Source organism: Lampetra fluviatilis, chromosome 34, assembly GCF_964198595.1.
Source record: "Lampetra fluviatilis chromosome 34, kcLamFluv1.1, whole genome shotgun sequence".
NCBI classification, from domain to species: Eukaryota; Metazoa; Chordata; class Hyperoartia; order Petromyzontiformes; family Petromyzontidae; genus Lampetra; species Lampetra fluviatilis.
Window position 1 is genome coordinate 2,011,012 of NC_136308.1, and position 53,708 is coordinate 2,064,719.

Sequence of the window (53,708 nt, forward strand, 5' to 3'; positions counted from 1 at the left end):
CATTACACCACGGGACCTTCCAATAATAATAATAACACGTGATGCATCTACGCCTTTTTGGTGGAATATGTTCTAAATTTACACAATGGCAATATTGTATTGAATATGTATCAAAAAAATAATAATTGCACCCAACAATACAGATGTTCCTTGGGAACGTGATTATTAATATCAATTGTTTAGACTTCCACCTAATTATTGACACTTTATGGTTTGTTGAACGAACATTCACATGCACACGATATTGAACCATTCATAACCAAGTCTCAATGTAAGCATTGTCTCGGCTATACATTGTTTTCATGCATGTGAATCCTTTCGCCAGCCCTCCATCACGTGCCCAGACAAAGTGTCAAAATGTCAAAAGCAATATAACAAGCCTGCTGTTATATCCCTTTGCTCATTGAGTTAATTACCACGATGTTCCCTGCCACCTGCTGACTTTCCAAATCCATTAAACCATTTCCCTACAGCTTCCTAAGCAAAGGGCTGATATTTCAAAATGACAAGAGGGACGTTTTTTTTGCTTTACCCAAAGATTGATTTATTTTGTTACTTCATAAATCATCCATTATTTAGATCTGTCCATGTGACACTGTGGTCTCCAGAACACTGGACTCAATAATTGGAAAGTTGTGATGAGTTCAAAATTCCACTTGGGGGTTTAACTCGGCCTAGAATTCCTCTAGGGACAATAAAATAAGTAAGACTATTTAGGAAGCCGATAACGGCCCTTTTATATTAACACCGGCCACTGCGATGTGAATATGGAATGTCCACCTTTAGCTCAGCAACCTCAATAGATGAGCACTGTCTCATTGTTCATTTGAACATGAAGAAATTTTGAGCTTTAATTTGAAGTGCTATAATTATTTAAAGAAGCTCAAATACGTGTTACCTTAATAATCACTTCCATTAGCACGGTTGGCTACGTACGATGCGAAATAAATTCAACATACATGTACATTTGCTTCTCAGGAAATTAACACAGGTAGATTTTGAACTCACCTGTACAGAGTTTGAGCCTCATCCTTTATTATGTATGGAATTATCTCCCTGCACCGTGGTTTCTTACAACATAAAAAAAAAACACCTAACTCATGAATGTTATCCAAGCTTCCCAAAACAGACCCTCTTGAAATTGTATTTTGAGACTCATTAAATCATTATTGGATAAATTAATAATATACAAAGTTATTGTTTGGGAAGGCTGCCACGGTATAACCGTCAACAAACTGGGCATGCAATCCAGAAGTCACCAGTTGAGTTCGATCTCCTGCCAAGTCAACAATGGTGCAAGTTTTCTCAAATCCCCCCACCTCTGTCGACCGAGCAATAGAAATTGGTAGTCGATCAGTATGTTGCATGGCGCCGTGGTGTAGAGATGTTATCTCTCTCGTCTGGAGGTCGTGGGTTCGATCCCGACCCTGACGCATGTATATTCAGAGTCTGCATATCTCTCTGTCTCCCCGCGGTCGTGTGGATTTTCTCTGGGTGCTCCGGTTTTCCCCTCCACATTTAGAATCAACACGCGTTCAGAGTATTTGGCTTCTATACATTTCCACGCGATAAGCCATTTTCGTTGAGCTATCATTTGTAGCCAGGTCGCTACATAGCTCAGTGAGCCTTACCTGGTCAAATAAAAATAGCTAATAGTTTCAGTTTAGCTAGTAGAGAGGCCTTCAGGAGGAAATTTGCGTCGCTTTGCAATTCCTCCGTTGAAGGAGCGTCGACCGCAATGGTTTGCGATACGGTCCGAATTGTCACGAATGACAGATGTCACTTCCCTCGTGCACGCGTGGAAGAGCCCGATTCCTCTTTTCTATCATTCCCCAAATTGTCCTAAGAGTTTAAATACAATCACACACTCATCAACAATGCATCAACTAGCTTGCAGCAAGAAGCACATTTTACTGCTTGGTAAGTATTTATTTTAAATTGTTCGTAATCAAAGCGAGGCAATTAAAATTAGTTTAAGGAAGACAAACAAACGTTAGCTAACATCGCCGATTATTGACTTCCATCTCGTGCACTTCTTTGTACATTGGGACCTCATCCGTAGAAGATCCTTAAGTATTGGAAGAACCATTCATTATGTTGGCAGATTCCCCAGAAGCATTATTTTTAGGGTTTTACATGATGCTTGCGTTTAGAGTATTTGGTCGCGAGACATTTCCACGTGATAAGCGACTTCATTGAACGATCTATTCTGGCCAGGTCGCTTCTGACAAAGAGGTACATTAGCTCAGTGGGCCTTACCTAGTCAAATAAAAAAAAATTGTAGTGGAATAGAGTTACATTGCAACATTAGCCCCCTACTGAAAATAACTTGGTAGGAACCTCCTTTATTCTCTTAGGCTTTACTGGGTAAACAAAAATAATATATACAGTATAAACATTCTTCCATTGTCTGTGTGTACGTACCACTTCGAACAAGCCTTCTACAAATCCACATTCCTCAAGCTCCGTGCATAAATTTGGTATCGATCAATAATCAATAACACGACTTCCTTACCCAGTTTACAGGAGCCGAATGAAAACGCGCGCTCAATGTGGACGACAACGTTTACAACTCCGATTATCCTAGAGGTCGCACGCGCACCGCGACAAAACGAAATGTTCCCACTGCCGGTTGGCGGCAGCGGTGTGAGGTGGTGAGCGGTGAGTGTCTGGTGAAGATGTCACGTGGTGAGTGTCTGGTGAAGATGTCACGTGGTGAGCGGTGAGTGTCTGGTGAAGATGTCACGTGGTGAGCGTCTGGTGAAGATGTCACGTGGTGAGTGTCTGATGACGGTGTCACGTGGTGAGTGTCTGGTGACGGTGTCACGTGGTGAGTGTCTGGTGAAGATGTCACGTGGTGAGTGTCTGGTGAAGATGTCACGTGGTGAGCGGTGAGTGTCTGGTGAAGATGTCACGTGGTGAGCGTTTGGTGAAGATGTCACGTGGTGAGTGTCTGGTGACGGTGTCACGTGGTGAGTGTCTGGTGAAGATGTCACGTGGTGAGTGTCTGGTGAAGATGTCACGTGGTGAGTGTCTGGTGAAGATGTCACGTGGTGAGTGTCTGGTGACGGTGTCACGTGGTGAGTGTCTGGTGAAGATGTCACGTGGTGAGTGTCTGGTGACGGTGTCACGTAGTGAGTGTCTGGTGAAGATGTCACGTGGTGAGTGTCACGTGGTGAGTGTCTGGTGACGGGTCACGTGGTGAGCGTCTGGTGACGGTGTCACGTGGTGAGCGGTGAGAGTTGGTCAACAGACGAGGGGTGGAGCCAATGGTGGAGGAAGCAGCAAGGGGAGAGGAGTTGAGAGAAGGCGACTGAGCCAACGAGTAAGGTATCCCCATCTGTAGGATGGACTGCCCTCCAGTAATTGACCAAAATGCTGGCCACGACACCAGGGCAACATCCTGAGAGGGCAGTGAGTGAGGTGAGGGAGGGCAGTGAGTAAGGTGAGGGAGGGCAGTGAGCAGAGCGGTGCAGCTGTGGCTCGTGGGGTGACATTAACCCTATGAACCCTGAACGCTGCACGGCCACTGTATTTGTCAGTTTACTACTTTAAAAAAACACTATTTGAAAGTTCTTCTTGGTTCTTTCGGTAAAGTCACGTAGAAGGGAAATAATTAAAATAAAACATAATAAAATACAATTCTCACGACGTTTCGGCCACAACGCAAGCAGCCGTCCTCAGGTGAAGAACATGGCTGTCGGAAAGGAGATGAATCCCTGCAGTCACGAAAGCTTTAAATCGAAAAATATTAGAAAGTTATTCATCAGTTTCACGTTCCATTTCAGCCAAATAGCGAATTAATTAAGTGGTTGACATTCAGACAAAAAAGTAAATGCGTGCTATTCTGTGCACCCCGAGTTATATTGCATTTGCTTTGATTTGTGATATCATACCCCCCCCCCCCCCACCGTATGGGTTCAAAGAGAATATCCTCCCAGCATAACGGACAGGGGTAGACAATGATCGGTCTGTTAGATTTTTATTTCCAGCACTCGGCTGACCTTACGGGAAAAAAAGTGTCCTTCGGGAATAGTTCAAGCAACAAGTGAATTGTGTGCATTTCCTCAATCGATAAATCACCTCCCTGGGAGTCGGATCCATATCTGTGTCACTGCCAGAATGTATTGCAATTGACACGGAGATTACTGCAAGCCCAATTACAAACCACTGTACGATCCGTTATAACATTACTTCTTATTCAATACAAGTGAATGTAAAATGTCGATTGTTTCATAAGCAGCTACCATCATTTCAAATTGTTATTGCAAAGTCATATATTTTATAGAGCTGACGAGTGCACAGCACGCAGTGGTATACACTGGACACGTGTTCTTTGTGTGTAAGGATGTATGTATGTTGAACTTCTTTCGCACCGTATGGGATAATTAGAGGTGCGGGAGAATGACAGCAAAACTAAACACAAACATCAGTTCTAAAGAAATGAGTTTTGAATCTCGAGAAAATAGGACACACAGCCCTTTGGAAATCCATTGCTTGATGCAGGCCTCAAGCATGCCGTGTTGATGATGAGAGTAGTCTGAGCGTGCTGAGCCATGCTAGTCAGCGTGGGTTGGCTTAGCACTCACTCAGATAGAACTTATCACTGATGTTAGCCGTGGACATGAATCAAATTCAGGTCGCCTGGATCTTTGCACAGTGAACTAACCACTGCGTCATCGCTCTCAAAATGTACATGTGCAGTATATGGATATTTATATTCAAGCTTTGTATGAGATAGGCGGGCGGTTAGGTGGATAGACACGTTGGCAGACATATAGGTTGTCAGGTAGGCAAATAGGTTGGTTGGATAGATATATTATAATGGAGGAAAACATTCAGGTCGGTAGGAAGGTAGGGATTCTGGTAGACAGATAATTAATGTAGCTTGGTATCTTTTACGGGGACTCCTCCACTTACGAATATTCGACTTACGAAATTTCAGAGATACGAACAAACCTATCGTATGTCCAGTGGCCTGTTCAGACCGAGAGTCGTAAGTTCAACCGCCACGCAATGGATGGCGGTGGTGGCATCCGCGTCTGCAGAACGTGAAGAACCAATGACATCTACATCTACAGGAGATTATACAACTTTTAAAACCATTCCCCGTATTAAGTGTACACGCCGCACAACTTGTTTGGAATCGACCGGAGTAAAGTTGGACTTACGAACAAATCGACTTAGGAACAAATGAAGACCTATGGAACCTAATTCGTTCGTAAGTAGAGGAATCCCTGTAAATGAATCAGGTAAACGTCCATGTAGACAACGCATCTGTTTTGCAAGGGAGTTATGATCTTTAGTTCTGAGGCTAAAAGCGCACGATGGCCACGGCATTTAAGGGAGGTTGAGAATGGGAGGGAGTTGTTTCTGTATGCGGGTCACGCGCACAACTGAAATGCCTCCAGCGCATATCCATTATTGAGTTCTTGCTACAAGCATATGATTGTTGTACACAGCGTCACCAGCCAGAGATGGCCCGTATAACGTGGGTCACAAGCCTCATTTTTAACCCCAGGTTAAAATTCGACATCGCTGCTTATTACATTTTCCAACATCTCCCCTCCACCCCCACCTCCCTCATCAATGCCTAGGTGAAGGCAATCCTTTCTAATACTGTATAATGCAATGCTTTTGACAGCTAATTATATTTTTTTCTTAAAAATTGCACCAAAGCCTTTCCATCAATTTCACCAGAATTGAAGCAGTTTCTCTTATTGACACGCTCAAGACTGTGCATGCATACGGAAAGGGGACTAACTTGACTTGCGATAACACCGGTGATTATGCATGGGGAAGTCAAATGCCAAGGTGTGGCATTTACCTTCGGACATTAGACGCACTGTACACTCTGCCATTATAATGTGAAAAGGAAATTGCCTATTATTACCCTGCTGTTTCCACAGATTAAATTGCTGCTCGAAAAAACATTTAATTTGCAACCGTTCGTTTGCGTGGCTTTACAATTCATATCCGCACGTCGTTTTTATTTTTTTCTCCCCACCAACAAAAAATATGATTGAATCAATGATTCCTTTTTTGCGCGCCGCTTAAATGCAAAAAGCAATTTCCTCCTCCCGATAGGCCATCATGGTTGCAAGAATGCTCTCCTAATGCAGGAGTGTAAAGTGCCACTACAGCAGTTGCATCTGAATTTGAGCCCCGTGCAACGGGTTGCTTGGGAACTGCCGTGCTGAGTGGTTCACACAATGAGTTTGAATCCCAGATAATTTAAATTAATCATTAGCCTTGGTGTAAAATTCCAGAAACATCCTGGGCTATCCTTAATTCTGCTCAGCATAAAATGGGACTCTAAACAGCTTCTGATTAATTTTGTTTATTCAGTATATCGAATATATATGCAGAGTCATCATCATCACCATCTATGGAGTTCACTGAACATTCTGTCATTTGTTTGCACTTTCAACTGTCTTGTGCCAATATGCTCAAGATGTGCACATCTTCCTGGCACCAGATATGCACAGTACAATGTCGCATATCTGACTCTCTGGGGATTGAGGTATGAGCAGATACGTGTTAATATCTGTATGAAATTACAGCGATGCAGTGTGCACTGTGATGTCACTGCACGAGAAGCAAGCTCAAGAGGCTTCACGCAGGGAAACGTGCTTGACTGAAAAAATATATAACCTTCTTGGTTCTTTCGGTAAAGTCACGTAGAATGGAAATAATAAAATAATAATAAGTACAATATAATAAAATAATTCTCACCACGTTTCGGCCACTACGCAAGCAGCCGTCATCAGGTGGAGAACAGGTCTGTCGAGAAGACAGAGTCTGGGGTGTGTCATTCAGACTCTGTCTTCTCGACAGACCTGTTCTCCACCTGAGGACGGCTGCTTGCGTTGTGGCCGAAACGTCGTGAGAATAATTTTATTATGTTTTATTTTTATTATTTTATTATTTCCATTCTACGTGACTTTACCGAAAGAACCAAGAAGATGAATCCCTGCAGTCACGAAAGCTTAAAATCTAAATATATAATCTGTTATATAGAAGTTACATGTGTGAACGTATATGGAGAACAACAGTTACAGAATCCGAAAATACTGCACTGGGTGTGGGCAGTTTATCGAGCAATGCGAATATGCGATGGTCGGTGATGCGACGTTTTACTTATCAGTCTTGCTGCTGCCGTGGGGCTGACCACGCAACTTGTTCGTGCGATGCCTTGGCCTGAATATGAAACCAGCACACATTCGTCAATAACAGCGTGGCCTTAAAAAATATAACGGGCGACGTTTCGGCAAATGGCCTTTCTTCGCAGCACACAGAGGGACCATGCTTGTGAGCACAGCTTCAACACGTCTTGTTGCAAGTCGTTGTTTAATAATAAATTAAACATGTAAAATCTGAAAGTGGAATTCCACACTGAGCAGAGATGCATGTGATGATGCCGTGGTGGTGGAATGGTCAGTTGAAACAACCGATATATTTATTGTAATAGTAATAGGTTTTTACCCTTTCAACTGGTACAGAAACTGACACCTTACTATATTTTGCCACTGGTAAAGGGGGTCTCATAGTGTAAATGATGTATTTATTCTTTGGTTCTTTCGGTAAAGTCACGTAGATAGAAAAAATTATAATGCAAACAAAGTTAATAAAAATACCACGACATTTCGATCGTAACACAAGCTTGTTTCTATTTATCTGTTTTATCCATCAGCTCAGTGGGTGCGGCAATCAGTCAGGCGGGGCCCCAACATTGTTGAAACCAAATCTCACGGTGGTTGTCAAAGGGGGACCCAACTCGTAGTTTGGCCACGGGGGGGGGGGGGGGGGGTAAGGCACCTCCTGCCTGCCCCCACGCTCGTTTCGCTCCTGGTGAAGTACCGTCTAGAGGGGCTCTCTAGAGCCCCCTCGAGTGGAGCTCTTTGTGACAGCAGCGGTGTGAGCAAATCATTGCAGGGCTGCACCTTTATAATTTAACAGAGATGAAGTCAAAGTGAATGATGTACAGTGGAATCAAATTAAAGTCGTCTTGATTAATGTGATTATTAGGACACAACATTTGCAATACACTGCTGAGAGCATTGGGGTTGTTTCGCTATACTTCACCATTCTGGTCAGTGTGGGTTGGTGGAGGGGTGGGAGCCAGTATCCCTCGTCGTTAATGGGAATCGAACTGAGGTCAGTTCATAGCACAGTGCGGACACCACTCTGTCACTGCACCGCCAAATATTATTAGCAAGCATTAAATACAACGCTGAATACAGTCACTTGATGTAAACTGCTGGATCACTGAAAGTAAATACTGTAGCTCACGCAGTGTGGACACAACTGCCTTGAAAGGCTACATACATTTTTGTCAAAAACACGGAAATTAAAATTGGAACCCACTGTCCACTCAAGCAACTGCTACTTCTGCATGGTGGACCCGTCCAAACGTCGGACTGGCAAGAATCCATCTGCTATCACGTATCCGGACCTTCCTTCAGCCATCGCCCCGGTGCCACACTGCCATGAGCTCCCCGTACCCACTCCTCCGGAGAGAGAGCAGCCGTCTTTAGAAGAGAGCAGCAAGTTCTAAATCCAGATGACAATTTCACAGGTGGAGCTGAGGAGAGAAATCCATACTACCCCAACAAAAAGACCTCAAAGGCTTGATCAAAGATCTTGGTTTCACCAAGTCCAATGCCGCGCTTTTGACATCTAGGCTCAAGTAGTGGTTACTTGTTGAATAAAAGTGTGCAAATTGCAGATCAGAGGAAGCGTCACCAACCTTTTTGCAGCTTCTTCATCCGTCAAGATGGGCTCTGCTTCTGCCACAATGTGATCAGTCTGTTCGAGGAAATCAGAATCGCCTGTAACCAGAATGAGTGGCGCCTCTTCATTGACAGCTCATCCAGGAGCTTCAAAGCTGTGCTGCTCCATAATGGTAACAAATACCCGTCTTTTCCCCAGGCTCACTCGGTGCACCTCAAAGAGGATTACAACCGCATCAAGACCTTGGACGCCTTGAAGTATGATGAGTACGGCTGGGAGGTCATGGGAGACTTCAACATGGTGGCATTCCTGATGGGTCTCCAAGGCGGTTTTACCAAGTTTCCCTGCTATCTTTGCCTTTTGGGACAGCAGGGACACCAAGGCGCACTACCACAGGCGGGACTGGCCACAGCGGACCGAGTTCTCTGTGGGGAGGAACAACGTCAAGTAGGAGCCACTGGTGGACCCCCGGAAGGTGCTGATGCCACCACTGCATATCAAATTTGGCCTTATGAAACAATTTGTCAGAGCTGTAGATAAGGAGTCGGCAGCCTTCAAGTACCTTCAAGACTTCTTCCCTAAGCTGTCTGAGGCAAAGGTCAAAGCCGGTGTCTTCATCGGACCACAGATAAAGAAAATCCCCGAGTGCAATGAATTCCTCAAGAAGCTCACTAGTAAGGAGAAAGCGTCTTGGACGCTTTCTCCTTACTAGGCTTCCTTGGCTGTTTGAGACTGGTGAAGAACTACGACACAATGGACTGTATGATGTCCCTGAAAGTCCATATCCTTGATGCCCATCTTGATAAATTCAAGGAGGACATGGGAGTGTACTCGGAGGAGCAAGGCGAGCGCTTCCACCAGGATATACTGGACTTTGAACGCCGCTACCAAGGACAGTACAACGAGAGGATGATGGGAGACGACAATTGGGGACTGATTCATGAAAATGATTTACAGTATAATTGTAAATCTCGAAAAACTACTCACTTCTAAATAATTTTTGTGTCACTTTAGTATAAATACATGTTACTTTTGATTCATATGTAGTTTTTTTCTGATTTTATGTGAACGAAAAGACAAATTCGCCCGTTTTTTCATCGAAAATAAGTAAATTTCAAAATATCACTATCCTGGTCACAAAAGTAGAGTTTGTGGGGAATAATAGCCATTTTCTTTACTTTTTAGGCATAAGCAATTACGAAATAACACTTACTACCCAGGAACAAAAATTGTGTTACATCGTGTTATCGGAGCTGTAACAATTCACAACCCCCAAGTCCCCTCTGCTTCCCAGCGATTCCATTAATTATCGTGATGCAGTGGCACCCAATGTGCACATTTTCATTGATAGCTTGAGTGTGTGTTTTAATTTAAAAACTTTTAGTAGTTTCGTTGCTGTGTCATGTTTATGGTTTATGTAATGCACAGCAAAAAGTAAATTAGAATTCTGTACAGAGTTTCTGTAATGAAATGCGTCTGCTCCCAACAGAAGCTCACGTTTAAACAACATATATGGATAACATAGAGAGTCATAGTAACTACTGTGTAGGTTTTCATGGTTTTGCTGTATAACAATTAATAAGGTTAAAGCTTGACTTAAAGCTTTCGTGACTGCAGGAATTCACACTCTTTTGGTCTTTCGGTAAAGTCACGTAGATAGAAAAATAATAATAAAAATCACGATGTTTCGATCGCCACACAAGCAATCGTTTTCAGGTGAATAAATACAGCAGGAGAACTGCTGAGGTGACATTTCTCCTGCCTCAGCAGTTCTGCTGCTGTATTTTTTCACCTGAAGACGATTGCTTGTGTTGCAATCGAAACGTCGTGATTTTTAAAAATTATTGTTCTATCTACGTGACTTTACCGAAAGACTCAAAGGGTGATTAATACGGTTATTACACAAACCTAAGCGGCCAATCAACTAGAGACCAACTACTAAATGAGACACCAACTTCTCAATTAGGTCCACGTGCACGACTGTGCCATTGGCGTCTTGGCATCCACTCAAGGACCCGGATCAGGAAGCGCTTTCACGCGAGCTCCGAGTTCCTGTTAACAGCCTGATGGTGCTGGGTGTCATCTCCAGCGAAACCTCGTCGTGAGACCCCTCTCTAACACCAACACCTGTTGTGGTGCTGCTGAAGCAGCGATACATCTGGCTAACGTTTGAGTCAGGGGCCGTCCGTAAATGACGTCACGCACCTAGGCGAGGGCGGTCAGACATTTGTGACGATGTGTGACGAGGGGGGGGGTGAGAAATGTGACGTCACATCAAAATGCGCAACTTTATTTAAACAGACTTTTTAATAAATGTTTTCTCCTACAGCATCAGAGTGGAGCGCCACATTAAATACGCACTACAATGGCAATAGTTTAAAGCGATTTGAAGCATGTTTTATTGGGGGGGGGGGGGCAGAGCTTTGTGACGTCATATTTGAGGGGGGGTCTGACTTTTTGTGACGCCGAGTGACGAGTGGGGGGGGGGGGGTAAAAAATCGTCCAAAATCGCGTGACGTCATTTATGGACGGCTCCTCACGTGATGCTTGTAATTAATTGTCTGCGTCGGTTTACAACGCATTTTTACTCGACCTAATCCAGAAGAAACCAATTATGAATCATAATGTTGGTTGTGAAAGCCTACGTATAAAATTACGAGGCGAATATTTTAAAGCCCACGGGTTAAATAATCATAATTGTTTTCTTTTGAACGGTATCGTTTCCAGGCATTGAAATTTGTCTTAATAAAATGTATTTTTGCATCCATTGTTTTTTCTAGTTCATAAAAATGGCAATGATAGCTACTGCCAATTATTCCCCGCAGTTCTTATGAAATTCATTGTTTGACTTTCGTCTGCATAATTGAGTGTTTTATGGTTTGCAATGCCACTCCACTCTACTCGTGTCTCATCTATCAGATAATAGAGGCAACATGTCAGAAGCTTTCATCCTGAAAGTGATTCATCTGTGGGACATTTAAAAAGCCACTTTTGTTGCCTCTTGCCAATCCACACGAGATGGCACATGGTGTAGAGATTTAATAATATTTCTGCACCTCTTTTGCATGTGTCATTATAGTAATTGCCAATTGCTCCTGGATTCCTGGAACAGCCTTGAAAATTCAGCAAAGTGCTGTTGCCGAATCACAAATTGAAGCACACGTCTCGAGTTAATGTACAAAGCACCCTCTTATCACGGATGCGTGTTTGACATTGCCTGCCAGAGCCTGGTTTAAATAACTCCTTGCTGATGCTGAGATGGGGTAATTGTTTTGTTGTTGCTTCCTTGCTTGCTTGGTGCAGTGTTGACAGTAATCTGTGCTACTTTTCTGAACATTCTGAATTCTTATTGAGCAGACCATGATTTCCTTTTTCCGAGCAGGTCAAACTGTAGCTCAACTCTAACGAGCATGGATCTGTGATCATCTACTGCAGTGTTATTCACAAATTATCAGAGGGGGGGGGGGAGGGAGGGGTTGAGAGGGCACTTTCGCCGATAAAATATCATCAGTGTTAGTGCCACCACCCATTTGAAAACATTGGGTTCGTGACAGCAACACGTTGATGATGGGGGTGTTGTCACACGTTGTGTATTTTCGGGGGCCGCACGTCAGGGTCCCACTAAAGGCCACCAGCGAGGCCGCCAGTGGCCCCCGCAGGGCCTTGCAATGAAGAGCACTGGTCTACATTGATGGCTACAATGGCGGAAATCCCACCAGGGTTCTTCGATAGGCTATGGAGGGACTGACTCCCACCATGGCAATGTGGAAATCCCACCACTGGCTCACGGCCACCAAGAGAGATGGGCAACACTCTCTTGATTGTTTAATCCACTACACACGTTGTTGTTGATGTTGTTGTTGCTTGACTCTTACTGCCAGTATTCTACTAAAGCGGTTAATTTGAGACTATGGCACAACATTTAAACAAATGCATAGAGACGTTGATCAAAGGGTGCCCAAAGTCAATCGCACAACTGGAAAAGAGACGTTAAGTATCGGTTTTATTTGTCCCCTTGTTTGTAAAGATTTCTGAAGGTCACGCGTAGTCATATTGTACATTTTTTCACATAGTGTGCCACGATATTACACAGGAATCTGATTAGGGTTTCAATTGCACTGCAAAGAAGCATTCGGAAATGCCATGCACTGGCACACAACATCCTCTACAGAACATTCATAGATAACATTTTCTAAGCGCCCATAGCAGCTTAGTGGAAATTAAATGACTTGGCATGTAATTAAATGTCAGTCTACGACAATCCTGTTAATTTTGCAAAACTTCTCTTGGTGCAATGTTGATAATGAATCTCGCTAAACTAATTATATGACCTTTTTGTATTTGATACTCAATACTGCTTATAAAAATAAAATTACACCAGAATATCACCTTTCTTTCCAATTCTACAGCATATGGGTCCTAGCTGGCTTCAACGAGAGCTGTTATTGATTTAGATAACAATGCTATCTCAATCTTGACTTAAAGCTTTCGTGACTGCAGGTATTCATATTCTTTGGGTATTTCGGTAAAGCCATGTAGATAGAAAAATTATACAATTATCACGACGTTTCGATCACAACACAAGCAGTTTCATTTCATTTTATTTTTTTATTTGAGGCTTTCGTGACTGCAGGAATACATACTCTTTGGTTCTTTCGGTAAAGTCACGTAGGTAGAATAAAAAATCGCGACGTTTCGATCGCAACACAAGCAATCGTCATCAGCTGATTAAATATAGCAGGAGAGCTGCTGAGGCAGGATGTTATAAAGGTTTGAGATGAGTGTAGCCCAAGGGTCATAAGCGAAGTGGGCGGTGCTAGAGATTAAATTTGCATGACTACGAATCCCTGCAGTCACGAAAGCTTTAAGTCAAGATTTTGTTATTTTCTTTGAACCTATCTACATGACTTTACCGAAAGACCCAAGAATATGGATTCATTTTAAGCGAGAAGACAACACCCCAGCAATAGCGAATATGCCGTGGGAAGGCGAATAAAATGGCAACCCCCTGGAGTGATTGGATGATCACGAATTGGATGTTGTTAATTTGCCTGGAAATCAAAATAGGAATCTCGATCGGTGCAGAACAGTAACAAATGTAAGAGTCACGTACTCACACATTTATGAGTAGCGAAGCAGCCAAAACTTGAGAGTGGCGTGCAACGGATGTGTATACATTTAGAACTGTTTTAGCACCTTACGTAGACAGCCATGTTAATCTAAAGTGGGAAAGGACAACACACTATACGCAAAAATCAGTTCTAAAGAAATACGTTTTCAGTCGAGATTTTAAAGTGCATAGCTCCAGTGGCTTCCTAATATCGGAAGGAACAGCGTTCCAGACGGCCGCAGAAGCGCATCTGAAAGTGTGCGATGGAGTGACCCTCTTTGTTCGATGGCTAGCCAGACGCCGCTGCGAGGATGCGTGATGGTTTATGCTCATTGATGAGATCAGCAAGGCTCATGTATGGCAAGCACGTTGTGTGTTCCGAGCACTGGACGGACATGTTCTGTAATGTATCTGTCCCTCTGTCTGTCTCGCCATGGTGTCGAGACGTTGACCACCCCTCACCTGGTATACAGGAGCCCGTGGGTTCCATCCCGACCCTGTCGCCTGCTGCTGCTGTCTATTTTGGAGTTTGAATCCACACGTGTGTATTTTTCTCCGGGTCCTCCGGTTTCTCCTTCCACATTTAAAAACATGTGTTTAGAGTATTCGGTCGCTGTACATTTCCGCATGATAAGCCACTTCAATGAGCGATCAATTTCGGCCAGGTCACTTCTGAAAAAGAGCTCTGGAGCTCAGTGGGCCTTACCTGGCAAAATAAAAAAATAATAGTTTATTTTTTGTTCAAATGATTTATGTACTCGAGGACATATCTGCATATTTATGTAATGTACCTTTACGCTTCTAAGTTGCGTTAGTCTCTGAGCCAGTCATGGGCTTTCTCAAACCAACGCTGCGCCGCACACACTCAATGCCACCCATTTGCAGTAGCAGCAACAACAACAATAACAACAACAACAAGGCACGTGCTTCCCCCAGTGCTCAGTTGCTTCGTCGGCACAGCCAAAAGGACCGAGACCACCACACATTATTATCAGCAGCGATCACAGACGGCAAATGAGACTGACAAGCTCACAGGATGACCCGGGGCAGCTTGGGAAAGCTTTTTTTTGCCGTCAATAACGGAGATGAGATCGGCGTCAAGAGAAAGGTCCCCCACCCACCCACCCACCGTGTGCCTCTCGCACCGAACCCCAACGCACTTCTGATTGATGACTAGCAAGCGGTGACCACACGGGCGTACGGTGGAAGGCGAATGTCAGAAATCGCCACGGTTGCCAATACCCAAAAGCTCGGAGTGAGTGATGCAGCAAAGGAGACGGTGGAAGTGATACGCTCTTTTTAAATTGGGTCAGATGCCAATTTATTTATTAATGAATCTCTGCCCATTTGCTGTCGCTATCAATAGCGCGCAGCTGTGAAGTGTGGCATGGTAGTGCGCCGTGCCAAGATGTCAATGTATTTCTTTGGCTTTTTTTATTTTATTTATTTCTTGGGTCCGCGTGGCAAATTGCTTTTGCCGTCCGGCGGGTGATTGATGGTCAGAGGGGTTAAACTTGAGCCGTGCTGCTCAACACGGAGCAGTGTTCACCGGATGGAGGGAATAAATAAGTGAACGAGGAAAAAGAATAATAAATCAAAGTGCAAGATCGAGCGCCGTCTCGGTGCCATGAGCACTTGTCAGGTCAGTGCTCAGGAACCCTGGGACTGCCTTCATCTCTTCTGGGACTACTCGTAGTTCCTGTCGGCTCTTTCCCTCCTAGAGGGTGGTGCCGCGAAGCGAACTCACACATTCACGGAGGAGTACATTCGTCAGGGTGCTGTGTTTTAAAAGAAGTGCGTGCTAATTCGAAATGATGAAAGAGGCCATTCTGCTGCGTCGGGATGTTTGCGGTTGCGCTGTGTAGCCCTGCCGTGCGTGTTCTGGTTGTACCGCATGTTGGGCAGCTCCCAGCACATGGAGCAAAACGTCGGACATCGTGCTGAACAACAACCCGCGGTACAAATGTGGACAATAGCTGCCACCCAGCGATGACAAGTCTTTGGCACCTCGGATTAGCACGTATGGCTGCGTACGGTGCGAAAGAAGTTCGATGTGCGTACATCTTAAATTTGAATATGATCTATGACATCACAAACAAAATGAGTGGCTCATGTGAGGTCTGCTGGCATCTTGGGAGGGCATGGGAGTCTGTGGGTTGGGGAAAGCAGGGAGGGCGCGAGAGGAGGTGTGGGAGAGGTGGGCATGTGCAGTTTATAATATTTATAATTAGCAGGTAAGCATCATTGAGGCTTTTCTTTATTTTATTTTTTATTGTTTTACGAGTGGTGCATGGCCCTATCGGTGGCCAGTGACAAGCCGCCACTGGGAAGATCCTTCCATTCGGTGCTACTCAGTCACTTGGGTTCATATTTGAATTGCTCACAAGCAGTCTGTCCCACTCAAATGAACCGTAATCACCAAGTTTAAAGTCTATTTTCTTTGTTCATAAAAAAACAACCTTTGGAAGCATCAATCACAGCATAAATGGGGAGAGATGAAATAGTTCAAATACCCATGGCATCAAACTTGGCTTTGAAACAGTCAAATTTATTGCTTGGGATATATAAGTAATATAAAGAGTTCGTGTTGGTTATTGTACTGAACACATAAATATCCCTTTTGACACCAATAGAGATTTAACCAAAATCCACGTACGTTCGACAAAAGAAACGGAAAATAAAAACGCTCTCATATCAATGTCAGGGGACATAATACCCAAGCGCCCTTTTGAGAGTAATGTCCTAGTCCTCTGTATCAAGATCCCAAAGCAATAACATACACGGGACCCCGCAGTTGGCATGAAATGGTAACGCAAACACTTCCATTTGATGTTCTCTCTCTAGATGTTTCGGTAGTGAAATGTAGTTTGCCTCAATCCCAGCTGGACTTCGTGTTCCAAAGCACGCAGGAAAAATCCAGGGAACGGAACGCATAATTATCAAGCTTGACAAAACGTATCCTCTACGTATAATATACAAGCCTCATTATACCGACACTGGCAAACATATATGCGCGCCGTAATATTTATAACAGCGATGTTAGTGTGTTGCAGTACGATTGCCTGGAAAATTTGAGAGCAGAATACAAATACATTTCCTGTACATGAATGAATTTGTTCTCTATGGACGAGTCATTGCTTCCAGCAAGCTATACTTTACGATAGAGATAACATTCTGTTCTATTTCATGTAACAGCGTGGTACTAATTATAATTATTATCTATTTATGGGTATTCACTTATATTTTGACCGAGCGACGATAACTTTAGAGTGGCCGACTTTCCCTGCCGGCGAGGGTTTTACTCAGCTCCCCGTCCTTTTGGTGTCCATAAAATGTCAACAGTGGTTGTCCTATGGATTCATGGAATTTCACCATGGCTGCGGGCAACAAATGGACGTCGTAGTAATAATATATTAATTTATACAGAGTCGTTCATGCGAATTGCATGTCAACGCTGTAGAATTTGTACCGAGCACAGATTGTGCACAGAGACGCCGGGAGATCACCGGCAAGCAGCCAGAACTGGAACCAACAATTTCCCAAGCTATGTGGTCCTAATATTTGGGGATGTTTGGTCAACCCCCATTAATGTGTGTGTTCATACGCGTGCATGGAAACTTTAGAGCCCGGAGAAAACCTACACGCGCAAGGAGGCTAACACGACACTAAACTCCCCGGCCAGATGGAAATCAATCGACTTGCTGTACTGCCGTACCCTGGACAGCCAGAAGCAGTGCTGGATTACAGGCGTGCGCCACCAGCGGAAAGGCGCATGCCGAGTTATTTCCCCAAGATATTCTCAATGAGTCTTGCAAAACGTAAGACTCATAAGAAACTGGAATTGGAAAAGGCAACAACATGAATAACTGTTTGGCATGTGGGAGCAGCCAGAGAAAACCCACGCGTATGAGTGGGAAACTATCAGCGCTGCCACCCCCTGGCAGCCCCACTGCCGCATGCCGACTGAACCAGGCAAGCCCTGGTGGTCACTCATCCGAGCACGAACCAAGCCCGATCCTACTTAGCTTTCGAGATCGGGCATATTGAGGGTGATTTGGATGTAGGCAAGTTACTCCCTATTACACGGGGAGACACGTTCAGCTTGTTGAGTGATACGGGCACTCGCAGCAATATACTGTGTGTGTGTATACTTCTTATGGGGTACTGTGAACTTCTAGGGCTGTGATTTCATGTATTACTCGGTTAATAGTCTCAGCTTGTATTGCTCCACGCCAGCCATGCTGTATCTACAGCTCGACGAAGGGCATCCCCATGCTGTTGCATCTGTACGTACGTACGTGTGTTGTGTATGGTGTATGTACGTACGTGTGTTCAACTTCCGTTGCACCGTACGTAGCCAACCGCGCTAATCGGAGGCGCGGGGGAAGGACAACAAACTAAACACAAAAAAGAGGTTCGAAAAAAATTAGTGTTCAATTTAAATTTATAAGTGATTTCAAAGTGCATCTCTCATGGTCACACAATGCCGCAATGTCGCTCCGGCATACGAGCTGATCTCATCGTTCCATCTCCTCGATGGTCTGCCCCTTGGACGCGTCACCTCCTTTGGCTGCCATTCCGTCGCCCGGCTTGCCCATCGGCTTTCGAGTGATGGCACCAGCTCAAGCCAAGGTGGCGAGATCTTAACTACCTCGTCTGGTATACGGGAGGTCGTGGGTTCGATCCCGACCCTGATGCCTGTACATGTGGAGGTTGCGTGTCTCTCTCTCCCGACGGACGCGTGGGTTTTTCTCCGAGTCCTCCGGTTTATCCCTCCACATTTAGAAACATGCGGTTACAGTATAAATTTGCACATGATCAGGCACTTCGTTAAGCTATCATTTGTGGCCAGGTCGTTTCTGAAAAATAGCTACATAGCTCAGTGGGCCTTACCTATATAATAAAATATCTAATTCGTTTTATTTTCAAACTTCACAAACAAAACAGCCGTCGCGAGTGGAGACGGTAATATCCATGATTTAGAACACAGTGACCAACTTGGAGGTCTCATGCTGGTGGTGGGTGCTCTTGCCTCTCGCACTCGTTGTTGAGCGACTGAACGCCTCGAGAAGGTCTCTCAAGCGCATTCCCCGCAGTGTGCGCCTCCCTCAAGAGAGGACGCCAGTGTCGGATTGCGGGCACAATCCGCTTCATGGCAGCGTGCGTGACACGTTGCATCGCGCTCGGCAAACTCTGCTGAATCATCTACGGGGCGTTGTACGTGATGAACTCTTCAGGAGGTTCAAATATTGCGTTGTCTTTTCCGAGGCTCTGCCTATCCATTGCAGCCAAGCACATTATAAAGCCACACGATGGATTTTGACATTCAACGGTGCTGTGTCTGACTCACGCTGGCATTATTAGGAATGTACAGCATGTATTATACCCTGGAGCCTTCAGTCATTACTGCCTGTGCGTGTGTGGTGGTAGTGCTGGTCTATTGAGAGCCCCTCAGCAAAAAATAAATATATTTTCGGCCCCCCCCCCACCCCTCTTTCGTGTGCGTAGAAGCGAATGTTCAGTGGTTACGAACCTGGGCACCCACGAGTTCAATTCTCGGTCATGTTGCAGGTGGTTCCTGACACTGTCCTGGGTCTCCCCTAGCTTGATTCAGCCTCGTTTGAGTACCCGGTGCATTGTGTAAATATCGGCACTGGGAAGACAAAAGTTGGTCAGGCATAATACTGCCTATACAGCATCCCCTTCGTGTGCCATTCTAGCCTTAATAAATGCTTGCCAAGGGCACTTTCCCCGAACGGTCTGTATGGCTATAATGATGGGAGTTTGTGAGTGTGGAAGTCATTGGTATTACAGTTAATGCACTGCACTATTATGCAAATCACCTGGGTTCAATTCACAGCCATGCAGTGGTATCTAAACATGTCTTGTGTCTCGTATTAATATTTGGCACATGTGCATGAATCAGTGCCACGCTAGTCTTAATAGGTTGTTGCTAACAATCCCTACCTCTACAGCCTATAATGCCAAAGAGGGGATCTTGTGTTTTGTATGTGGAGGAGGCTCGTGAAGGACGCTACTGGGCAGATGAACGATGCTCACAACAATGAGCAGCGCGCCGGGCAGTTAAACCACAAGAATATAAAACCACAATCAGTTGGCACAGTCAATACCACAGGTGGGCATCTGCCTTGTACCAGCCGAGCATTCAGCAGTTCATGTGGCCTCAAAGGGCGCATTGCCTTGTACAAGTTCTGTGGTGATGTCACCACCACTTAATGGTAATTGTGCCACTGTGGTTGTGTTAAAAAAACAACTTTGTACATTCAACAGGAAAATCACTTTTTTGGTTTGGTTAATCAATCATTAAATTATGTATTGACTGTTCGCTTAAAAGTGAATTATTTGACAGCTATATATTTTTTTTAAAGGTACATTTTTGCAGCAATAAATGGTCTTGTGACAGATTTTAAATTGGGTTACTATAGGAAAATTAGATTTGGGACGGGGGGCAGTTTTTGTCTACAAATACATCTCAATTTTGCTGTCGGAGACATTTAACATTAAACATTATATACTGTAGTTGGAGGCCAACCAATGAAGCTGGTTTATAAAAAGTGTGTTCTCCCCTTGACCAAATACATATTCTCAATCATAGTCTACAAAATACTCTACGAATGAATATCAATTACATTTGTCTGCTTTTTGTAGTCTATGAAAGGCATTTTAATCAATGGACTCCATCTAATTGTCCAAGCTGTTAAAAAAACCGAGGCCTAAACAAATATATATATCAATTATCAAAACTATTTACATATATATGAGACAACTGTAGTAAGATTGTATGAAGTAAAACGATGTAAAGAAGAAGAGACGTCAGCCAGGGAGACATGTTCTCATCAATGCCGTTCACAAATGACGATAACATTCATCTTCTGGAAATTGTATTGGAGGAGTATAACGCTGAATTATTAACTATCTCGCGTGCAATGGCAATGAACTGGAGACAATAAATGAAGAAAGAATACAAAGAGAAGTTGCATTAAAATTTGAGCAAAACAAAAGGCATGTGACCGTACATCAAATTTGTTAAACAAATGAAATACGGTCATTGTTGGAGGGATACAACTGGAAAGCTCGTGAGTAATTATATCTGGGAGTGGGGTGAAATGAAAAATAACAGAGTTGATCAAGAGCAGAATGGGAGTGTTTTTTTAAGACACTGGGCGAAGACACCGGAGCTGGCCCAGGACACGCTGGGAATGCCCCAGGAAGAGCTAGAGTCTGTGTATAGTAGTGTAGTGTATAGTGTAGTGTAGTAGTATATAGTAGTGTATAGTGTAGTAGTGTATAGTGTAGTAGTGTATAGTGTAGTGTAGTGTATAGTGTAGCTGTGTATAGTCGTGTATAGTGTAGTGTAGTAGTGTATAGTGTAGCTGTGTATAGTAGTGTTGTGTATAGTGTAGTGTATAGTAGTGTTGTGTATAGTGTAGTAGTGTGTAGTAGTGTATAGCGTAGTGTAGTAGTGTGTAGTGTAGTAGTACATAGTAGTGTATAGTGTAGCTGTGTATAGTCGTGTATAGTGTAGTGTATAATAGTGCATAGTGTATAGTACTGGTAGGAACCTCCTGGTTACACCAGCCCACAGGGGATTATTGTGTTCGTCGTGCATCCAAAAATGGGAGGGGTGGGGCTGGGTGGAGAGGGGAGGGTGGGGAGGGGCTGGGTGGGGAGGGTGGGGAGGTGCTGGGTGGGGAGGTGAGGGTGGGGCTGGGTGGGGGGTGGGAGGGGTGGGGCTGGGTGGGAAGGGGCTGGTCACCCCGTGGTGCCCTTATAAAACTCAACGTTTAACCTACTCACGCCGGCTTGTGCCCGTCCTCACAGTCGGGCATATTTGCGGAATACACCACGCCGCCGTTGACCCTGGCCATTGACCGAGCAACCCAACGTTCCTACCAGCTCCCTCCGCAGGAATGTGATAATATAGTGCTGGAGTCTGTGGCCGGGGAAAGGGAGGTGTGGACCACCACTCCTCAACACGCTGCCGCCGCGATCCTCGCCAGGACAAGTGGATAAACGAACGGATGTGATCATGCAAATCCACGCACAGTCTAACGCAGCGGATTATGCCGATGATGGTGTCACGACGCCTCGTCCATCGCCTCCAGTCCAACGGCACACGTGTTAGCAGAGGTGCGACTTTTCCACTCAATTATTTAATTTTTCCGGTTTAGTCCAGTGATCTAATCCAATAGTCAAGTCATTCATTCGTTAATTGGATATCTCGGCTCTAATTTTGGCCCCCGACAGCAGAGCTTAACTGAACACCCCAGATAAATTAAGCACAAGTGTATGATGGCTTTTTTTGTGCAGTTCACGGTGATTTGGCTGAGGCCATCAACTTCACTCCATTTAAAGAAGCCGGATTTAATCGCGGGTGGCTGTCTAAATGCATTCCGGAGTCTCAGCAATGGTGGCTCAGTGGCTTGACAGAGAGATTAAGAGACCCCCCCCCCCTTAGAGAAAGACCACTCAGTAATAGGGATTGAACGTGGGCTTTCAGCTGTGTTTGGCTCGGTGTTCCGACACAGCCATTCTGAGCCACCCATCCAAATCGTGTGTTGTGGTGTGTCTGAGAAGTTTGACGTTTTCCCCCTTTTTTAATTAGTTCTACCCGCTTCTCTGAGAATGAAAACAAACAAAAGTACATTTCTGTGTCGGTTTGCTGCCTTTCATTGACCTCACGTCGTCTTTCACACGTCAAATTGAAGGGGCTTATCTGGCCCACGGAGCACCGGGTCTCGGCGTCTCCCTCTGCATTGTTTTGAATTCGCAGGGTTTTTTTTGGGGGGGGGGGGCTGGGGGGGGGCTGGCCACCGTTACAGTGCGGTAATGAAATCTGCCTGCTGACAGGGTGCGTGGGAGACGGGATACTTGGGCGGTGGGCAAAGATGTATGCCGCGTTGAGTCAAAGCTAATTTAGACCACGCTTGGTCGAACGTTATGCCTCTGTGCAAATCAAGGCGAGACGGGGTGGAATGGTGAAACGCTGCGGTTAGAAACACGGGGGAAAAAATGTTCTGCCAGTATCAGAAAGAAAGGTCCCATGTTGTAGCTGCTCACCAGCTGATCAGTGCCCTGATGCGTGCGTCGTCATTCTACTTCTCGTCTTTTGGCGTCCTCTGCTCTAAGACTGTTTGAGACGAGGCCCTAAAGACAATGCCATATATTGTCAGAGCATGTTTGTTTGCAAGTTCACAAGTACGGCGTGCGGTTAATGCAGATTTGGATTCCTTGCAGAATGTTTCTATTTTCCGTTTGAATATCCTAAACACCCGTTTCATTGCCAGAAAGGGTAACGCCTATTCTTATTTTGATTTCACGCCGCCGTAAAAAAATAGGGAACGTGTGTTGTTTGAAAATAACTCGTTCTATCGCAATTGCAAAGTATTCAAGAACAGATGTCGGGTCCATTTTAACGTGCACGCGTTTCCCTACACACAAAAACGTGACCGCGAATTTGATATATACCTTGACATATAAATCCACAGTACTTTACGTTACTACATACGGTGCATCGAATTTCTATAGCCGTAGGAAGTTGAACAAAACATGTTTTAGTAACGGTGCCCAATCACTGCATTGTTAAATATCGTTCGAAAAACATTGTAATCAGTAGCATACGTGCCATGCGATTGATTTATTTTACGTAAATCAAGCTTACAGGGATATTTCTTTCGAGGATGCTATGATATATAATGTATGCATGTAGGATATAAATACACGTACACTATTCTAACGTATATAAACTTTATGTGACAGTATTTCATTCGATATGGAGTATGTATTATGGAGTATCTTTAATTCCTTTCACCACAATCATTCAAGGCAGGTATCCCCAGCAAGCTTACGACTGCCCCCTTATGGAAAGTACTGCGCTCTGTAATAATCAATATAGAATTAAACTAACTAGCCTTTTGAGTAAATTGCAATGTTTTTTTTGTAAATTGCACTAGGAAAATACAGTAACACGCTGGAACATTAATATTGATTAACATTAACGATGCCCACAAAAGCCAGCCAGCAAGGGGTGGAACGTGACCGACAGAACGTCAATCAGAGAGATGGCGCAGTATAGATCGGCTCGTGTGTGCATCACGTGCGAGGCGAGTTTAACACGTAGACTTGGCGACCAATATTATCCATAATAAAGGGATTTTTTTGTAGGGGGGGAGCGGGCGGGATAGATCGCGTAAATAAAACAGGAAGACTTCTTCACAATTCTGGCAAATCGCCTGATGAGGCTGGATGTAATCACCAGCGAAACGTCGCTGCACTCAAATCGTAAATGTTGTGGGTTTACTCTCCATCACACCGATGTGCTGTACTAGTAACGACTTGGCATGTTCTGTTTACGTGACAAACCTTACTAATTGGCTGTGTCGGGTGGTGGTGCATTAACGACACATTTATATTTACGAGCTCTACCCAAACAAAAACCTGTAAGGTGCCAGGTGGATCTTGTGCGCGTGCCAGGCACGGTGCAGAACCGCGGCTTAAGGCTCCTTCACCAGCAGTGGATTGATCATGGCTGATGAGGATTTTCATCACCAGCGTCTAATATGTGAAAAGTAACCAATGCTGTCATGGCATTTTGCCACGTGGTTAGAATTGCTGTACATGTTTTTGTTACAATCAGATTGTAACAAAAACATTTACAGCAATTACCCTGTCACAGCCAAACTGCCAAACTGTGACAGGGTAATAATTTGCATTTAGATTCTGATTTACTAGATAAAATGGATCATCAGGATCAGAATATTTATTTGTACTGGAGGAATCCGATGAGCTATAAAGCTCTTTTCCACAGATGTCCAGTAGGGGCGGGTAAGAACGTCACAACAAACAGTACAAAAACATGATTGTATTCTTTGGGTCTATGTATCTATATATTTTTTAAGGTGTTTATATTTGCGAGCCCAGATTTATACCATTCTGTGTGCTTCGTGCGCCTTAATGTCATAATCATCACCATCGGAAACGCCGTTATGAGCCTCGCACTTTCTAACCTCGATTGCTATCGAGTATCACTACGTCTGTAGTCTTGCTGTGCTTATCTGTCCACTGAAAGACGTTTACCAAAACTCGCGATCTCACCTTTCCATGGCACAAATTTGCTATACTTTATATGAATACGGAAGGATGTAATTCCAAATGTTTACGTTTCTGAGGCGACCGACATTCTTAATTTCATTATCAAATGTTCCTGCAATAATAACACCATAATATACGATTAAAAGGAACACATGCGCGCACACACACACATAATATGTAACACATCACAAACCATTCTTATTTATAGAGTACGTACTCTCTGTTTTTTTCGGTAAAGTCACGTAGATAGAAAAAATAATAAAATAAAATAAAACACGATGTCTCGGTCGCAACACAAGCGTCCATCGTGTTTTCTTTTATTTTATGTTTTTTTCTATCTACGTGACTTTACTGAAAGACCCAAAGAATATGAATTCCTGCAGTCACAAAAGCTTTAAGTCAAGATTTCACATAATTGTAGTACAAAGAACAAGAAAGGTAAAAAAAATCACCCAAACACACACAACTGACATTGCTGCATCAAGAATAATGTTTATATCGTGAACTGACGATTGAATTCACGTGCACCGCCTCCATATGTAGCATTCTGGCTTAAATGTCAATTTTTTTGGGGGGGGGGTAAAGAAATACAACGCAAAAGCAAACGTGTGACCGCTAAGGAAAATGCAAAACAAGGGACGGCAACATTCTGTCTACAATATTTACACAAATAACAAAAAAAAGCCTTTCCTTACTCAAACAAGTGTGGGGTTGTGGAAATCTCCATTTGGTGGCCTTAAGCCAGTTGTGTAAATACTACGATCCCATGGCAGGGGCCATTATGTCCAGAAGACAGCACCTTTTTAATTGAGTTCATACGTACAGAAACGCAACAAAATCCGTCTATTTCTCAATTAACTTCTGGATGAAGACCCCCCTCCCCCAATCTGTCAGTTATGGGGGATTGTGTTGGTCCATACTTCACCATGCTGGCCAGTGCGGATTGGTGAAGGGAGGCTGAGAATCATTCCTCGGAAATCAAAATCAGGTTTGCAACTTCGTAGCAAAGTGCGCTCACCACTATGCCACAGCTCCCCAATGAGTACTGCCATATAAATATCACGGTAAATATGAATGTCGTGACACAAGGGTTTAGATTGAAAAGTGACCAACCCAATGACGAACGACGCGAGCATAACGGCAGGGGATCTGGTGCGGGGTGGATAACATTACAGCAGGCGAGGCTGGCGCATTGTCAGAAGGTCAAGGTGCACGGACGTCCACAAAGATGCTGGAGTTTTCGTTGCGGTGTGATCCGTTTTTGGAGACATGGAATTTACTGGTCACAATTCTGTGCCAAATGAGCCGCATCAGAGGTGTGCTCTTCATGCCAGCGTCTGAAACGTCACGTTGCACGGCAGGTATTAGCTAGGATTACATCGTCAATATTATACCAGGCGAGGTAGTTAACATCTCGCCACCGCGGTGAGATGTGGACTACCTCTCCCAGCACAACCGACCCACCAGTCTTTCCTGCAAGTTACTCCATTTCGGCGTTGCTCCACTATACCCAAGACTTATGAATTATTAATGTGAGGCATTGTAACGAATCACCGTCCAGCGATTTGATGAATTGTCGGAATTTTGCTTTCCAATTATATAAATAAACAATATTTTTCTCATTTTCATGCCTGTGTTAATATTTTATCTGGCTCATTTATAGTTTTTACGATAGTTAGTCCAAACGTAATATGCTTATAATTTGCATACATTATAAATAATTCATTCGTACAATCACAATTTAATTTATTGTAATTTGAATATATAATAACTCCATTATTCCTCTGTGCAGGTTTCAGTGCATTTTTCGAGAGCTTAATTTATAAACTAATGTGTCAATGTATGCCTAATCATTGCATGCCTAACATTTGTGCTCCGTGTATCCATCAAGCATCATGTAGGCGGAGCGGCGGTGCAGTGATTTTCCCACTTGAGCTCTGAACCCTGCGCCCTGAGTTCGATTCCCAGCCACGACTACCGTCAGTGGCAAGTGACATCTGAACTGGTCCTGGGTGCCCCCCATTCATCCGCCCGTGCTGTCCAGAGTGATGGAAGTTATTGCCAAACAACTCCCACGACCGACAACCGCACGGACAGCTGTCCTCATCCGGAAGTGGATTAAACACATTCCTGCGGAGGGAGCTGGTAGGAACGTTGGGTTGCTCGGTCAATGGCCAGGGTCAACGGCAGCGTGGTGTATTCCGCAAATATGCCCGACTGTGAGGGCGGGCACAAGCCGGCGTGAGTAGGTTAAACGTTGAGTTTTATAAGGGCACCATGGGGTGACCAGCCCCTCCCCACCCAGCTCCACCCCCCACCCAGCCCCATCCTCCCCACCCAGCCCCTCCCCACCCTCCCCACCCAGCCCCTCCCTGCAAGACGGACGGACACAATAATCCCCTGTGGACTGGTGTAACCAGGAGGTTCCTAGCAGTACAAAGGCACGTCGAGTATTGTAAATGTATTGAGCGTAACGTATTTAATATATTCACTCCCGATTAAATCGCATTAAGCTCACGCTACTATAATTGTGAATCATTCAAAGCGTGCTCACCATTGCAGACAGGTCTACAGTTGCCGCAAGTGGCTAACGTACATCCACGCGTGCATTCTTTAGCAGTCCTGCCACAAACTGCAAATAATAAAAGGTTGTGAATAAAACGACATGTTCATTCTTGTACGGGACTTCATGGTTAAGTAACACGTGCCGCATGTAGCTTGTGTTACAATAGAGAGCATCACTCTGTCAATTTTCTTGGGCTGCCGCAATATGAAAATGCTACGACAAGGGAGTCGTTGATCTTCCGTCACATGATACGATGCATTCAAAATAGCAATGAAGTTCACATGAACAGTTAAAAGTTCTAAACCTGAGTAGCCGTTCCTCTTTATTTATGTATATTGTTCATCAATATTGTTTATGTATTTAATTGATGTAAATTTTTAATGTATATTATTCATATATATTTTTGCTCATGCATATAATTTGTGTATTATTTATGTATATTATTTATACACAGTTCACGTATATAATTTACGTATATTGTTGTGAATTATTTATGTATATTGTTCATGTATATTATTAATGTATATTATTTATCCGTAAAACTTTTCCGGATAAACATATGGCGCATTGTAAGATTTATAGAGCGTGTAAACATTTATAAAGTCGTATGGCGGCCTTATGTTGCGGAAACTGCAGCTGAATAACTTTTTAAGACATTTACATTCGTAGAGCATAAAATTATTAAGTAAACGACGTGAAATACAAAGTTAAGGGAAAACGCTCAAATTGTGAAATTGTGCGTAGTATCGTAAAAAAAATTATTGTGGAAATGTGGCAATGTAGGGTACTTACCCTTCAGCTCAGGCGATATGAAGTAAGGCAAACACTCGCACACGATGATGGGTCTCTCTACAGCCGGCTGTCCAGAGTCACACAAAAATCCACTTAAGCCTATTTTGCAATCTGCAAAAGAGGACACGGAATCTGTTTACCTGCTCACCATCTCGCATGCGTTTGTATTGTTTGTTGTTGCAACATTCTTACCGTCCATTGTGTTGCAGTTTCCTTACCGTTCCCACGTGTGCTTGGACTTTTTAACAATTTTTTTTACATTTGGAGATGGTGAATTTAATTGTCAGTTCACCCTATAAACATTATTCTTGATGCAGCAATATCATTTGTATGTTGTTGGGTGATTTTGTTTTACCTTTCTTGTACTTGCACTACAATCATGTTTTTGTATTGTTTGTTTTTGTAACGTCCTTACCCGCCCCGACTGGAAATCTGTGAAAATGAGCTTTATAGCTTATCTGATTCCTCGAGTATAAATACTTATTCTGATTAATGGTGGCCAAGTAAAACTGTCACCACCCAAAAGTGAACCTCCACCGACGCTGCATAAATACTGCCCAATGGTGCTTTGAGCACGGGGACGTCTTGACGAGGCGCTTTGACATTTGGCACATTCTGGGACGACGTGATAAATAGTAGATGCACAAAAATTATCTAAAATTACCACGTGACTTCTCAGGACTTATTTGGGGAAATTGGGAGGGGGGAAGTAGAGTCCTGTCCCGTGATTGGTGCCGTTTGCATTCCCAACGTTCACAATGTGCCAGTCAAAGGGGGCATTTAATTGTTATCTGCCCGCAACCGATGTTTGAAAAAGGTAGCTATACACTTGTAGACAAACCTTGGATGCTGTGTTTCAGACAGTCCATGATTTCAGGTTATCAATCATTCAAAGGAGCAATTTTTTTGCAGAAACTCACTGAACTGAATTGCCTCTAATGAAGGGACGAGCCATTACTAAGTCAGTCTCTTCATAGTTCATCTAAGGCCAATGCCTTGACAGTCCGTGTCGTACATTTGACATCCCAATGAAGGGAGCCAGTGCTCCACAGGATGACAACTGTGAGCTTTCCAACAAAGCGGCACCCGTTTTATTAACTCTGTTGGAGGGACAGTGGACCCGAGTCAAATCCTGACTGGATTCGAACTTGCGACCCTTCCATTCACGATCCTCCCAATGGCGCATGGGAGGCAACTCCGACGCACTACTCACGCGCTTTGACGTACAGCGTCGATTTAGAGTTGGCTCCAATGACGCTGCTCGTGTCTGTCAAGCAGTATTTTCTGGGCAGTGCCACGACGCCAGTGCAATGTGCAAGTCGGAGGCAAGTTTCCATGGCGTTTAACAAGGAATCGGCAGCAGAGCATTTGGCCGCCTCGTTTGCACTTAATCCTTTCAATTTCTTCATCTCGAACAGCGACGTTGCTTTGGTGATCAAGAATGGACACGCATCAAATTCGTTGAATAGGCGGCACATGGTACAAGTGGTCAATATACATGTGGAGGTGCATTTCCCATAAATATGCTAAATTCCTCTTGATATGCAAATTATTTTGTCAAGGCGCTCTTCCCCCCTCCATCCCAGATTAAATAGTCGCTCCAAGCCTGGGGTGTGACATTCAGACTCTTCTCGACAGACCTGTTCTCCACCTGAGGACGGCTGCTTGCGTTGTGGCCGAAACGTCGTGAGAATTATTTTATTATGTTTTATTTTTATTATTTTATTATTTCCATTCTACCTGACTTTACCGAAAGAACCAAGAATATGTGGAGGTGCGTTTGAGTTGTGCTTTCAAGTCAATAAGATGTTTTTAAAGGACGATCGTTCACCATTATTGATACTAGACTATGAGAATATTTTACGTTGACATTGAGTCTGTGCATTGCTTCACTAATTTTATATTTAGAGTAACTGATTATTGTTGGGAGAAGTAGCAGTAGTAGTTTGTTATTCTCGTGTTTTTAAGTATTATTTTTGCCAGGGCCAGTTTTGAGCCAAACATATTTTACATGTTTAGTTTGTAAAAAAAATAGAAACCTCTTTCATTTCTGATAAATGTGACTACCTCTGTTCCTGAGTTCAAACAATGCAACGTATTCATCTTACAGTATTCATTCTTTTTTATATAAATAGCACACAATTGTACAATTTAGCCAACACCAATCCACTCCAACCAAACTTGCAACACAATTGATTTAACAATCAAAGTGTGATATATCCACTGAGCTACATTTCATGAAGATGGATTTGCAGCCTCTGCAGGTGCAGGATGTGTTATCACCGAGGAGGGATGCATGCAAATGTGTTCAGGTTTTATTGTACAGCAGCCATCTATCGCACTAAGATCCACTCTCTGATGTCGCTGCACATTGCTGTAATCCGGAAAGTTAAGAGATGGAGTTGGCGATCATAATGTTTGGTGCACGCACATGGAGGCCTACAGGGAAGCAAGCTGTTGAACTATTTGAGCAGATTCGTGAGTCTTATCCACCCACGGGTGTGGGTTTCCTCTGGGTAGTCCCGGTTTCTCAAATAATCAAAATGCTCAATAATGAAGTGACAAAACATCCCCAGCAGGTCCCTATTGAAAATTAGCCTTGAGATTCAATTGAGACTTTCCTGTGTAATTGTTTTAAATTAATTTAATAACACTCGCAAATACTTTTAAGTACTTTTGTGAACAAACTGGATTTGAATTTGCATGTCTTGTTAGACAAACACACACATAAGCAGTTTCATTATCTCTGCAGCCAACGTACATCGAGTGGTTTTACAAATGTAACCCTTGCTCTTTGCACACTCGTCGTCCTTCCAGAAGTCGCTTCTCGAGGAAAGGTAAACACAGTCAAGCAGTCCTCCCTTTGATCCGCCATCATTCAAGACGCTGGGGAAAACAGGGCAATGGACAACACAAAACAGTAGGAACGCCCACACTATTTTTGTTTTACTTCATCAGGTAAGGCCCGCTGAGCTATATATATAGATATTTTTTAAAGAAACGACCTGGCCACAAATTATAGGTCAACAGAAGTGACTTATCAGGTGGGCAGTTATAGGAGGCAAATATTCTAGACGCGTGTTGATTCTAGATGCGGAGGGAAAAACCGGAGGACCCGCAGAAAAATCCACGCGATCACGGGGAGAACATGCAAACTCAAAATATACAGCAGGCGTCACAGGGGCGAGATTGAAACCACAACCTCCTGTATAGCAGGCGAGGTAGTTAACATCTCGGACACCGCAGCGCCCCAACATCTTCTATATGTCTCAAAATGTTCTCTAAAGGCCTTATAAGTGCACAATTGCTCTTAAATTAAGGTTAAAGTCCTCATAGTTCCGGAAAGAGGTCCACTGTTCGTTGTATGGTGGCACATGTCTGTAGTACAGCACTTTGGCGGAGACAGTTGGTGCATCACTCAAATTCCCAAAATCTGCGAGACTGCTTGGGGGCCAGGAGAGCAAATTGATGAAAATAGCCTGTGCAGAGCTTCCAGCCTTATCCATCGTATGCATGGGTTTTCTCCAAATACTATGGCTTTCTCCAACACACAAAACACTATTTAATAGAATTGACAAAACATCCATTGCCGAAACATAAACCTTAGTGAGGCTTTCCAGGGTAAATACTTTCCACTGAAGCCCTTACACACGTGCAAAGCTTACTATCACTGCATGTTCAACCATCTTTCAATCTCAAAATTTCTTTAGAAATACAATTGATGGAATATTAATTTAAATGATGTTTCTTGCGTAGAGTTACAATTACCTACGCACTGCGGGTTTCAGGGCGGCTCCATCGTGCCACACAAACACTGACTCTTTCTTTGTGTCCGTGAGGCCGATCCAGTACTCTCCATTGGCAACGAGGTCCAACCACAGCTTGGGACATCAGACAAGGCAGCAGAGAGAGGGTGGGTTGTCCACAGCAAGCAATTGTCCTTGTACATTAATGTCACATTAATGTAACACTCGTGTTACATTCGTGTTACATTAATACAACACGAATAATAATTTTGTATGCTGCATATGAGGCACGTATTGGAATGTCTAGGTAAATGAGAGTATTTGGCTGCTATACATTTCCAAGTGATGAGCCACTTCGTTGAGCTATCGTTTGTGGCCAGGTCGCGTCTGAAAAAGAGCTATACAGCTCAGTGGGCCTTACCTGGTAAAATAAATATAGTTTAGTTTGAATAGGTTAAATATTCTGTACGTCTATCCGTCGAAGGACACTTAACATATTTTTGTTTGTTAAACTATGACACCCCTAAATCATCAGCAGCCATGATCTACCCACTGCTGGATGAAGCCCTCCCCCAGCCGTTGGCATCTCTCACAATCCTTCAATGCAACAATCCATCTGTTTGCAAACCGCAAATACAAGATTGATAACCGAAATTTTCACGGTATTCATATTTTGTTGAATTAGGCCCATGCATTGATCTATACAAATGTGTGTCGTTCAGACCCTCAATCTTCCGACAGAGCTATGTGATTACGAGTATATACAAGCTTTTAACGTTCAAATTATTGCTGTTTCAGCTCACCAGTAAGTTGAAGGACACCACCCCTCACAACTAAATGCAGAAATTTTATACGTTTCTGCATTTCGTGGAAACTTCATCAAACATCATCAGGACAGGACTTCAGAATAACAATCCAGGAAGTCAGACGTGCAGTGTTACCTTACCCGACTCATTAAATAGGTGTCACGACCTCACAGGGACAACCAATCAGATTTAAACTAGCTATTAAAGAATTCAAGCTAATGTATAAATATAATCGATAACCTGAGCCAATTAAGCCACAAACTTGGAGTAACCTTAAACCCCTAGTTGGTACACTTAGCTCTGATAGCTCTGCTATGTGTACATTAGCATACGATGTAGACATTTCACATTCCCGTGGTAGATGCCAGTCAAAAGGACAAGCACTCTTGACTTCCCTTCAAGTGATACCCGTTTTATTTCTGATCACCAACCATGATTTCAATCTGCACACTTGATTTCGAGTCAAGCCTTGCCATGGCACTGACCGTTCAAATCCGGGGTGTTGTCCAATTACTCATCGCGTTTGTTTTTAAAAGTGGCCGTGAAACCAAAGTAACTGGCAAAGAGGAACACAAAAGTACGACACTCAAAACCACATGGTCTATCTTACGTTCATATCTTATACCGCACTTAATACTCTCACACCAGGGGGTCGGCAACAAAAGTAACAAGCAAAGCCATTTGTTTCGAATTTGGTATAAAAAAAAACTCCATATTTCAAGAGCCGCAATGCAGTTCCTTAAAGAGCTGCGCGTGCGGCTCTGGAACCAACCCGTCTTAGACAAGTTCAAGTTAATTTATTAGGTATAGCCCTGTGAGCCATTCGGCTCTTGAATCGGGTGCAACCGCAACAAACAAAAAACAAAAACATGAACAAAAAACATCTTAAAAGTGAATTTGTGACTAAGTGCAAACAGAAAATCCAAGAAAATACAGCAAAATATTGCAGAAAAAAATCACCGTACACCAACGCTGTGTGCAATAATCCCAGTGTGATGCAAGTCAAACAACCAACAACAACCACAAGACAACTTAGATTAAGGCCATCAGTCTAACTCTGTACTACAACAAACAAACATGGCTAAACCAATACACTTTTCGAAATAACCAAAATAAAGCCATGAAAGCAATGAAACGAACCCTCGAAACACAGGTCAGCTGACCTTCTCGTCAACGCTGTGTACGGTCAGCAGAGACGCGTTTCGGAATGCCTGGCAAGCTTTGTGCGCTTCGCTCCATGACATGGGGTGGGAATGCTGCAGGAGGTACCAAGTTTCATTCCAGAACTTCCATCCTGCCATCCCGGGGTTTCTGCTCGTGTCTGGATCGTGTTAAATGACAGCAAGGCACACACACACATGACAAAGATGGTCACTGCATCGCGCGCTTTCAGATGCACGTCTGTGGCCATCTGGAACGCTCTTCCGATATTAGTAAAAAGTCCTGACATGAGGGAAATATTCGCTGGATATAGGACCATTATTAGGATTAAAGAAATCCAGTAGTTTGAAAATATGCATGTTTCCAAGAAGCTGAATTACCTTCAATCTCTTTAAAGATTTCTGCTTCTGCACAATTTATTAACTTAGCTTCTTTCGAAGGACCTTTGTAACCGACACAATTTCCACCGTCCACAGTTATAAGCTTTCCCTTGGGACTCAGAACAAAGGATCCATAGCTCATTGGCAAACAGTCTTCGTCGAGTTGCAATCCCGTAAAGGCTGCTTCCAGCTGAGATAGAAAAAAATAAAATTCGCGTTAGAGACCCAAGAGAACACGTTACATCATCAATATGCACGTAAATCTGCCATTTTATTTTTGGTTTAATAATAAACACATAGTCCCTTATCAAATACAATGAAATTACCCCTGCAAAAAAAACATGATTTTATGCATAACAATATTTATAACTGTAGGAATATGTACGAGAAATATAGTCTGTATACAAAACCGCACGCTGTAGGTATCTAACTTATTACCTATGTAGAGGTTTTTTGAGAGACGTACCTCATTATTAATTGATTGCAATTTCAAACAACACAGCCCAACGGCTTTGTCGTTTAACATATATGCACCTATAAGCCCCGATAGGCCGGCTCTGTCAAGCTGAGCAAAGCCCTCCTGCTCGTGCCACTGGCTGATCGCCAGCGCTCATTGGTAGAGCGTAGGGCGATTCAAGCTTATTGGCTAAGGGTAATTGTAGAACGAGAGCCCGCCAAGATGAGGTAAATTCTACAACGTTATTGTGTATGGCGACGACAATAAGTTCGGAAGACACATGGCAATGTCGAGGTCTGCTAGCCATAAAGGAGAGCAGACTACAGTGGATTACGATATGGTCTACAGTTCGGGTTGCATAGTAACAGTCACACTGTGGCTTGTCTTTAGTTTTCCATTCATGAGGGAGATGTGCGCATCGGCCAGTTGATGTTCTCATGCGGTTGACGGTTACACCGATGTCTTCGAGGAAAGTCAAAGGCAGGAGCTGCGTGCAATGTCTGGGTCTCGAATGAGGCGTTAATTCTGGACGTCAGCGTTGTCCCACTTTGTTCGCCAGCGTTCTTCCAGATCTGCGTGAGAGTCTCTGACGGTGACGGCACGGACCCAGAAGGAGGATTGGGACTCGAGTTGGCAGCAAGGTGAATGAGGAAAGTATCGAGGAGCGCTAGTCAGGGGGCAATGAAGAGGATTGGCTTCAGCGTTGGGGGCAGGTAGAAAGTTCGAGGGGGCTCTAGAAGGTTGGGGGAAAAGATATAGGAGGGGAAGCCGAGTGGACGTCGGGGATTTGTGGACATTGCCCTACCAGTGTGCATCGTGAGTTACCTGGCTGATGTTGTGAAGTGACTCATGCAGCCAGCTATGGCTGCAGAGTTTGGTAGTACATGTTGTTTACGTCGTTTATTGTGAAAATTCGGTCACAGTTCCTATGACCACTGTTTCATTGCTTTTATGGCTTTATTTTGGTGATTTTCGATACGTTTTTTAGTTTGGCCATGTTTGTTTGTTGTAGTACAGAGTTAGACTGATGGCCTTAATCTAAGTTGGCTTGTGGTTGTTGTTGTTTTACTTGCATCCCACTGGGATTTTTGCACATTTCTGTGTACGGTGCTTTTTCTGCAATATTTTACTGTCTTTTCTTGGATTTTCTGTTTGCACTCAGTCACATATTCACTTTAATGTTTTTTGTTTGTTGCGGTTGTACCCGAATCAAGAGCCGAATGGCTCACAGGGCTATACCTAATAAATTAACTTGAAATAAGCCCTTACCCTTAATTGATCACCGTATTGAGGGCAGACACCGTAGTTCCTACAGGCATCTTCTGTAGGAGCCTGCCACCTGTAGGCCTGAGGCAGCCGGCAGGAACACAGAAAGTAAGTTACTCAGCCATCTGTATAAAGATCCACTCATACATGTGGAATTAATAAAATATCCAAAATTACAACTATCCTAAACAACTGTCTTGAGACATCGTAAGGCTTTCCTGAGTGAACAAAAATATTGATATAAGTGAGTGTTGTTCTGTATTGACTACCATTAGGCACTTGTTTTTTTGTATATTCCGCATTCTAAAATAATTTGTGAATTCCCACTCTGTGGCGTTTACGTCACACCGTGATTTTTTCCAAAGTAAAACATTATCATTCGCACACAAGTATAAGTTTTTGCTGGTTGATAGAACAGTAATGTATTCATAGGAATCTGAAAAAAAAAATCAGACAATTGTAACGTGAATAATTCATTCATTATCTATGTAACGCACACATTCTACCAGTTTGCATTTTTCTGCAAACTAAAATTATATTCACACGTTTCTTTCACAATTCATGAGGGTAGGCCACTAGGTAGATGAAAATGATGTTCAAAATTCCACGTTTGAATCATGACCAGTAAATGGGTTATAAAAAATGAATGTGAAATTTTACAAATGGGCCAAGGTCTTTGTTACAAAAGGGTTAATGCATGTCAGGTTTTCATCTTGCTAAAAAAATTAAATATATTTAAAACATGTATACCCCCTTCACATTCATTCATGTTCTGAAATACAGTATGTGTAATATTGAACTTCTTTCTTTCGCAGTGTACGTAGCCAACTATGCTAACATTACATTTATATGGAAATGTACATGTTACAAATACTGATGCTAGAGTTATTCCAATGCAGTCTTAACTATCTTTACAAGGGCCCTCGGTTTCCTTGAACTTGACAATTTATCTTTGTCGTTTGCAATATCCTACACAGCCTTACCGTGAATCAATTACTGAACTTGAATCAACTATTAAACATCTCCCACTCCTGCTTCCTCCATTACAAAGATGCTGCCTTTCCCTTCCGGCCTTTCATCACTTCTCATACCCTGGGGGCTGCGACTTCCCAACTACCTCTCCTATTGTCCGAGCTCCTGCTGTTTGTGTCTGTGCATCTAACGCCGTCCCTATTGTGTAACAACACGTGCCAAAGCCCTTCGTGTGAATTGATTTTGCCTTGGCGCTGATGACTTGATTTATAATAAAGCGTATGGGCCAAGTGTTGAACTTTCCATACTTAAATCACCATTGGGTGGTCATTTCCATTGGTAGGCTTGAGCCTATGGCAGGTCAAAGGACTACTTCCCACAGTACAATTTATTTTGTTAAGCCAGGCGGGCTCAATTAGAATCTTCGACCTTCGAAATACTGCGCATGAGACACCCACTGCCGAAAAATGTTCGGTCTTCCAAATGACCAATCGGACTTGGATGGCACTGCACATTAAATATTCCTGATTTTGTAATCGTATATTTTTAAATCAATTCACGTCTAACCTCCCTGAAAATGAGGAATAATCCGTGTATGCACTTTTATATTGACACATGCTATAGTGCAATCATTGTAAATGCTGTAGCATATATATTTTTTTAAGGTGTTTATATTTGCGAGCCCAGATTTATACCATTCTGTGTGCTTCGTGCGCCTTAATGTCATAATCATTACCATCGGAAACGCCGTTATGAGCCTCGCACTTTCTTACCTCGATTGCTATCGAGTATCACTACGTCTGTAGTCTTGCTGTGCTTATCTGTCCACTGAAAGACGTTTCCCAAAACTCGCGATCTCACCTTTCCATGGCACAAATTTGCTATGTATGAATATGGAAGGATGTAATTCCAAATGTTTACGTTTCTGAGGAGACCTACATTCTTAATTTCATTATCAAATGGTCCTGCAATAATAACACCATAATATACGATTAAAAGGAACACATGCGCGCACACACACACATCATGCATTATATGTAAAACATTACAAACCATTCTTATTTATAGAATACATACTCTGGTTCTTTCGGTAAAGTCACGTAGATAGAAAAAATCAAATGAAAGAAAACACGATGTTTCGGTCGCAACACAAGCGTCCGTCGTGTTTTCTTTTCTTTTATTATTTTTTTCTACCTACGACTTTACCGAAAGAACCAGAGTGTAGATTCCTGTAGTCACGAACACTTCAAATCAAGATTATAGAATACATGTTAGCACATTTGCCACTTCAGGCAGTCGTTTGAAGGGGTTTCGGTAGTATGTTTCCTGTCTCTGATCAGCAATATAGTACCATGCTGCTGGTTAAATGGACAATAAAGAGACTCGGATATAATCTGCCAGAGTAGATCACTGTATGAAAATGCCGTGACCAACGTTTAAGAAAAGACTGTCCTGAGAGAGAGAAAAAAAACAAGGAATCGCGAAATGCTTACTTAACGATACAAAGTGTCTGCACTGATAGATGAGAGATTCGCCTTGGGTCACAGGATAACAAATAAACGGCGGTATTACGTGCAATGAATAATGTATGGTTATAAGTTGATTCGCTACTGATTTATGCATCCGTTTCTTTAGCACATTCAACTATTCGTTTACCCAGGGACACCCGTGTAAACAGGGTCTATTGACCCACTTTCAGGACAGTCCTGCTCAGGATGTTTGGCCAAATCAATCGTGATTATTTGTGTCTTTAAAGGGGAAAACCCCTATTAGTAGATGTTGGTACTGGCAAAGGAGGTCCCATAATGTAGCTGCTCACCCCGAGCTCTCATTACTCTGGTAGTGCGTTGTCTTGGAACTGTGCGCCTTTTGGCGTCATCTGGTTGAACACCATATGAGACTAGGCTCTAAAGAAAGCTGTCTCTGGTGTGGACCAATCAGTTTCAAAGACAATGCATAAATTATCAGATTATTGTTTTTTGTTTGCATTTGACTGCAAGTATTGTGGTTAATGTAAGCATGATTCCTTGCAAAAGGTGTCAGTTTTGTTGCCAGAAAAAAGGGGAAAACCCCAATTAGAGTATTTGTGTCTGTTGAGGGAAAACGGAACATCTGGGATGGAATTAACAAAAACATTATTTTCAGCCATTTGTCACTGAACTTTTGGTTGAAGGTCTCCCCATGCCACGTCAGCCATGGAGGTTGCTTGGCCATTCTTAAATGATGAGTAGAGGTTGTAGGGAGGCTCATGAACGGTTCATAAATCACTCATTAATGATATCAGCCAATGTGAATCGAACTCAGACGATCAGGTATACAAAATCAGGTCGTCAGGGTTAAAAGCAGACTGCAACAATCACTGTGCCACTGCTCCCCTATTGCCTGGATATAAGTCCATAAATATTGATATAACACTCAACTCCAGAACATATTGCACGTGACGTTTTTAATTTCCGTGGTTGTGGCACAGATCTGTAAGGCAGTCCTCTGGAGGCAAGAATTGGCCGATCACATGCGATTTGTGAAACTAAAAAAAAAACTATCAACATTCAATCTCACCCAAAAATTATTATTGGAAGCACCAGGCTACTCAACTACAGGCCTCACCGTTAAAGTTATCTGGCAGCTGCCAAATAATAACAGTTCCCTCCGGCGGGATGGTGACTGGGCCATGGACATTGGTGCTTACAGAGTCCACGAACCATCCATTGATGTATATTTCACACAAACTCGTTGTGCTACTCACAGTCAGCATCACCGAATGCCAGGTGGTTAATGGTAAATCGAGCCAGTTGTTGGAGTAGAACACTTTTCTGAATGAAACACACACACATACGGGTTAATATTGTTGCATAGGCCGGGTTGTGCTATGATTAGGGTTTTACTCAGTTGGAAGGTAGCCAGTTCAAATCCTGCTTTAGCTCGATACAATGATTACCAGTTGCGGAGTGCCAGCAGCAACTGTACTCAGCAGTAAATTGCCCCTGCCGTGGATATGTAGAATTTCCACCATGGGTGCAGGGTTATCAGTAAAGATAAATATTTCCCTATTGCTTGTTTGAGCAGAGACACTTTGAGCAGACTATACACGTTAAGACTATTTTTCACGAGGGTCCTGCATTAGGTCAGTATCCGTTAGCAAGTGTTTTGGATGTGGAAGGAAACCAGATTACCCGGAGAAACCTTCGCACATACGAGGTGGTGACACTCAGCACTATCATTTCCTTGCCATAACTCAGAGGAGATGGCAGCATTTAGGTACACTTGTTTAAAAAAAAACAATGATGAACTAATAACCAATCTTTTTCATTTGAAATGTTTAACTTTTTCTTGTTGGCATAATACTGCTAAACCAAATGACAACTAATGGATAACAAGTTTATAACATACCCCATAACACTGAACTCAATTCCCCGTGCGAGGAGTACAACGGACAGTAGTAGTTTATCTCCTTGTATTGTGTAGTAGCATAGAATGCACATGGCGGATGTCTTCTCAGAATAATTAATCCAAAAATTAATTGAGAAATCCTTAAGGCTTTCTGGAATGGCTTTCTCATATTTCAGGAGACTTTTCTTAGGTGGTAGGGTGGTGAGCAATATATCAAAGCCATAATTAAAACCTAATGATGAAAAAAAGAGATAGAAAACAATGATTTCTACACGACACTCTTTACAACAAAATGTAAATAAACCATCATGAGTACTGAAAAATGTATAAGGCTATGATTCAGGTTCAGCATGAACTGACAATTTCAACACTGCCCTTAATAACATTGTCTACAGAAAAAATACCAAAAATACTTGGTAAACAGTTTCGTGCAATGTACTATTCAACAGTCATGCCAATGATTTACCAAGCAAATAATCCTCACGGAGTCTCAACACTTCTCTGGAAGATGCGACATTGGAATGCTTGGCCAATATCATGAATGAGGATTTGGCATGTGGGAGGAAACTGGGCTAGACAGAAAACCCATGGATATGAGGATGACTCAGTGTTGCCATATCACAGTCCCACACCTGAAACACCTGTCAAGCTCTGGTGATTATTATAAAAGTAGTACGACCTTTTAAATTGCCTTCATTGAATGGACGTCAGTTGAAGACCGTTAAAATCATTGTTTGCAATAATGATCATGTTTTAAGCAGCCAGACTCTGTTAATTGTTGGAGTGTACCCTGGGTCAGGAAACATGATTAAATAAAAACGGAGCTCAGTCGTTTATCTCCAGAATTAAAACCACGAAACACACCAAGAGCCATCAACTGTACAGTATAATGGTTGGACCCATTCATATATTGAGTAGAAATGTTGTTGAATATGGGCTCATTAAGCAAATAAACCTCTACTCAGAGACAAAAACGATCATTTTAGATTCATTGTCTGCAGCCACAGACACGCATAAAGATATGTTGGAACAAGAATATAAAGAATAAAAAGTCACAGACAAATGTACTCACGAGTTTCTATGGTAAATGTGAAACCAGTTATGTCCAAGGCATTGATATCTTCTAATATTACATCACCGTTAACAATGCTAAAGAGCAAAGACACATCATCGCAATGTAGATAGATGTCGTTTTCAAATATATACCAGGTAATGATGTATGTCTCTTTAGTTGACACTGCCACCTTAATAGGTAAATTTGTCATTCTAAATGCATTGTACATTTCATAGCGTCCCTCCATATTTGGTGGATTCAACCAAAGCGTAACTTTTAAAAAGTTAACTGCTAGTCTATAGTTTACAAACGCCATGCTGTGTTCAGTTGCCATGGATGAGATGTTCACTGAAACAATCGCAGGCACGACGAATGGCTTTTGGAAAGTTATAGTTGTGACGTATTCTTGAGCAAAACCTTGGGTAAGGGAGGATACAAATGAAGAATGTATGGAATGAGTTTTAAATGCTTTATGGGAAGCAAATTTTAAAACAGTACAATATATTTTATCCGCAACCCTGTTATCCGCAACTCCTATTGTCGACAGGCGTTATATGGCCTGCACTCATTATTCAGGGCCCTACATTTCCTATTATCTGCAGATTTTCCTATCGTACTTTGTCCGCTGTTTTGCCGATGAGTGGAGTTCATCAGCAATTTAATCTTATTGTCTACGATTTTGCCCGCGGGTAAGTGGAGGGGAATTTGCGGGGCAACCCTTTGGCAATATAGCTTCTGTGACGTGTCCCCACGTCACTGCAGATTAAAGAAGTTCTTCTGTCAGTTTAACACGTAGGCTTTCGTGACAAATATCATCCATAATACAGTTTTTTTTGGGATAACGTAAAAGTGTCGTTAAACCTGCCACCACCCGACACAGCCAATAAGAAGAGGTTTGTCACATAAATAGAACATGCCAATTCGTTACTGATGTAGCGGCGTCGGTGGAGGCTGCTGCACGACGCATAAGCCGGCCTGTGTGAGGCACGATGCGGGCCGCTCTCACCAGCCGCATGCAGTGCCAGCCTCTGGCGGTTATGGGGCAAAAGCGCCAGGGACAGCTCAGGGGTTCGTCAGGGGCCATGGCACTCCAGGTGAACCCAGAGGCCTGGTGACCAGAGGTAACGGCAAAGGAGCCCCAAGGAGGGGGCCGGGGGGACCACGGGACCAGCTCCCTCTCGAAGGCTCGAGAAGGGAGGCGTGGCCAGGGGCGGAGGAAGCCCCGGGACTGGCAATATAAGCCGGACCCCTGAACGTGTCCGGGGGCTGCTGCTGTGACAAGACTGAAGACCGAAGCCGTCACCTGGAGAAGACCTGCCCGACTACAGGACCCGGACCCGAGCCAGGGTCCGGTCCGAGATAGCCACTCCATGTGAGCGAGGGTTAGCTAGCCCGGAGGAGATACCTCCCTAGGGTAGCTGGTGAAGGTGCAGCTATACCCCTTTGTGGTTAGGGCGTATTGTAATAAACGTGTTGCTTCTAGAAAGTATCTGCCTCCCTTGTGTGAACCACTACACTAGTACAGCACACCAGTGTGTTGGAGAGCGAAGCCACATTGAGTACGACGTTTTGCCAGTAATTACAACTGGCATCATAAGGCGACAGCTTCATCAGGCGACAGCCACATCTGGTTTTAACGACACATTCATATCTTTTGCTAAGTTGTCCCCACCTGAAGGACGCTTGTGTTGCGCCCGAAACGTCGTGATTTAATTTATTTAATTTTTTTACCTACGTGACTGTGATAATACTGGTCAACACACTTTTTCTGGCATAAGGTATTCCAACGGTTTTAAGGTAATTTTGGGGTGCTGATTCCAAATCTGGCATCAGTTTTTGCCTATCACATCAGGTTTTTGAGATATCAAATATTGCATTTTCAATAAAAACTGCAGAAGAAAAATATTAAATAAATGTGGATATCTACATAAAATGATATTATAAACACACTATCCTAAAAATACAGCACCATATTTTAACACTAAAGCAGTCACTGACTCGCAACAACTTGCAATCATAAGTGACAGTTAATTTTGGATAAAATCAATGAAAATGGGGTATGCCGATAGCATAAAAGTTAGATGTGATAGAGCAAACCTGAGACCAGATTTGGAATCAGCACCTTGAAATTAGTCTAAAACTGCTGCAAAAGTCCAGGCCAGAAAAAATATTTTTTTTTGTTGACCAGTGTTATTGGATATTACAGCCCTGGTTCAGGCTGCAGGGAAACATGGTTGGCAGGTGAGGGCCGAGAAGCAACTTCAGACTCAGAATACTGTATGTACACTGGAGGAATCCGATGAGCTATAAGAATCTCTTTTTTGCATAATTGGTTGTACTCCACTGTTATGTTCTCAAGTCTACGCAACCTACACTAGTCAAATGTCTATGTTCAGCGTCTCCCTGATAATACAAACATGGAGTCTCATCGCTTTTGGTGGCACTGAGCATGTGATGAAAATTCCACATGATGGGTTTTCTACAGGAAGACCACAGTTGACACACAAATTGGTGCTTATTCTAGCAACTCTGGATGGATGTGATGTGACCTGTATCAGTATTTTAACAGTTCTATATGATAAAAGGTTCAGTGGCCAGCTACATAAACAAAGTTGAAAAACTGCCATAAATGACTCGGATTGAAATAGGTGCTAATGGAATTGTTTGCTTTGTTTGATGAGACCTACTTCATGTGTTGTGTATATACGCATTACATTGTGTATACGTGTAACGTACCCGTGTTAACGATGCATACAATTGCGAGAATTGTAATTGCTCTGGCTTTGGCCAAATTTGACAGTGGACACATTGGGAGTGTTTTGAATTTGGAAATTAACTTCCAAAATAATTTCGGAGTGTCCTCGTAACTTAAAAGTTAGCTGAAAATAAAAAAATCGGATTAACTTTAACGAATTGATATAAAACACTTGAGAATTTCAAAACATTCTAACAGATCAAATTTAAAGCATAACACTACATTTGAATCCTATATTTGATTTAAAAATCCATAAATTACATGTATATACAGTACTGCATTACGATTTTAACACGAAAATATAATACTCAAACAATTAAGATTTCAAACATTAAATAACTATACAGGTATTTACAATAACAATTCCTCATGAACACATCTTAAAATTTACTAAAATAATCTCAAAACCTTAAAATTCAAAATGTAAACGTTAATATTATAGCTGCCAAAATACGAACTGTAGCAAATAAACGGCAGAGCCGAGGTCCGTTTGATTCTCTGCACGTGGCCGGGGCCTTGTCACGTGGCCGAGCCCGTACCACGTGACAATGGCACTACCAGCTGCAGGTCAACTGAATGTGGTGCTGATCGCCGCCATGTGAAGATAACAGCACGATTTGACAAGAGCATATCTCAGAAATCTGAATCTTTATTTATACTGGAGATGTCCAGTAGGGAGCGGGTCAAAACGTTAAGCAACAAACAATATAACGCGATAGGAGTGCAATTTATAGGAAAAGTAAACAAATCACCTTAAACAATCTTATTGGTTCTTTCGGTAAAGTCACGTAGAAGGGAAAAAATAAAATTAAACATAATAAAATACAATTCTCACGACGTTTCGGCCACAACGCAAGCAGCCGTCCTCAGGTGAAGAACAGGTCTGTCGGAAAGACAGCGTCTATTAAACAATATACAAGTAAACTCACCAATTGTTTTAATCTTATCAGGTAAGGCTCACTGAGCTATTAGCTTATTTTTCAGAAGCGACCTGGCCACAAATGATAGCTCAGCGAAGTGGCTCATCGTGTGGAAATGCATCGCAGCAAAAACATCAAAATAATCTCAACGCACGCTATAAAATGAGGCAGAGAAAAAAACTAAACTCTGTTAATTCTGACTCTTCGGTTCTTTCGGTGAAGTCACGTAGGTAGAAAATAATATAGATCACGACATTTCGATCGCAACACAAGCGATCGTCATCAGGTGTGAAGTCTTATCAGGTCCCATTAACACGTGTTATTTTAAAACGCGATTTCACGCGCCACGCGACCCCAATGGGCCTCCATAGCGAGATGTCGATTACCTTTCTTCCAGGATCAATTGGTGCCGATTTAAAAATCTTGATTCGATTTCATTGCGCTTGAGCCAGCTCGATTCCCCGGGGCCGGAAACGTCTCCTCGCCTCACGATCCTAAGAATCGAGACATAAAATCGATTTAGTGGAATCGATTCCCACGTGATTGCATATCGCTGTAGGATAGCGCGCGGGCAAGTCGATTGCTTCCCTATCTTTTATCGTAATTATTTAGCCGCAACAACAGTCGCTGTCTACTCTACACTCGGCTCGTCAAGACGATGGAGTCTGTCTTGGAGAAGCACTTGGACGACACGTGAGTCTGAATACACTTGAAGGCTGTTGACATCGCCCCGAGACCACCTTTAATTAGCTTTGAAACCGGCAAAGAAATGTCCCCATGTTGTAGCTGCTCAGCCCGAGCCTGTAAATGCTCTGATGCGCGTGGCATTGTCTGGTGGGGAGCGGTGGTGTCGTGGTTAGCGCTGCGCTCACGGCCACCAACACCAGGTGATGATTATCTGAACAGGTCCTGGGCCTCTTCTAGGTCGACTCGGCCTCAAATTTGTTCCTGGTGTGGTGCGTAAACATCGGCACTAGGGAGACAAAGGCGGTCGGGCGTGGTGCTGGCCCACCCTACCCCCTCGTGTACCGTTCCGGCCTTCATAGGTGCTCGCTAACAGCACTTGCCCCTACAGTCTGTTACAGGCTACACGGGGGGTCTTTGTGTAAAGCTCCCCTTTTGTCGTTCTCTGGTGGTGACACCGGTGAGACGAGGCCGTCAAGAAGGCTGTCCGCTGGTGTAGGCCAGTTTCAAGGACAATGCCCATATATTTTTACCAGAGCATGTTTGTTTGCATGTTCGCCGCACAAGTGCCCTGTGGTTAATGCAGAACTCGTTAGACGGAATGGATGGGCCGTGGTCGATGCTAACGAGACGAGTAGCAAGCCCGAGAGACGTCCGTTTGGGGAGATGGAGCGATGAGATCAGCGTTGTGCTGGTGTTCGGCGGATCGTAACATTACAGAACTTAGGAGTAAGTCGTGGCAAGGTATGGCGACTGATTTTTGGGGTTGCCTTCATCCAGCATCGGGCTCGTGGCTGGTATTGGCGTTTGAAGATGGCAGAAATGTCTCAAACTGAATGACATTACAACATTTTCATATGTGGGGATGTGCATATAGTCGAATGTTTGTGTGGTGTGTGTGTGTTTTTTGGCAGGATGAAGAGCCCTGGTGTAATGGGTGTGTTGTGTACAGACAGCCATGGCCTAAATCTAGGAAGTAAGTCAATCAGAAACTTGCAGCACTGGATAATGAGTTGCACAGACACTTGCACAACACAATTCATGTTTATATGATAGTTAACATTTAACATGAATAATGCCGGTGACCATGATAATCTTACACTCATTTGTACAATGTACTCGTTTTAACAATAGGTAGGGTAATTTAAGGCCAGTAAGGGCACAATAGACTAGGAGACTTACAATAATTGAGAAAAATGGGTTTTGAGAAATTCCTCATTGAGTTTCACAATTGACTTTAGAGAGGGTTAAGCAATGACAAGTTTGGCCGATTGATTATTTATTATGGGTACCACTCAAATAGCCACATACGTATATGAGAAAGTTACTTTATTGAGTAGTATACCTTGTAGCTGTTAAGCTGGAAGTAGGATCACTACGATCAACCTGTTCTCCAAAGTGCTGTGTTTACAGGCACGCACCGCCGTGCCTAAAATGTGGTCGTTTGGTTGGCATGTGGGCAGTTTCACAATTATACACATGCATTTCAGACACTTTAAGTGGGTGGATAATCATTAATATAATCATAAAGTGACTTTTTCACTTGGGCATTGTATGTCAACCAACCATGACTAATTTGGATTACACGAATGTGTATTTCTTGATGCGGGATTAATACTCATAAGATACAGTGGTGTTGGATGTACGCAAACTAATACTTTCACTCATGCTTGGATGGTGGTTGTGCATGCAGTTTCATAACAGGCACCGATAAGCCATACTCTATTAATACAATTATATACTCGTTAATGTTCTAAATTATATCCATAAAATTATTAAAATGAATGCGAAATGGTTTGAATGTGATGCCTAATTTTGTGGAAATGCCCAAGTGTAAACAAAAGCATTCATGACGTGAGTTTTTGAATGCTAGTTGCTGGTCGTGATATGTGATGTCACGCTTGTTTTCCTGCGCATTGCTGTGATGGTACTATGTGTGTGCGCCGTGCGGCAGTGTCGTGGTTCGCGCGCTGTGCTACGAACTTGGCAACCCGGGTTCGAATCCTGCTCACGGCCAACACCAGTGATTATTATCTGAACCTGTCCCGGGCCTCCCCTGGGTCGACTCAGTTTCAAATGAGTACCTGGTGCCACTGGGGAGACAAAGGCGGCCGAGCGTAGTGTTGGCCACCCTCGTGTGCCGTGCCGGCCCTCATTGGGACTGGCTAACAGCACTTGCCCCAACAGTCTGTTAAAGGCTACATGGGGGATCTTTGTCTTTTGTGCGTGCCTGCAGGTAGGGGCACTCTCACGGAGAAGCACGCTGGCGTGGTGTCTGTGTTGGCAGCTCAGGCCACTCAGCTGTCACCGGACCCCATGGATGTACCCGTGGTTTGTCTGGAGTCGGACAATGGGTGAGCACTGCACCTTACAGCGCATACGAGGATTACTGATAACAGCCATGTATTATTAGAGTATTATTGCTATTTACTTAAAACGCTTAGCGCACAATTGGAAGTCCACGTATTGTATTGACTAATCCAATTTTAACATTAGATGTTATATATATTATTTGCTTTTGCACAGTTTTGTCTAATGGCCACTCATGTTTTACGTGTTATTTACGCACCTTTGTTAAACGATTTTCTGCAATTGAGACCTTTTGTCTCATTAGACTCGTACATTCTCTATGATGATCGATCAAACGTAATAAAGTGCTGTAAAACTTGTATCGTTCATCAAAATATATTCAATAATATTGGAATAGTCTTGAGACAAGTGTTAGAATAGAGGCTAATGTATAATGTTTATACCATAAAACCCCAGATAGCTGACCTAATAGGAGGAGCCCTGCTCCGGTAAGCTGAAAATTCTGGATAACCACGAAGCTAATAAAAAGCTAGTTAACAAAAACCCTTTATACATGTGATTAAGTATTAAATGCATCAGTGTCTGTGCTGAGTGCATTTTATTCTATGAACCGAAGCACGAAATACTGTAGTCTGTGTTGGTCTACTGTAGTCTAATTTGTACTGTATTATAATACAGTATTTTCCATCAGTTGGTACAGAAAATTGCGACCCCCAATCTTAACCAGGCATCTCCCATCCTCTATCATCCCTCCCGTCACTCACCACTAACATATTGTACCGTAAAACACATTTGACCAATCAACTTCAAGGACAGTGCATACATTATCAGAGTTATGTTTTTTGTTTGCATTATGACTGCAGGTATTGTGGTCTATGCAAACATGACTCCTCGTAAAAAAGGTGCCAGTTTTGTTGCCAGATAAAAGGGTAAAAAAACAATTATCATATTTTTTTACTGGCAAATGAGGTACCAATGGTGAATTATTATCCACTTTTATCTGCTGCCTTATAGATTTCGGGCAAATATATTTTCGTCAACATTGCAAGAGTGGCTTTTTGGCTCACTATTGCAAAAAGGTAAGTGGCACTGAAGGGGCACTGGCTCAGCAGTCGATAATTCACCCGGCGGCTTGGTTTGTATGCCCCTAGCTATGCTGTGGGAAATCACGTGCTGCACTGCCGTTGAAAAATGTATTTTTTTTCTTTTCGCAGGAACATCTTGATCATGAAGCACAGTGACATTACAGTGGCGATGCACAAAGTGTCCTCGTAAGAAGCCAAAAGTGACCTTTGTTTCGGAGAGCAGAACGTGGCAACGCAATTGAATTACTCGCTTCAGTTCCTCTCATGGCTTTCAATATACAATTGCCGCATGACATGCTGTTGTAAAATTATAATGCACGGTGTGCGATGCTCGTAGCAAGCATTTATAAAATTAAAAGTGGCAATAGTCTCGTGTACATAAGGAACCAAGGTTGTGCTTTTCTTTGTAAAAAAAAATATTGTGTCAATTTGTTGCAATGCGCTGGTGTTATATACAATTTTCACATGGCTGGCTGTAAAGTATTAAAAGATAGGTGTCATACAATATTAGAAAGTTTGCTGGTTGGATTCCTCGCTGCGTGATAACGTCGCCCGCATCCCACAGCGTTAAGCCGGATTCGTCCGTGCTCACATCGAACTCCACCATTTGTGCCAGATATCCTAAGGTCGTACTATAGTAGAAAACAAGTTTTACTGGCTGGCTGTAGGGATAAACAGGTCCAGTATAATGTGCTGGGCCGCTAGTGTATAGTAAAACAAAACGGTGTTTGTTGATGATTTAATTACACTTGCTTGGAGTTGAGTGCACATGTTTCCCATTACTCTGGCTATCAACAACAAGGCAACTTCTATGACTAATTGGGTTGGGGATGCAAGCATAGGATTGATCACCCTGTCGCTGGCCGCCTTTGGGGAGGCTGTATAGTGTGAAAGGCCGAAACACCCTAGGAACCAAAGGTACACTACTGACGATGCGCTCCCCAAATTTCACCAGGCTCACTGTTCATGAACTCTTGGAAGTGCTTGCACAAAGGATAGTAACATCTCATCCTGTGTTCTTGGAATCAGTTTGTAATGCATTAAACATATTGTATTCAAAGGGGTTTCCTACAGCTTGTAGGTATTATTTTAACGATGCTTGTCCATTTAATTAAATTACATTGATGGATGTTTTTGTGTTATGGGATTTTGTGTAAATGCTAGGCATGTAATAATTCAGCGATTCATTCATACAAATACATTATTTTGTTTCAAACATGTATTGTGTCAATAAATGTTTGACTTTGAACATTATAAGTAAACTAGCCTTTTGCCCGTCCAAGCACGGGTGTATTGCACTAAATCTGAAACTTGCACCTCCCATTAGCACGGTTGGCTACGTATGGTGCGCAAAAAAGTTCAACATACATGGAGGGATTTCTCGACTCGTGTGAGACATTTAAGCGGACGGAGATAGGGCAGCCAGTGGAGTTTGCGGAGTAGAGCAGAAGTGTGGAAATTGTGGGTGGAGGTTAAAAAAAAAAGATCCAGGGACGAGGCATTTTGTATCTGTCATTGGAGAGGAGCGAGGGCGTGGGGCAGCTAGGCCGAGAGGAAGAGAGTCGCGGTAGTGAACGGCGAGTGGAAACGAGAGAGTGAATCGCCGGGTCACATCATCCAGTGAGACTCAGTGAAGCGGTGCGTCACAGGAAACCTCGAACGCATCGACGAAACTGTCTCGTAACCCGTTAAGTGGCTCACGAAGCTCGATATTGAAGTTTAGTTTGTCCGCACAATCCAGACAAACGCCTAAAGAAGACGCTCGTTGAACCAAGGCTCTCAACAGTCAGATCGTCACACGAGACACTCGTAAATCATACCGAACCAGGAGCAGCGGAGTGGGGCATCGCTGTGACGATGCCTACTCCACTCCCAAAGAGGCCATGATAGATGCTCACAAACACATGGCTGTGTCAATCCATACGGTGTACCCGTATTCTTGTACAGGGGAATTTCGTTTTCGGGTCCATATGGCGTACAGCCATTTCAATACGGGCAACAAAAATTGTTTTTTCTTGGTTCTTTCGGTAAAGTCACGTAGAAGGGAAATAATAAAAATAAAACAAAATACAAAAACAATTGTTTTGCCTATTAGTGTTTCTCCCTTGTGATGGGACTGTAGGATGAACTTGGGAGAATTATAAGGGGCACGGGGTGACCAATAAGGCCTGAATTGGTCTTTAATCAAATAGGGCACTAGTAAGGGGTTGACAGGTATGGATGATGCCTCCTCCACTCACCAATAGGTTATGATAGATGTTCACTAACAACACGTACCCCTTACAAGCGAGAGCAAATTGGGGATATTTTCCACTGTATATGTGTTTAAGCGCGCGTGTGTGTGAAATGTATGAAACGGCATGCTTATTTTCATCTTGAGCGTCACATTGTTGACCTTTTGCACACTGATGGAGGCCCAGCCAGTGATATTTTAACTGTTGAGTCAAGACCACAGCCAGAGGCATCACAGAAGACATTTGGGTCAGGTCTCATAGGAGTCACACTTAGATAACTGAGGCTTCAGGAAGAGTTGTTGGAAGCAAGTTACGTAGTTTTCGTGACTGCAGGAATCCATACTCTTTGGTTCTTTCGGTAAAGTCGCGTAGGTGGAAATTAAATAAATCACGACGTTTCGATCGCTGAAGCTTCAGCAGTTTTTCCTGCTGTAACCGTCTCACCTGATGACGATTGTGTTGCGATCGAAACGTCGTGATTTATTTCCACCTACGCGACTTTACCGAAAGAACCAAAGAGTAAGTTATGTAGCCTTGGCCAGAATGAGCTGGGAAAGTGCTCTAACGAAAATAACAAAACGTTGCTGTTCTTTCTTTAAATTAAACAAGTGTCGAAACAAGTCTACTTCAACTACAATGCACTACAATAAAGCAACTGGAATTGTAGGTGAGAGGAGTACGTACATTCACAGGTGTGTAATTGTTCAAAAGCGTCTTTGTGGGTATTTGCATTTGGAATCGAGTTTGAAAACATGACATTGCAGCAAACACGATGCTTCATATGACTTTAATACGGCCAAAATTAATTATTGGAATGAGCTTTAAAAGTTTGCACTATGCCATCGGCGTTGACCTTCACGTACTAGTTAATCAGCACTCATTTCGAGGACAAAGGAGAAATGACACGTGTGAACAAGTGATAAGCCGTAAGACTGCATATTTTTTCAGTTTACAGAAAGAGGATACGTACGAGTCTAAACAACTGTCTCCCTGCGCCAGAAACATGTCACTGGTTATTGAAAAAAGTATGGCTTGACAGAGAGTAATGACTTACTTTGATGGAATGCTGCGTGTATATTTACATATTCGCGAATTGCAAAATGTTTGCCTTTCAATGTTTCGAAGCGTGAAAACTTTCCTAGTTGAACTCTATGCTTTGATACTCAAATTGCGTATTCACAGAGCACATCACTTCATTGTCAATTTTAGTTTTTTTTTTTCCCACAGGCGATTGCCCATTGAACCAAGCTGGAAGTGTGTTCTGGCCACCATGAGTTATCTACAGATTTTATTTCATTACCAGATCTCATTTTTTTCCAGTTAAAACAGTTACCATTCGGGAAGAGTGGTCAACCACTGATATGATCCCGATCTAGGTTAAATTATGTCTCCATATTTTCAGATTTTAACATATTGCTCCATTCATTCTGACACCGAGCCGAATCACTTAGAATGTATGTATACATCCTCAAAAGCATCAACGCCTCGACAATGTCCCTTCCATTAATAACGTTTAACCCTCTGTACGGCACCCTAACCAGCTTGTTAAGTGTTACTCCGTTATTACGCTTTACCCCTCGCGTTCCCTGAACCAATCCCATCTGACCATACTCCCTTCCCCTGGGGTTTTTTTCTTCATTAAAATACTTCTTGTAAAATTTGAAGGTAAAAAAAATTATATGACAACAAGTATGTGCAGTGAGCGTCTTCCGAGACACGTCGAGTAGAAGGCTTCTTGTTTATTAAGAGCACACGGGGCGATACATTGTGTCACGCAGCTACACACAGGCGATCCTAACACATAGTCCATCTCCGGCATACGCTCCGCTAGCTGTCCGACCAGCGCAGCGACGGAGAGGGTCTTGCAGAAGATCAACCACGTGGTCGGAGACGAAGAGATGATGACGAGCAGCGACGCAGCCAGGACCCGCAACAGCACCCGGACCTCTGGTTCGGCCCCCCTTATATGCGCCCCGGCGCGGCCAAGCCCCGCCTCTGGCCACGCCCCCTTCCAGAACCTTCGAGCAGGTTCCCGGAGCCTCTGGATTAACTCCGCCTTTCACCTTTACCCCAGATACGCCCCCTTTATAATAAGGCATTACGCAATTCCCCCATAACCGCAATTACCCCTTCAGGCCGACAGGTGTCACCCTGTCATTACATATGTACACATGG

The 53,708-nt window shown here is 43.2% G+C and overlaps 2 protein-coding genes and 2 long non-coding RNA genes across 4 annotated transcripts; 1 reads left to right on the top strand and 3 right to left on the bottom strand.

Annotated features, from left to right (window-relative positions):
* Positions 1 to 26,095: 26,095 nt before the first annotated feature.
* Positions 26,096 to 28,438, bottom strand: LOC144944429 (uncharacterized). Its single transcript, XR_013639583.1, has 3 exons — positions 28,314 to 28,438; positions 27,510 to 27,587; positions 26,096 to 26,292 (listed from the first exon to the last, which is right to left on the bottom strand). It is a non-coding gene; the product is annotated as an uncharacterized LOC144944429 (long non-coding RNA).
* A 1,097-nt stretch (positions 28,439 to 29,535) lies between these two features.
* Positions 29,536 to 34,080, bottom strand: LOC144944277 (uncharacterized). The gene is made up of 3 exons (XR_013639571.1): positions 34,029 to 34,080; positions 31,075 to 31,199; positions 29,536 to 29,739 (listed from the first exon to the last, which is right to left on the bottom strand). It is a non-coding gene; the product is annotated as an uncharacterized LOC144944277 (long non-coding RNA).
* A 60-nt stretch (positions 34,081 to 34,140) lies between these two features.
* On the bottom strand, positions 34,141 to 40,500 carry LOC144944406 (uncharacterized). The gene is made up of 5 exons (XM_078872545.1): positions 40,492 to 40,500; positions 39,848 to 39,914; positions 36,133 to 36,210; positions 34,451 to 34,596; positions 34,141 to 34,186 (listed from the first exon to the last, which is right to left on the bottom strand). The coding sequence occupies exons 1-5, from the start codon at positions 40,494 to 40,496 to the stop codon at positions 34,141 to 34,143; spliced, it is 342 nt and encodes a 113-aa protein (XP_078728671.1). The 5' UTR covers positions 40,497 to 40,500.
* Positions 40,501 to 45,750: 5,250 nt separating this feature from the next.
* On the top strand, positions 45,751 to 50,540 carry LAMTOR5 (late endosomal/lysosomal adaptor, MAPK and MTOR activator 5). Its single transcript, XM_078872299.1, has 4 exons — positions 45,751 to 45,913; positions 46,819 to 46,880; positions 48,141 to 48,258; positions 49,429 to 50,540. The coding sequence occupies exons 1-4, from the start codon at positions 45,879 to 45,881 to the stop codon at positions 49,487 to 49,489; spliced, it is 276 nt and encodes a 91-aa protein (XP_078728425.1). The 5' UTR covers positions 45,751 to 45,878; the 3' UTR covers positions 49,490 to 50,540.
* The last annotated feature ends 3,168 nt before the right edge of the window (positions 50,541 to 53,708 follow it).

Coding starts and splice junctions, on each gene's coding strand:
- LOC144944406 (XM_078872545.1), bottom strand. Junction 36,211..39,847: donor GGCATTCGGTGATGCTGACT/GTGAGTAGCACA, acceptor CGGCTGCCTCAG/GCCTACAGGTGGCAGGCTCC. Junction 34,597..36,132: donor AATACGGTGATCAATTAAGG/GTAAGGGCTTAT, acceptor TTTCTATCTCAG/CTGGAAGCAGCCTTTACGGG.
- LAMTOR5 (XM_078872299.1), top strand. CDS start 45,879: ATGGAGTCTGTCTTGGAGAAGCACTTGGACGACAC. Junction 45,914..46,818: donor GAGAAGCACTTGGACGACAC/GTGAGTCTGAAT, acceptor GTTTTTTGGCAG/GATGAAGAGCCCTGGTGTAA. Junction 48,259..49,428: donor TGTCTGGAGTCGGACAATGG/GTGAGCACTGCA, acceptor TTCTTTTCGCAG/GAACATCTTGATCATGAAGC.